Raw genomic sequence first — 69371 nt, 5'->3', positions numbered from 1 at the left:
TTCCGTATCATTTCCTCCCCTGAACAGGTACATCTAACTGTTGTTAGAATATGGACAATGACCGGTCTTTTGCTGGAGCATGGATGGAGCTAGAGGCCATCATCTTCAGCAAACTAACACAGGAGCAGGAAACCACATACAGTATGTTCTCACGTAAGTGGGAGCTAAAAGATGAGAACTCATGATCACAGAGAAGGAACAACAGACACTGAGGCCTACCTGAGAGTAGAGGGTGGGAGGAGGGAGAGGAGCAGAAAAAACTACTGGGTACTAGACTTAGTACCTGGTAGTGATGAAATAATCTGTACAACAAACACCCGTGACACAAGTGTACCTATATAACATACATGCACATGTATCCCATAAGTTAAAAAAAAAAAGTTAGGCCGGGCGCTGTGGCTCACACCTGTAATCCCAGCACTTTGGGAGGCCAAGGCGGGTGGATCACAAGGTCAGGAGATTGAGACCATCCTGACTAACACGGTGAAACTTCATCTGTACTAAAAAAATACAAAAAAAAAAAAAAAAAAAAATTAGCCGGATGTGGTGGCAGGCATATGTAATCCCAGTTACTCAGGAGGCTGAGGCAGGAGAATGGCGTGAACCTGGGAGGCAGAACTTGCAGTGAGCTGAGATCGCGCCACTGCACTCCAGCCTGGACACAGCAAGACTCTGTCTCAAAAAAAAAAAAGTTAATGTACGAAATGTATCCTTAAATTAAAACAATCTGGAAAAAAAGAAAATGATAAATAAAAAGACAATCTCTAACACCCATGATTCAGGAATTTCAAAGAGGTTTTAGGAGCTTTGTGTTAAGAACTAGAGCTGAATAATATATATTTCTTCTTATGTTACACTACCCCAGATAGGAAAACAGAAATTACCTAGCTATTTCAAACAAAGGGGTTGTATATAGGCAATTAGTGCTTATCACTGGAGGGCTAGAGGTGGTGAGAAGGTTGGGGAGGAGGAGGTTTGCACCCTGGCTTTCAGGCTGCTTTACACCACAGCTGATTTCCAGAGGGTGGAAGAAGTCAGAGCTTCGGGGGAAACTGCTGCTGAGGTCCCTTGCAGCGCGGTCCCCAGGCTGGTGACTGGTGGTGGGGGAGTGGAGTCCAGCTGACCAGAGCACTGCATGCACTGCGGAGGAAAGGATGACTCTACCTCCTTTCCACATTCCAAATCCCGTGACTCCATTTTATTGGCAGCACCCCACTTGAGGAGCTGATGTGTGTGCTTCCTGGGCTTCCGGCAGCTGCACAGAAAGGGGTGAAATTGGTAGGTGTTTGGGTGTCAAAGGGTTTGCAAAAGAAGAAGGCAGGGAGTCTATGGTGGAGTCACATGGTGGAGACCTAACTAAGTCAGAGGCCTGGAGAGGTGTCACTCTAGCTGGGTGGCAGGTGACACACAATCATCCCGAGTTGATTGGAGAAACACCTGGGATTGACTGGGAGTTTTTTCTGGAATGTTTTCACTGGAATGAAAGCTGAGCTGTCTGTAGGCCATATAGTATTGGAGAAAACATAGCCCTCATTGACAAAGGTTGCCAGAGAAAAGGTGTCCACAGGAAAATTCAGGGGTTTCTTTGTTTGTTTTGGGGTTTTTTATTGGAGACAGTCTCACTCTGTCGCCTCAGGCAGTAGTGTGATCTCAACCTTCACCTTCCAGGTTCAAGTGATTCTCCTGCCTCAGCCTCCCAAGTAGCTTGGATTACAGGCACCCACCACCATACCCCGCTGATTTTTATTTTATTTTTTTGTAGAAACAGGATTTCACCATGTTGGCCAGGCTGGTCTTGAACTCCTGACCTCAAGTGATCCTCCCGCCTTGGCCTCCCAAAGTGTTGGGATTACAGGCTTGAGCCACCACACCTGGCCAGGAAATTCAGTTTCTGAAAATACACCTGTGGATCTCTAGCCTTGAATATCCTTGTATGCTGCTTTAAATGGCTGATCCTCAATGCCTCCCTTCCAACTCACACGCTTGCTTCCCTACATCAATCTCCCAGAAAAAGGGACCTATTTTATTTATTTTCTTTTGTAGAGATGGGTCTCACCTTGTTGCCCAGGCTGGTTTTGAACTCCTGGCCTCAAGTGATCCTCTGGCCTTGGCCTCCCAAGTTACTGAGATTACAGGCGCGAGCCACCACGACAGGTGAAGCCTATATTAAGCCCTTTTATGCTCACTCTGCGGTACTGCAGAGAGGGCAGGGAGGAAGCAGAGGTGCCCCGGCGTCTTCAGCTGGAGGTGAACAGGGTGCTGAGGGTGGGAGAGGCCGGGAGCCTGGGGATGGGAGGCAGGACCGCACCTTCACAGGGACACTGCCACCCCTATCCCGGAGGTCAGGACCTCTCGCCCATCTCTGGCTCTGAGATCCTGGAGGAAGGGAGATGCTGTTGCGACCCAGAAGATCAGGGGAGGGCCACTCCCATTCCAGAAGAGTGAAAATCCTGAGCCTGAAGCAGAAGTGGAACCGGTTGGAGCCGAGGTTTTAAAGAATGGCGTTGGGAAGAGGGTCTGGCGCCGCCCTGTGGACTGTTCCGGCTCGCAGGGCTGAAGGCTCCGAAGACCGCGACCTGCGAACCGTGGGGAGGTTCCACGCGGATGGGGCCACAGCCCCCGCCGGAGCCCCAACACTAGCCCTGGACTTCTCCACCGACTTACGACATGAGAGCTCAATATCTCCTTATTTAACGCACTGTTGTATCAGGTCCCTGTCGCAGCCACTGGCCCTATAGCCTAATAAAGGAGCGGGTGCACGCATTGGGTTGGTGAGCTACCGCCACAGCAACGCGCGTCCTAATCAACCATCCCAAACGGCGGCTGTAATAAGGTTTTCGCAGGCTTGGGCTTCAACGCTGGGCCGGCCGCTGAGCTCTGCGGCTCCCTGAAGGCCTGCGGATCGGCCAGGGGACTGCGTTCTTTCTGGGCCGAGGCTGAAGAAGCAGCGACTGCACCAGAAAGGCCTTCTGGGTGAAGGTGGAAGCGCACGGGGCCCGCGGAACGGCCTAAGGCATCTTCAGACGTGGGCTTGGAATTGGCAGGCTTTCGTTTCTGCTTCATTCCATGGCTAGTGCAAGCCACGTGGGCAAGCCCGAAGCCAGGGGGCGGGAAAGTACCCTCCACCCACAAGGAAACCATGGCAAGCGGTGGGTGCACGTAGGGATGAGGAATGGGGCCAATAGTCTATCTATCCCATGAGGAGCCCTGCTTTGGGGGTTGCACACTCGGTCTGCCCTTGCAGTGGTGTCTGTCACTATGAAGACCCCGCCACAGGTTGCCATCAGGTCAGGGACCCTGACAAGGTAAGAAGCACGTCTTCCTCTGCACACAGCCCCACTCCCTTCCCCCCATGCCTAACACAACACTCCCTTCCCCCCATGCCTAACACCACACTCCCTTCCCCACCCATGCCTAACAGAGAGAAAGGAGAGAGACAGTTCTTGAGCCCGGTTCTTCCTGCTTGAGCTTGGTGTGTCAACCAAAAGAGTCAAACTCTGTAAAATATTTGAAGGGATTTATTTTGAGCCAACTATGCATGACCAATGGCCCATGACAGCCTTCAGGCGATCCTGAGAACATGTGCCCAAGGTGATCAGGCCACAACTTAGTTTTACATGTTTCAGGGAAACATAGGACATCAATAATATATGTGACATGTAGAGTGGTTTGGTCTGGAAAGGCTGGACAACTGTAATGGGGTTGGGGAAGCGGAGGACTTCCAGGTCATAAGTAGATCCAAAGATTTTCTGATTGGCAATTGTGGAAAGAGTTAAATTATTGTCTAAAGATTTAAAATCAACAGAAAGGAATGTTTGGGTTAAGATAAGGGATTGTTGAGACCAAGGTTTTATCATGCAGGTGAAGCCTCCAGGTGACAGGCTTCAGAGAGAATAGACTGTAAATGTTTCTTATCAGACTTAAAGAGTCTGTTCTACAGTAAGTCCAAAAGGAGGGATGGTATAATTAGGCATGGCTGGGCCCCCCTTCCCATCATGGCCTGAACTAGTTTTCAGGTTAACTTTGGAATGCCCTTTGCTGAGAGGAGAGGAGGAGTCCATTCAGATGGTTGGGTGACCTTAGAATTTTATGTTTGGGTTTCAGCTGGCATCCAGTACCCCTTCCCCCAAGTTTGGGGACCCTCCCAAAGGAGATAGGCCTGGGTCTCTCCTCACATCCTTGGGGGTCTCAGAACTGCAGACTCAAACCTTTTGCCTCAAGGAATCCCTTTGATGATTTGCGTAAACGCTTGGAAGGATTCAAACCTTTGGGAAGCTTGGGGGGCTGCTCTGGAGCTGAGACACAGCGAGTCTATCTCCCTCCATCCCCCTTTTGTCTTGTTCTCACCCTGAGGCTGCAGGCCTCAAGCTTTTTGGCTGGATTCTTCCCAAAGCTGGTTGGGGGTGCCGGTACTGTAATCACCTGATGGGTTCTTCCTGCCTGCTGCACAGACAAAACCAATCCACTGACACCATGGCATTGCAGTAAAGAAAGAGTAATTGACACAAGGCCGGCCACACAGGAAACAGTTATTACTCAAATTAGTCTCCTCCAAAACTTGAAGATTAGTTTTTCAAAGATAGTTTGGTGAGCAGGGTCTAGGGTCTAGGTGTACAGGTGCTCCTGATTGGTTGGGCATGCAGACATAGGGGTATGCAAAATGGTCCTTGACTGCTCAGTCTGCTTCTGGGTGGGGGCCACGGGACTGGTTAAGTCACAAGTCTGGGTGGAGCCAGAAATGCATAAAGAAACATCTTTCCTTATGCAGATGTTGAACAGCTGTGCTTACACATTCCTTTGCAAGGACAGGGCAGTCTCCCCTAAGTTAGGGGACAAAAGTGACTCCTAGTGATGGCATTAGCTCTGCCCCTACTCTCAGATACAATGCCAGGAACTGTGAGGACCAGAGGCTCTGGAGCTGCTGGCTGGGTGTGGTCGGGGGCCAGTTATCAGCCTCTCTGAACTCCATGTCTTTAGTACTAAACAGAAGCCCCTTTTGCAAGGTGGGCCCTGGGAAGCACTGTTGGGGCCATCCCTCGTTGATGGCCTCTTCCATCTCTGGGTTTTCATGGCTTTTTCAGGAGCAGGCCTTGCCACCCTGAGTGCCCTCCATGACCACAGCTACCTTCTGAGGAAAGAGGCCTCAGGGGTCCTCTCTGCATGTAGCTGCCTGGCAGGCCTCACCTGGCTGTACATGTGAATCACCTGGGGAACATTACAAACCACTGTTGTGTTGCCCTGCCCCCCAGAGATTCTGCACCTTGTTTTAACTGAGCACCTAGAGTCAGGTGTGGTGACGCACACCTGTAGTCCCAGCTACTCAGGAAGCTGAGGTGGGAGGATCCCTTGAGACCAGGAGTTCAAGATTAAGCCTGGGGAACCTATTGAGACCTCAGCTCAAAATTAATTAATTAAAAAATACTGAGCACCTACTTGATGGCCAGCATTGAATAAGGTACTGGAGTTACAGTGATCATTAAGATATAATTTTTGTCCTCGAAGAACTTCAGTCAGGTGGGAATAGGTATTTATTGAATGGAATAATATTTCAAGAAATATCTACCAAGAGGCCACTTCTTGGAAATCCCTGTTGGGAAGAAAATTTTTATCTTTTTGATGAGCAGAGTGCAAAGTTGTCTCTTTAGATGGATGGATTTGGAAGGGAATTTAGTAATCTAGTTCCTATCCCCCAACCTCCCATTTTACAGATGCAAAAACCAAGGCCAAACAGCTAAGTTTTTTGCCCTGGAGGAGGAAAGTGGCCTCTGAAAGCCAGAAGACTCTCACATTACAGCATTCCTGCCGGTTGCTGTCAAGCTGTCCTCAAGTCCTGTGTCTGATGTCAAGCTAATAAAAGATTTAGGGTGCATTAGTAAAGGTATCTTAAGTCTAGATGCCTTCGAGATTAGATTCAGTCATGATGAGCAGCTAAGGATTAACAAGAAAGATTACAAATTGTTTCCAGGAATTTATTTCTTTAAACACTGATTATATATATATATAGTCTTAAGTCAAATTAACATGTTGTTTATGTTCAGCTGTTTTTGTGAGTTATCACAGTTTTGTCAATTGAAAAATAATTGATGGAAAACTAAGTCAATCTCTTTACTAAGCTTTTTACTAAGTTTACCTGCTAAGTGTGGCTCCACTACTCGCTTGCTGTGTGATCCTGGGCAAGTCATTGAACTCTTCTGACCTTCAGCTTCTTCATCTATGAAATGAAGGTAATGGTAGTACCTGCAAAGCGAGGTGCAGTATCTGCAGCGGAGCCTGAGGCCAACTGCCTGGGGTCAAGCCCCAGCTCTACACTGACCAGTGTGATGCCTTTGGACAAATTACTTGACCTCTTTGCTTGTTTCTTTATCTGAGGTCTGCTGCCAAGAACTGCAGATTCCCAGTCTGCCTTGGGTGATGGTGGGTGCCCCTACAGTCTGTACTGGTGAGGGTGGGGACAGCCCCCCACAATGGCTCTGGCCCGGAAAAAGGCAATTTTTGGGGAGGAGTGGATGGTGGCTTCTCCCCTTCCCAGGGTTCCACATCTCCCCACACCAGTACCTCAGGGAAGGGAGCTGGAAGTGGAGGTGCCAGAGGGCTTGAAACCCCTATGGGGTGGCAGGGAATGGGCAGGAGGTCCCCCGCTCTGTCCCCAGGCACCTCAGAGAGGAGAGGTGCACAGGGTGAGCCCAGGGTGGCTGAACCCCAATGAGGACAACAAGAAGATCCCTGTGGGACATTGGGGAGGCTGGACCTGGGCAGTTGGTGCCAAGCAGGGCTGGGGACAGAGTCGCTGGGTGGTCAAGGCAGGGGAGGAGCAGAGAATAGCTCTGGGATGGGCTGTCCTGCATTTCTTTCCTGGCCAGGGCACGGCCTGGGTGCCCAGGGCTCCCCCATCATGGCTCACAAAGCATTTTTATCAGCCCAGGCAGTGGTCCAGTGGTCGTAGAGCCTGCAAGATGGATATTATCCTGCCCATTTAACAGCAGGGAAAGCCCAGGACAAGTGGCTTGCCTGAGGCCACCCAGTGTTCTCCACAGCCCCGGCCCCCTCTTCTGTCTGGGCTCCAATCTACTCTGTAAGCACTGCGTTGGTCCAGGACAAGTGGGGAGGGAAGCAGCATAGGATGTGAGCATACATGTACATGTATGTGTACGTGAGAGTGTGTACGAGTGTGTGCGTATTTGAGTGTCTGTGTTTGTGAGTGTATGTGTGTGTCCAAGAGTGTCTGTGTGTCCAAGAGTGTCTGTGAGTGTATGCGTGTGTATGTGTATGCGTGTATGTATGTGTGTACATATAAGTGTGTGTGCGTATGTGAGTGTGTGTAGTCTGTGTGAGTGTGTGTGTACATGAATGGGTAAATGTGAGTGTATGAGTGTTATATATGTGTGCACTTGAGTGTGTGTGTCTGAGTGTGTATGTGAGTGTGTACAGCTCTCCTCCAGGTCACTAGTTCAAGCGGGGACACTCCTCTAATCTGTCTCCAAAGAGCAATCAAGTGCCTCATGTGGTCCCCAGGGCGTCTAACTGGGTCTGCTTTGTGCTTTGATCCCTGCTTCAACTCCTGCTGTCCAGAAGCTTCCTGCACTCCCTCACCCACTCCTTCATCAATCTCTGCCCTGTCCAGGGTCTATAGGGACACTTCAAATTGTGGTTGGTTTGTAGGGGGGCTTCAGCAATAGATATTGGGTCATTGGGGTGGTTAGCAGGACTCCCTCTACTCCCAGAGTTTGCACTGACTTTTAAAAATTATTATTATTACTACTATTACTATTACTCTTACTGAGATATTGGGGTATCCCTATGTTGCCCAGGCTGGTCTTGAGCTCCTGAGCTTAAGGGGTCCTCCTGCCTCAGTCTCCTGAGTAGCTGGGACTACAGGCATGCACCCCACACCCCGATGCACCGACTTTTGCAAGCTCTTCTCCACTTTGGCAATGGGCCACCTGTTACTGGTCCCTCACGTGGTGCCCATATCAAAGCCCTTGGCACTTCAGTGGAGGCACTGGAGGGAGAGGAGGAAAAGACAAGTGGGTGGCACAGATGGATGTGGGCAAGGTGCCAGTAAAGAGTGTGTGGGCAGCGAGAAGAGGACATGCTGTCTGTAACAGATACCTGCAGCTCCAGAAGCCCTGGGGTGGATCCTGCCTTCTGCAGGAGAACCTGAGGTCAGCCAAGACACATCAGACAGCCAGAGATAAGGACTAACCACCCACAGCCCGCTGGCACCTAGCTAGAGCCTGCCTAGACCTACTCCCAGAATGGAACTGCATTTATGGAACACCTTCTGTGTGCCTGGCACGTGGCAGCCCCTCTACCTCCATCCTCTCCCAAAGTTGTTATCCCCATTATACAAATGAGGAAATTGAGGCTTGGAAAGGTTATTTAACTGGCCTAAGATACACATACGATGGGGTTGAGCCAGGATTTCAACACAAAATTGCCTGGTTCCAGAACTTCCCACCCCAATAGGGAAGTGGCCAGACTAAAATCAAGAGGCAAGGCAAAGTGCAATTGTTGGGCCAGGTGGAGGAACAGATGCTGCTTCCAAGAGAGGTTCTGGGGCTCTGCTCTCTAGAAAGGCAATCTGACATGAATGCGGGCCAGGCTGGTGGTAGTGGTAGTGGTAGTGGTGGAGGGGGCTTCAATTTCTGTCTTGAGGTTGCGTGATGAGCAAGAGGCCAGGAAATTTGGTCCTTCCCGGAGGCCTCGGTTTAGTCCTGGTGGGAAGGCAAAGCTGTCTGGATCCATTCCTGTTTGGATGCCCTGTTGAGGCAGGGACTAGGGAGGGCGGCACAGCTTTTCCTTTAGAACAGTGGTTTCCAAAGTGGGTGTGCACCTAGGGGTGTGCAAGATGGGAAGACAAAATTGGAATTTCTATTTATAGTTAAAAAATTAATCCTGGCTTGGTGCAGTGACTCACACCTGTAATCCCAACACTTTGGGAGGCTGAAGCAAGTGGATCACTTGAGCCCAGGAGTTTAAGGCCAGCCTGGGCAACATGGCAAGACTCTATCTCTATAAAAAAATTTTAAAAAATTATCCAGGTGTGGTGGCACGCAGCTATGGTCCCAGCTACTCTGGAGGCTGAGGCAGGAGGATCGTTTGAGCCTGGGAGGTCCAGGCTGCAGTGAGCTATGATCACGCTACTGCACTCCAGCCTGGGCAACAAAGTAAGACCCTGTCTCAAAATATATTTATTTATAAATAAATAAAAATAAAAATCCCTACGTGTGTGATTTCTAATATGCATACTAATTAATTGACTAACAAATATAGTTTATAGGCAAATATTTATATAATTTTATGTAGTCCATTAAGGGCTCTACATTTACTTTTTTTTGTGTGTGTGTGTGACAGAGTCTCGCTCTGTCGCCCAGGCTGGAGTGCAGTGGCGCAATCATGGCTTACTGCAACCTGGGCCTCCCAGGTTCAGGCGATTCTCCTGCCTCAGCCTCCAGAGTAGCTGGAATTACAGGTGCCCGCCACACCTGGCTAATTTTTGCATTTTTAGTAGAGACGGTTTCATCATATTGGCCAGGCTGGTCTTGAACTTCTGAACTCACATGATCTGCCTGCCTCGGCCTCCCAAAGTGTTGGGATTACAGGCATGAGCCACGGCACCCCACCCAAATTTTTCTTTTTTCCTTACTGAGAAGTATAGTCCATAAATAAGGTTTCCAGAACTAAGCAGCCGCGAGTCGCAGGTGTGGAGGCGAACCACGGCAGAGGGTGGGTGTAGATAGACTAGGGATAGCTGTTGGTGGCCCCTGCTGGTCATTATAGGAAGTGCAACATCACTCAGTGCAAAGCCTTATCTGCTGAAAATTTGTAACACTCTTGAGTTTTACTTTTCTCTGCGCCTTGACTCCCAAAACTCTGGGCTGAACACCACCATAGAAAAATCTTGATTTTGGGGGAAGGAGAGATACTACCTGCACCCTTATGACCTCTGAGGCTGAGGCAAGGAGGAAAGCAGAGCTAATTACAGACCCCAGAGAAGGAGGACTCATTCCCCTCTTGAGGTAGTGGGCAGCCCTTAACTGCTAGGGGATGCATTGCCCAACCGCAAACCTGCTTCCCTTCCCAGCTACTCCATTGCCAACCATTAGCACCTCTATTCCTTTGGGGAACAGCTTAGGACACACTGCACCTTTATTATGGCATTCAGCTGTGCTACCAAGAAGCGCTTTTTGTATCTATGTAACACAGCCCTTCCTGACTTCAACCCCAGACTGTGAACTCTAGGAGGTCATGGCCCGTATCTATCTCAGTATCACAGAAAATGGTACCTTGCCTGGCACAGAAGAGGAGCATCTTATTCTGCATCAAGAAATGTTTCTTCTCTTTCTGTAACTGCACAAGGCTGTTGTGAGAATGAAACAATTTGTCAATTGTAAGGTCCTGAACAGATGTGAGAGGCTGGCATTCTGCAAGGCCTTTATTAGAGAGATACTTGTTGACTGACAAATGCAGCAGGGCAGCCGCTAAGAATAATGAGTTGGGCTCCACCTCCCCAGGTGGGCCAGAATCTGAGATCCCAGCCTGTCCTCAGTATCCTAAATAGAATGGAAGGTTTGCTGTGGGTTACTGATTGAGAACTAATTAATATCTTGTAGAGATTCAAATCCTTTCTCTTCCCAAATACAAATAGCTGCATGATTTCCAGCCCAGAGGTGGACAGGTGAGAGTGGAGGGTAGCCTTTATAATGGAAAGGGGAATTCTTCCTGAATTCAATTAGAAGGATTTTCTAGGCTGGGTGCAGTGGCTCATGCCTACAATCCCAGCACTTTGGGAGGCTGAGGCAGGCAGATCACCTGAGGTCAGGAGTTCGAGACCAGCCTGACCAACATGGAGAAACCCTGTCTCAACTAAAAATACAAAATTAGCCAGGCGTGGTGGCGCATGCCTGTAATCCCAGCTACTTGGGAAGTTGAGGCAGGAGAATCACTTGAACCCGGGAGGCAGAGGTTGCGGTGAGCTGAGATCGTGCCATTGCACCCCAGCCTGGGCAACAAGAGTGGAACTCTGTCTCAAAAAAAAAAAAAAAAAAAAAAAAAAAAAAAAAAAAAAGAAGGATTTTCTAGCTTGCAGGTAGAGGAGAGAGCTGCAAGCAATGTGCTCCAGGAACCCTCTTTGTTTAGAGACCAAGGCCTGTAATTCCTGTCAAAGCTATCTGGGGTCGATAACTTTCTTCTCTCAGTAAAAGCCTGGGGCACCTAAACAATGTGGTTTTCAGAAGTTTGGCCGCCTCTGTGGCTTTTCCCTATATCCAAACTTACACCCTTGGAATTCAGGGGAGAGCTGAGTCTTGGGACCTAGGGACTAGTTCCCTGGTTTCGGGATAGATTCCCATATTTGAGATTTCCAAGCAAGCTTCCAGGATGTAATCCATTTCTTTTCTTTTTGTTTCTTTTGAGACAGGATCTCACTCTGTTGCCCAGGCTGGAGTGCGGTGTTGCAATCTCGGCTCACTGCAGCCTCAGCTTCCCAAGTAGCTGGGACTACAGGCGCGCGCTGCCACGCCCAGCTAATTTTGTTTATTTTATCTTTTGTAGCGATGGGGTTTCACTAGGTTGCTTAGGCTAGCCTCGAACTCCTAGGCTCAACCGATGCTCCCGCCTCGGACTCCCAAAGTGTTGGGATTACAGGAGTGAGCCACCGCGCCCGGCCAAAGATGCAGTTCATTTATGATCTTAGGAATCCAGTTAGCAAGGAAGAGGGATGACTCCCACATCTTGCTGAGGGTAACTGGACGGGGTGGCGGAACGCCGAGGTCGGATATGTAGCGTAGCTGACCCCAAATGCCAGGCGCACTGCACAGAGCCTCCCGTATTTGGAGGCCCAGTATCTTTTACGAGCAGATCTGGGGTGGAGCCGGAGGCTGGGCGAAGGCGGGCCAGTGGGTTTAACCCTTTATTTACTTCTTGGGGCTGGGATTCTGAGGAAGGCTAGCCAGTTACTTCTTTATTCCATAGACAGGGAAATAGAACAGGCCTCCCTCACCCAGACCTAAAATAGGCTCTCGAATCCTTTCACGAAGACATTTCCTCTTTTTTGCAAATTTTCTGGAAAGTCTGGAATCCAGATACCCACCCTCCGAGTCCTTAAAAAGCTGTCCCTGATCCCGAGGCCTTCTGGGGCTGGTATCCTGCTTCCTGGGAGATAGTCTTCCTATTCCTTTTCTCAATATGGAAGCAGGATAACCAGGAAAGGTGAGGCACGTCTGGAACTAGAACGCGGGTCTAAGCCAAGAGGGGTGGGCGGAGTAATCAAGCCGGTCTCATTCGGCACTTTAACCATCGCCCTTTTAAGGGGGAGCCGAGGGACACCAGCGGGTACCGGTACCAGTCCTGCCTCCCTAACCCGTCCCAGTGGGACGGCGTCGTGGTCTGTGCGGTGTCTTCCAAACCACTACCTGGCTGCCCGCGTACCAGCTGCTGGGAAAGACTACTTCCTCCGAGTTGTGCCGGCCTCCGCGTTCTTCTCCCGTCCCCTCTCTGCCGGGCCTCCGCCCCCTCGCGGAGAGGCCTTGCCGCTTTAAGAGCCGAGCTAGCGATTGACAAGCAATAAACGGTGAGCGCCCGGCTGCGCTGGAGCTGCGCGGAGCTAGGGGCTCCCCGGGGCGCAGGTAGGCGTCCCCCGGCCCCCTGGCCACCACCCACCCCAAGACCTCCGCCTCCTTTTCGTCCTGGCACGGCACTTAGGACCCTATTCACTGGGTTTAAACTCCACAGGCCCCTTTCACCCAGGCCCGTTCCCTCCCTCTCCACCCGCCCCCGCCCCTGGGCCCTCTTTCTGGGGTGCTAGTTGGGAGAACCAAGGCCCGCTGCCCATTGACATTGGTCCGCGCCCCTGCGGTAGGGGCTCCAAAGTGGCTTCAGGCACCAAGGTGGTGAGCTGTGAGGGGCCCGGGTATCCGCGCGGCCTCCCCGGGGTCTGTGCGGGCTGGGGGGACTTGGAAGCCCGGCATTACGTAAGAACCGTGCTGTTAGCGCTTCCGGGGGTTGGGGAGAGAAACAGAGGTTGCGCTTTGTCCCAGTGGCCCCCGGTCCCCCTAGGCGGCTAACACCACAATCTTCACTGGGAGGGGGGTCCCCAGAAGGGGCGCGCTGCTTCTCCCGCTTCCCAGGCTGTATGTAGCAGGGCGGGTCGGGAGCCAGGGTTAGGGTCTGGAGACTTGGGAGGGGACCAGTGCCAGAAGCGAAGAGCCAGGGTTAGAAAGTTAGGTCAATTAAGCGGGGGGGTTTGGGGGGGGATAAGGACGGGTTGGGGGTTGGTGGCTGGGGCAGTCATTTAGTGACCTCATCCCTGGTCTCCGGCGGGCGCGCATGCAGAGAGAGCCTTCTTTGATGGCTCGCAACACGCCCCCCTCCCCCAGGTCCTAGCGCCCAGTGTGTTAGGGCTGGGTCCGCTGGGGCAGGAGTGATCCGATTGTCCAAGCATGCACGTCCGCCTGGCCTTTCGACCCCATCCTCTGACCCTCAGTTCTGTCCAACCCTCCCCGCGACCTCTTGCTCTTCAAAGCGCCTTTGTCAGACCTTTCTTCTTCGCACCTCTTTGTATGTGTACGGATGGAGGGATGGGTGGGAGGTTGGAAGAAACCTCTCCCTTTTACTGCTGGTCCCCTCGCCTACGGACACTTTGGGTGATGGGGATATCTCGGAGGCAGAGCTGAGAGGGCATCTGGGCCCAGGCTTTTGGAAGCCGAGGTGCAGGTTCCCAGATGCCTGGGTGCAGGACCTTGGCACGGAGCCAGGCTAGCTTGCCTGGCACTGCCGTTCTCTTGTGGGCACAGCCAGGCCCCGCCCTCTCAGAGGCTTGGACAGGCTTGGGGGAGCAAAGCCAGCCGATGCTGTGGGAACCGACTCCCCGGGAGAAAGCCCAGGCAGGCTGGGCAAGACTTCTGAGCGCAGGGATTTCATACATGATTCTCCCTGCCTTTTCCCACCCTCCTCGCTCTAGGGAAGGAGGACTTCTGGAGTCAAGAGTCTCTGACCTTATGAGGGAGAGCAGCAGCAGCCAGAAGGCTCCAGGTCATCAAGGCCTGGGGCAGTGAGGGAAGGGATCCCTCCTCCCTGCTCTCTAGAAGTAGAGATTGGCACCAGAGGCACGGGCCAGCACAGTGGGTCCTGGGCATTTCTTCCAGCCTGGGTGTGGCCTGAATAGGGGTGCCCTTCCCCTCGCTGAAAGCACCTTTCTTCCATGTCCTCAGGGGCAGAGCCGGGAGGAAAGGGAACCATCCCCCTCACTTTTGTAATTTCTGTCACCTGAGCTCAGGTGACCAGCTCACGCCTGAGAGGGGAATGGGAGCAGAGAGGGTTTTATTGAAATCAGGTACGAGTCCTCTGGGAAGAATCCTCTTTGGGGGCAGGTGGAGTTGCTGTGGTTCCCTCATCCCCAGGACTCAGCAGGCATTCAGTCCTAAAGTGGGCACTGCCAGATGCTTCCCCCCACTCCCCACCCCTGCTGTGAGCCACTGCCTCCTGTTGTCATGGCAACTAGGAATTAGGGTTTTATCCAGCAGCACATGCCCAGGAAGGCAAAGGGAAGAAGGGTGGGGAGTAACCCCTTGCCCTCTCCTGGGAGAACGAGGGAGCCCATCCTAGCCTGCGGAGGCCCTGGAATGGAAACTGGGGCTGTAGACTCCATGCCTGGTTCTGCCCAGAGCACTTGGTCTCCTTGTTCCAGCTCTGAGCTAAGAAAGGGAGAGAGGAGAGAGAGCCAGCCAGAGGGGCCATGGAGAGGTACATGTAACTTCTGTCAGCCCCCTAGATAAATGTCTGTGAAACATCGACGCTTTGGTAGGCCTAGGTTCCAGAAGCAAATAAAATCAATGTGGTTCTGGCTCTCAGGGAACCTACAGTCTGGGAGTACTCATGTTTTCTACTTTGACTCAAATTCTGGACTCTTCCATTATTTTTTAAAATGACTTTTTAAAAAAGACAAGTTCTTGCTCTGTTGCCCAGGCTGGAGTACAGTGGCGCAATCATGGTTCACCACAGCCTCGACCTCCTGGGCTCAAGAGATCCCCCTGCCTCAGTCCCACAAGTAGCTGGGATCATAGGCACGCACTGCCACACCTGGATAATTTTTAAATTTTTTGTAGAGATGGTGGTCTTGCCATGTTGCCCAGGTGGGTCTCAAACTCCTGGGCTCAGGTGATTCTCGTGCCTCAGCCTCCTAAAGTGCTGGGATTATAGGCGTGAGCCACCTTGCTCAGCCAAATTATGTTCTTACCCTCTAAAAATTCTACTTGTTCCTTCTTCAAACAAACAAACAAAAAAGACAGCAGGAAGAAACACTTTATTTATATACTTATTTTTGAGTCATAAAACCTGGATTTTCATTCTAGCTCTCCTTATTAGCTTTGTGATCTTGGGAAAATCAGTTAACCTCCTTTATCCTCCATGGTCTCCTCCTCCTCAGAGAAATAGGCGTGTAATACCTGCTCTTCCTGCTTCCCAGGACTGTTGGAATCATTGTTGTTCTCCAACCCCCACTTTCTGGGCAGCACCTTCTCCCCTACCTTGCTGACTGGTCCTGAAGGGGAGGCTCTTCCTATTCCCTTCCCCATTGCTTTGCCCTTGTATCCACTCATCCTCCTCTCTCCCCTCTCCAGGAAAGACGTTTCAGAGTCCTTGCCTCCTTCACCATGCCGGTTGCCGCCACCAACTCTGAGTCTGGTAAGAAGTGGGTGAGGATGTTAGCTTATTTCAGTGGTTCAGAGGGTGCCAGGCGAGGACTTAGGGGTGGGCACTTGCACAGGTCCAGATAAGGACCAACTGGCTCCACTGCTCTTCCATCCTACCACTCAGCCATTCCTTCTGGCAGCTGCTGTGGCCATGTCCTCTGTGTGGGTTCCTGTGCTGGAACGGAGAAGAGAAGGAATAAGACCCGTACCTGCTCCCCTGCTCCAGTGTAGGGCTGGAGCACAACTCACTTCTGTGGAGGGCAGGGGATGCATGCTCCAGAGGTGACCCGTACTATTGCTGGAGGGCAGTAGCATGGGACCAGGGCTTCAGGAGGTGGCCTGGGAGCTGGGCCTTGGAGAATGGCTTGGGGATGGAGGGATTACAGCAATACAGCCTGGGGCTGAGAAGTCCATAATCACTGCCCACTAGGCCAGCATGTGCCACAGGTGGACAGGTGGTACTGGGGGCCAGGAAGCTCTGAGTGAAGGAACGAGAATACCAGGTCAGGATACCTGGGCGTGGCTCTGTAGGAGGCATTAGGACAAGGGAATGGGCCATTCAGATAAACTAGCAAAGCCTCAGTAGCAAACTGCTTAACCTCTTGGAGCTCACATTTCCTCTTCTGTGAAGAGGCTGCTGTGAGACGCAAAGGCTGTGATGGGAGAGCACATTACTTTTAGGAATAGTCATACTTATTATACTGCTGTTGCTGCCACTGCCACCAAGTTGTTATTGTTGTTTTTAAGACAAGGTCTGGCTCTTTAGCTTAGGCTGGAGTGCAGTGGTGCAAGCTTGGCTCACTGCAACCTCTACCTACCAGCCTCAAGCCATTCTTCTACCTCAGCCTCCCGAGTAGCTGGGACTATAGGTATGCACCACCATGCTGAGCTAATTTTTGTATTTTTTGTAAAGACAAAAATGTTGCCCAGGCTGGTCTCAAACTCCTGAGCTCAAGTGCTCCACCTGCCTCAACCTCCCAAAGTACTGGGAATTCAGGTGTGAGCCACTGTGCCTGGCCTGAGTTGTTATTTTGGCATTAACCCTGTGTCCTTGAAACAGTCACCTCCCTTTGAAGACCTGAGAATTCCCTAAGATGAGATGATGGGACAAGATCAGTGTTCTTAACTTTTTTTTTTTTTTTTTTTTTTTTTTTTTGAGACGGAGTCTTGCTCTGTTGCTCAGGCTGGAGGGCAGTGGTGGGATCTTGGCTCACTGCAACCTTCGCATCCCAGGTTCAAGTGATTCTCCTCCCTCAGCCTCCCGAGTAGCTGGGATTACAGGCACCCATCATAATGCCCAGCTAATTTTTGTATTTTTGTAGAGATGGGGTTTTACCATGTTGGCTAGGCTGTCTCAATCCCCTGACCTCAGGTGATCCACCCACCTTGGCCTCCCAAAGTGCTGGGATTACAGGTGTGAGCCACCGCACCTGGCCTGTTCTTAACTTTTATTGGTCCTGAGTCACTTAGAATCTGGTGACAGCAGTGAGCCCTCATCGTAGACATATGCATCCATGCACAAAAGGTACATGCCACTCTAGGAGCTCATGGATTCCTGTAGTGCACGCAGGACCCCAGAAGGTTGAGTTCCCTGTGATAGAGGCTCTCTGAGTCCTGGGCAGCTGGGAATTGCTATGGTTCTGCTCTTGAGTTGTCTGAACTTCCCCCTGCCTGGATGCCTCCCTCCCATGCAGCTCCTTCCCTTGCTCGAGGCCCCGCTACTGCCTCTGCTAGAGGTTCCAGGGCTGCCACTTTGGGTAGAATGATTCCTCTGTCCCTCCTCTCCAAGAACGTGAAGGGAGTGAGCCAGGGTCTAAACTGTGGCACACTTGTCCAGGAAAGGCCTCTTCTCCTTGCAGTGGAGGGATGGCACCAATGTCTCCAGCTTCTGCAGCATTGGAGGGCTCAGTTCCCCATCTCCTGTCCAGCCTGCTGGGCTCCCTGGGGTCTCCCCGCCTCTTTCAGCCTGCCTAGGCCCCACTGTAAGCTGCTTAGGGGTTAATTAAACCCACCCCTGAGCCCGTGCTTAATGGCCTGTCCATCGGGGCTGCCTAGTAAACCCATCAATGGTGCCTGACTGGGGTGTAGGAGGAGGAGCAAGCCCAGCAATTTGGCTTCCTTGTTGCAGACCACTTGATGGGGGCGTGGTGGGGAGGATGGGGGACAGGGAGTGGAGCCTTGGGGTGTGGCAGTGGGTTTTGCTTCCTCAAAGGACTCCTGGGGCTCCTGCTCCCCTTCATGTTGTTCGAGGGGCTGCTTCTGGCTTCTCATATTCAAAGGAAGAAGTACAAAGTATTTCTCTTCCTTCAGGGGCAGCCTCTGTCCTATCCCGAGCTACATTAGCTCCCAGCTTCAAAAATCTAATGCTGGGTTCTTCCCCTTATTATCTGGTGGTCATTATACTTCCCACAGGACAGAGAGACAGCTGTGTCCCTGCCTCTGAGTTCAGGCTCCCCTTCCCTCCTTCCCTGGGAGATCCCTGTCTTGGACTCTGTGAAGGGCAAAGCTAACAAGGTCCTTTTTCCGCCCTTCCCCATGGGTCAGTGTGGTTGTTGGAAGGGAGGGAAAAGGTATAAGTGTATTCTTCTTGCAGAGAGACCCCATATCTACTTTGGGTAAAGTCAGGGGCCCTTTTCCTGAGAGTTGGGAGATAAATGGGCAATGGCACTGGGCTGAGAGCTTAGAGATCCTGAACCTGGCATCTCCTGATCTGCAGCCTTGCTCCCTCTTCCGCTGTCACCAGATTCCCTTCCTTCTTTGGATCAAGACTGGGATCTGTGGCTGCTTTCAGGTGGACCTGTCCCTTTAAATCTCTCCTCCATCCCTGGGTTACTGTCCTGGTGTGTAATTCTGCTGCCATGGAAACCCCAGGGGTGCAATGCGACCTGGTGCCACTCCTTGGGGAATGGCTGAGTGGAGGCTGCCGTACCCTGGTGGTGGCCTCTTGGGCACAAGATCTCAGAGGAATGGGGTCACCGGGGTGGAGCTGAATCCCTCCCTTCTGCCCACACTTTTCCCTGTGTGCAAATGTGTCCTCACTTTTCCTTTCTGGGGAACTGAGTTCCAAGATGCCTGACTTGCTTCCTGGGCATCACCCCCTACATCAAGGGGAAGAACTCATGGGAGATGGGGGAGGGGAAGAAGCTGCTGTGAGGCGAGGGGTAAGCAGGGCTGGGGCACCGTCCCTACCCACAGCGATGTCACCCCCCGCCCCCTGTATCCTGCCTCCCAGTGGCTGGCCGCGGGCTGGTAGGGGGAGGCGTTTGGGGCTTGAGGTATTTGCCCCATGCCCCAGTGAGGCTGCCTCCCGGTGGAGGGCTGAGTCGTTCTTGGGGACTTCCTTCGATTGAGGGACCATTGTAAAGGAAGCAGGGCCTGGAGAGGGGACTGAGAGCAGAGGTCAGAGAGCATAGGCAGGAGGTGGTATGGGGTGTATCAGAGGAGGGACTTCTAGAAAAGAGGGTGCAGGGACAAGATGGGTCAAGACTTTTCTCCCTCGGGTCTCCTGAAGCTGGCTGTGAGGGGAGGGTCTCGGGGTACCGCGCCAGTCTTGAAGGGGCAGCATGCCTACCCCCTCCCCAAAACCTCCTGTTAGACGCCTCCTCCCCATCCCCACCAACACTGACATGCTGGGGATCAGGCCATCTGTGGGACTAGGGCTCCCTCCCAGCACCTTTCTCCCACCCGGGTTACCGCCTGCTCTGCACCGCGCAGCGCCAGTCGGGGGCTTTAGCCAATCAGCAAGGCGATCACGGCAGCTGAGCCTTGCTATTGGCTGGTTCCTCAGAGGGTACTCCCCGACTCCCGCCTTCTGTAGCCCCGCCAGGCTCTGGCTCGGGAGGCGGCAGACGGCGGTGTGGAGGACGCTCCGGGAGTCCCCGGGGCTGGGGGCTGCCATGGCAGGCAGCCCAGGCAGCGGGGTCTCCTTGGAGGGTATATCCCTGGGCTCTTCTGAGGAAGCGGAGCTCCAGAGGGAAGGTAGGGAAGGGTGGGCCAGATGGGGGCGGGGCAGCTGGCCCCTTAGCATACCTTCCTCCAGCAGAGTCGGGGCATCTGGGGAGGGTGGCCTGGGAGAGGTCATCTGAGGGCACCTTCAGGAGAGCTGTCCTGGGCAGAGGGCACCAACTCCCTTGGCTCAGTCCTTCCCTGGATAACTGACGGAGGGAATCTGGCATACCCTGGCAGGGAGGGAAGGGTCCCTGCCCTGGCCTCTTTCAGAGCCCACTGGGGGCTTCGCAGGTCTCTGACCAATGCCAAGCCCTGGCCTGGGCAAGAGGGGTCTGAAGGGCAAGCTTGGACTTTTTTTCTGGAGAAGGCAGGGAGCAGGAGGAGGAAGGAGATGGGAGTCCAGGAGTCCCTGAACCATCTCTGACAGCTCCAGTTCTAGTGCCCCCTCCTCTCCACTCCTGTTCCTTCCTGGAGGAGGGGAGCACTGACAGGAGCATTGAGAGGCGCCAGGGGTGCATCCTCCCCCGTCCTCCATGGCTTGGGTTCTGTTATGCAGATGTAGGCATAGGTGGCATGGTGGCAGAGTAATGATACCCCCTGCCCATCTCTGCCCCCAGCTGGGCACATTCTGCTTCTCACTTCCTTTCCCGGGAACTTGCCACAGCCTGGAACTCCCACCTCTGCCAGTGAGTGAAGGCAGCCCCCATCTCCGATCTCCGGGGCGTTGTTGCGGCCCAGCTGCAGGTGTTATCATGTCCTCTGTTATGCCCCATTCCGGGCTGAGAGTTTGCTTATCCCTGTGATGACTTGGTGTGACCTTGGCCTTTGGGTGCCCACAGTCATTCCAGGCCTCCAGTGCCTGTTTCCCTAGCTCCTGCCAGCGTTCCAGGCTTCAGCTTTGACTTCCTATCATCCATGTTAATTTCTCAGTTATAGATCATTGCCACTCAGAGCTGAAGGGCCTGTAGTCATCATCTCGCCCAACCCATCCATTTTACAAGCAGGAAAGACTGAGGCCAGTGAGGGACAGTGACTTGTACAATGTCACACTGAATTAGTGATGCTTAGACTAGAGGCTCTGCAGGCCCTGGCTCCTGTGTGGCTGCCCGCTTGACTTTGGGCCTGTACTCAGGGACTTGCTCCAAGTACTGTCTGTCTCATCCTTAAGCCTGCCAGGTGCAGGTGGCTGAGTCCTGGGCTTCAGCCCATCTAGAGATTGAGTGAGGAACTTCTGGTTTTCTTTCCTTTTTCTTTTTTTTTTGTTTTTTAAGACAGTCTTATTTTTTAATTTTTATTTTATTTATTTGTTTGTTTGTTTTTCGAGACAGAGTCGCACTCTGTCGCCCAGGCTGGAGTGCAATGGTGCAATCTTGGCTCACTGCAAGCTCCGCCTCCCAGGTTCACGCCATTCTCCTGCCCCAGCTTCCTGAGTAGCTGGGACTACAGGCGCCCGCCACCATGCCCGGCTAATTTTTTTGTATTTTTAGTAGAGATGGGGTTTCACTGTGTTGGTCCAGATGGTCTCGATCTCCTGACCTCGTGATCCACCTACCTCGGTGTCCCAAAGTGCTGGGATTACAGGCGTGAGCCACTGCTCCCAGCCAGAGACAGTCTTGCTCTGCCACCCAGGTTGGAGTGCAGTGGCGTGATCTCAGCTCACTGCAATCTCTGCCTCAGCCTCCTGAGTAGCTAGAATTACAGACCTACACCACTATGCCTGGCTAATTTTGGTATTTTTAATAGAGATGGGGTTTTGCCTTGTTGCCCAGGCTGGTCTCGAACTCCTGGCCTCAGGTGATCCACCCAACAGCTTGTGGTTTTCTGGTGCAGGGCAGGACCTGGAACCTGACACCTGCTTCCCTTTCTCCCTTCCCCCCACCTCAGAGTCCCTTCCAGCTGCCTGGAGCCTCCCACCTACTCAGGCTGGTGTTACCTAGGGTGGAGAGAACAGGCCAAGGAAACTGTCCCCTTCCTCAAGGACCCCTGTCCCAGGCATTCAAGGGCCTGGGGTGCCTGTGCTGGGCAGGGAGGGGAATGTTGTCGGGGAGGGTCTGTCTTCTGTGGGACATGGGGGTGGGGGAGTGGCAGGTATTGTGGTGTGTTTTAGTCTTCTGTACCCAGCTGATACCTGTGTATCTCACTGCCCATACCTTCCCCCAGCCATGCAGCAAGTCCTGGACAACTTGGGATCCCTCCCGAATGCCACGGGGGCTGCAGAGCTGGACCTGATCTTCCTTCGAGGCATTATGGAAAGTCCCATAGTAAGATCCCTGGCCAAGGTACAGTGCTCCAGGGAGGTGGGCACAAGGGCACTGTGCCTGGGGAGGCACAGTAGGGGATGGGGTATTAGCTACAGAGGGCCCTGGGAATGGGGCATGTGGCACAAGAGGCCCCCCTGAAGGGGACTGTAGAAGAAAATCATGCCCAGGTGGTGACCTGAGTGGCTGCAGGTAGACGGGGCTGCCCCGGCACCTGTCTGGTGAGTGCGTGGGTGGATGTTTGGTGACCGCCAGCTTGTGGAGTGTATGATTGGTGTGGGCCAGCATGCACATGTTGGAGAACCTCTAGAATTCATCTTGCTTGTCCTTCTGCCTTTGGGCATTTTGTGTGCATGTCTTTCTAAGGTCACCTGCTATGTGTCAGGTTGGGGAGAGATTCACTGAAAGAGAAAATTATAGGACAATTTGGTAATGACAGTGATAGAGGTGGATACACTAGGCATTTTGGGAGCATAAAGTACAGATGCCTAACCCAGCCTGGGGTGGGCAAGGAGGCCTTCCTGGAGGAAGGAACACTTGAGCTGAGTGGAAGAATGAGGAAGAGGGGGAGGGCATTCTGGGCCACAGAAGAGCTTGAGCAGAAGCACAGAGGTAAGAAAAAGTCAGGAGTGTGCAGGGGATTGGAAGTGCTGGTGTGTGGCTGAGCCTCAAGCGTGAGACAATGCGAGCTGTGCAAAGGTTGGGGGCTGTGTGTGGGAGCTTGGGCATCCTTCTGTGAGTGTCGTGAGTATCAGGGAGGCTTTACGTGTGTTTTTTTTTTTGTTTTTTTTTTTTTGAGACAGAATTTTGCTCTTGTTGCACAGGCTGGAGTACAATGGCATGGTCTTGACTCACTGCAACCTCCATCTCCTGAGTTCAAGTGATTCTTCTGCCTCAGCCTCCCGAGTAGCTGGGATTACAGGCATGTGCCACCATGCCCAGCTAATTTTGTAGTTTTAGTAGAGACGGGGTTTCTCCATGTTAGTCAGGCTGGTCTTGAATTCCTGACCTCAGGTGATCTGCCTGCCTCGGCCTCCCAAAGTGCTGGGATTACAGGCGTGAGCCACCGCGCTTGGCAGGCTTTACGGTATTTAAGCAGGGATGTGATGGCCAAATGTGGGTGTTTTAGGCACCCACATGGAGAACTGTTGGGGAGTCATATCTGGAGTTGGAGAAGCCAGTTAGTGGCTCTTTAGTAGGTTAAGTATAAGATGCTGAGAGCCTGAACTGGAGCTGTGGTCCCAGACCTTAGGGTAAACTGGTGGAACTTGGTGTTTGGCAGTGAGGGCTAGGGGACAGCAAGGCACCTGGGATCCTGCCCCAGGGAGTGTGGGAGGATGCCCCCTCTCCTGAGGAGGGGAGGTGGGGATGGTGCCCATGGCTGCATTGGAGGCAAGGCTGGGAGCTGTGGGAAATTAGACCTAATTTCTCGGATTTCTTGGTAAAGGTGGAGCAGTCCTCTCCTGCGAATTAAGGATCAGAGATGGAGCAGGAAGATTCAGAAGGGAAGGTCTGACTGGTCACTGAAGGGGAGAAGGAATTAAATGGATGGGGACCTCGACTGTCCATGTCAGGTGCCCGATTTCCCAGGGTGGGGGTAACTCCATCCAGGGAGGAAGAGAAAGGACAGGGGGCTTTCGTCCAGGGCATGTGCTGGCCTGGGGCTGTGGAAGTCAGATGCAGGGAATTGTGAAGGGAGCTGGTGAGAGAGGCTCAGAGAAAAGAGGCCCAGGCTGGAAAGAGGTAGAACAGAGAGAAAATGGAGGCGAAGGCTCGGTGGCTCTCTGAGGTCACAGAGTATTTAAGGGGTAATGGTGGGGATATAGATGGAAGAGAAAAAGACCAAGGTCAGAGGAAGAGAGGTAGTAGGTGAAAGTTTTCCAAGGAGGACAGCTCTAGGGATGCCATGATAATGTAGGGCGGGGCTGCAGTGGACAGGTAGGTAATCAGTGTTGAAGACGTCCATAAATGGAAGGCTCAGGAGTGGGATGGGCTTGTCCACACAGCCATTGGCATGTAGGGCTATGGCAGGCATCAGGGTAGGGAGAAGACTGAGGCAGTCCGCAGGGTTTTCAGTACATGGTGGTGGAGGTGACCAGGAAGTCAGCAATAACAGCAAGGGTGGGGAGAAAGAAGGTACAGCCAGGTGGTGGGTTTTCTATAGAGTGGGGACTCTGTCACAGGCTGGCTGTGGCTGGCCCTGGCATGGGATGTGGAGGACACATCCCACTGGAGTGGGGATTGCTGCAGGGGACACCGTGTCCCTAGGACGTAGCCTATTCACGTTATCTGTGGAGTGGTTGAAGATTTGGGAAGATTGTTAACAGCGAAAGATGATAAGTTGCAGATGTTTAGTAGTAGGAAGTTCTGGGGAAGAGAAAACGGAGCAGATTGGAGGAGATTGGAGAAAGGCAGGGTGCTTTTCATTCAGCAAATGAAGATCCTACTCATTTACTAAAAATAAAGACAAGAAGCTGGGAGTAGGGGCAGGCACCTATAGTCCCAGCTACTCTGGAGGCTAAGGTGAGAACATTGCGTGAGGCCAAGAAGCTCAAGTGCAGTTTGTGTAACATAGTGAGAGCTCGTCTTCAATAAATAAGTAAATAAATAAAAACAGGCCGGGCGCGGTGGCTCAAGCCTGTAATCCCATCACTTTGGGAGGCTGAGATGGGCGGATCACGAGGTCAGGAGATTGAGACCATCCTGGCTAACACGGTGAAACCCCGTCTCTACTTAAAAAAAAAATACAGCTAGCTGGGCGAGGGTGGCGGGATGCCTAGTCCCAGCTACTCTGGAAGGCTGAGGCAGGAGAATGGCTGCAACCTGGGAGGCGAGGCGCCAGCAGCTGGAACCAGCCACTGCACTCCAGGCCCGGGCGACAGACAGACCTGTCCTGAAAAAAAAAAAAAAAAAAAAAAAAAAAAAAAATTAAATAAATAAATAACAAAAACAAGGGAATTAGGTCGGGCTAAAATTTGCCTGTAATCCCAGCACTTTGGGAGTTTTAGGACGGGCGGATCACTGGTGTCGAAGAGATCGAGGCCATCCCTATTAACAGTGAACCCCGCTCTCTACTAAAAAAATACAAAAACTAGCTTAAGGTGGAGCGGGCGCCTGTCCTTAGCCACTCGGGAGAGGCTGAGGTGGTGAGAATGGCGAACCTGGAGGCGGAGCTTGCAGTGAGCTGAGATCTGGCCACTGCACTCCAGCCTGGCGTGAGAGGAGCGACTCCTCGCCTCCAAAAAAAAACAAAAAACAAGGAATTATACACATTTCAAAACATAGAGACGTTCCACGAAGGTGCAGGAATGTTTGTCTCTTTGATTCACTGTTGTATCCCCAGAGCCTGGCTAAAATGCCTGACACATAGTAGGTGCTCACTGAGTATTTGTTGAATGAATAAATACAAAAGAGTATAAAAAATAATATAATAAACTCCTGAGTACCCATCTCCAAAAAATGTTAATAATGTTTGTTTTGACTCTTGCCATTTCATGACGTAGCACGGTGTGGCTTTTTTGTTCCGAAAAGACTTTGGTATTAATCGGTGGTTGCGGGATCACTTGAGCTTCGAAATTCGGGTTATTCGGCTCGCTGATCAACATGTGAAACCTTGTCTCTGTAAAAACAAACAGGCTAGGAAGACTAATTGGGGAAGTTCCAACTACTCAAGAGGCTGAGCAGAATTGCTTGAGCTGGAACATGTGTGCTCACTGCACTCCAGCCCAGTGACACTGTCTCAAAAAAAAAAAAGAAAGAAAAGCTCGGACACAGTTAATGCCTCTCCCCTTCTTCATTTTCACTGCATTCCCTTCCCACAGGTAACCACTGGCTTGAGATTGATGTCATTTCACTGAATGTTGGCTTATCTTGCCTGCATATGTGTTTAGCTGTAAACAATATACCTTGGTGTGATTTTTTTTTTTTTTTTTTTTTTTAAAGACAAGGTCTTATCTCCGCCTCCCAGGTTGGAGTACAGTGGACCCCTGTTCTACAGTGAAACAATTATAGCTTACTGCAGCCTGGAACTCCTGGGCTCAAATGATGCTCCTGCCTTAGCCTCCTGAGTAACTGGGACTACAAATATGTACCACCATGCCTGGCTAATTTTTAAATTTTTTTGTAGAAGCAGAGTCTTGCTGTGTTGTCCAGGCTAGTCTCAAACTCCTGGCCTCAAGTGATCCTCCCAGCCTCTCAAAGCACTGGGATTATAGGCATGAGCCACCATGCCTGGTTCTACCTTTGTTAGGTGTGCTTTTTTTTTTTTTTTGTTCCTGGAGTCTCACTCTGTCGCCCAGGCTAGAGTGCAGTGGTGCAATCTCGGCTCACTACAACTTCCGCCTCCCAGGTTCAAGTGATTCTTCTGCCTCAGCCTCCCAAGTAGCTGGGACTACAGGCACGCGCCACCATGCCTGGCTAATTTTTTTTTTTTTTTGAGACAGAGTCTCACTCTGTCACCAGGCTGGAGTACAGTGGCACGATCGCGGCTCACTGCAACTTCTACCTCCTGGGTTCAAGTGATTCTCCTGCCTCAGCCTCCCGAGTAGCTAGGACTACAGGCACGTGCTACCACGCCCAGTTAATTTTTGTATTTTTAGTAGAGATGGGGTTTTACCATGTTGGCCAGGATGGTCTTGATCTTTTGACCTCGCGATCCGCCTGCCTCGGCCTCCCAAAGTGCTGGGATTTTAGGCGTGAGCCACCGTACCCGGCCATTTTTTATTTTTTTTTAGTAGAGACAGGGTTTCACCATATTGGCCAGGCTAGTCTAGAACTCCTGACCTCATAATTCTCCTGCCTCAGTCTCCCAAAGTCCTGGGATTACAGGTGTGATCCACCATGCCCGGCCATTACGTGTGCTTTAAAAGTTTATATAAATGAAATGATAGTGTAAGGTGCTTCTGTTTTTGAAATTTCTATTTCATATAAGTAGTACAGCTGTCGACCTAAGTATAGATAGAGATAGTGAGATTCATTTGAATTGTTGTATGGTGTTCTGATACAGCAGTCCCCAACCTTTTTGGCACCAGGCACCAGTTTTGTGGAAGACAATTTTTCCACAGATCAGGGTGAGGGGGGTGGTTTCGGGATGCAGCTGTTCCACTCAGATCATCAGGCATTCGTTAGACTCTCATAAGGAGCACACAACCTAGATCCCTGGCACGTGCAGTTCACAGTAGGGTTGGCGCCCCATGAGACTCTAATGCCACCACTGATCTGACAGGAGGCGGAGCTCAGGCAGTAATGCTTGCTCACCTCCTGCTGTTCACCTAGTTCCTAACAGGCCAGGGACCAGTACTGGTCCATGGCCTGGGGATTGGGGACCCCTGTTCTAATATATGAATAGAGCTGTTTGTTTATTGGTTCCCCCCCGAGAGATGTGTATGTCACTGGTGATTTTCCTCTCTGAAAAACAGTGCTGCAGCATCCTTATATCCATCTGCTTCTGCACGCATGTGAGGGTTTCTCTAGAATGGACACTTGGCAATGAAATTGATGAATATGTGCAGTTTTGAACCTCAACATCTGTAACTTTCCAAAGTGGATTTCAGAGTTGGGTTTATGAGACCACATCACCTCTGGGTACTTTAGCTATTGTCTCCACAGTGAGACAGTGAGACTTTGCTTTGGGATGGCAGTCTCAGAGTGAGACAGCCCTCTCGACAATACCCTTCAAAGTAGGATCCCCCTTGATAGCATTACTCTCTGGTCCAGTCCACTTGACAGTCCTCTCGACAGCTCTCTAATGATGGGTTTGCTGGCTGGCTATGTCATTCACTCATCCATCCATCCATCCATCCATCCATCCATCCATCCATCCATCCAACGAATACCTATTTTGCACTTGCCACATACCAGGCACAGTGCTGGGGTTATGACAGTGAACTGCCAGATAGTTTGTTTTCCTGATGAAGCCCAAGTCTGTCTTCCTTTCACTGGACCCCACAATGCCCCAGTCCTGCGACCTCACAGTAAAGCCTAATTGAGAATGAACCATTGTGCTATGTCACATTGTAAGTAAACTCCCTTCTCTAGAAACATTTCTGGGGAGAAGTTGGTCAGGATTTTTTCCAAGAAATTTCTGGTACGGTTCCGGAGTCATAGAGCACAATAGAAGAGATTATGGACATTTCTTCCCCTCTGAGACCCCCAAAACGAGACTAATGGGCTAAGGCAATCCAGTGACTTCTCTCTCCCTGTGGTTGTGAAACAAACAGGAAGTGAATCTCCGTAAAGGAGCCTACCTGAGCTCGTTGAAGATACATTTCTTCTGTCCTTGTATAGGTGATCCTTTGCAATGTAAATTTGCCACTCCTCTCATCAAAGACAGTGTCTCTCAGAGCTCCCTGCATTGGACAATGGGACCTACTTCCTTCTCACCAATTTTAATGATTTTGTGTACATAGACAAATTTCTAACCTAATAGACAAAGCACTGTGATCAAAGATCCTACTGCAAAAACTTGGTGAAGTGGCCCAGAAACCCAGAGGAATGAAATCAGATTGGAGCCACATGTGGTAGCTGTTGGCCTCCCTCCCTTACCCTGTGGAGCTGGGCTTGACTCTCTCTGGGGATGTGGCAGGCAGTGTGGGAGGGTCCAGGCTGGGTAGATCTGGGACCAGGGAGGGGCAGGGCCTGAGGGTAAAAATCTGGAGGGTTAAAGGCCCTAAGGGAAGTCAAGTCTGGCAGAGAGATCAGAAGTCCAGGCGGTTGACTGCACACAGCAGGTGGCGGCCCTGGCAGGTGGCTGGCATCTGAGAGGGCTGACATGGATCCGGTAGCAGGTGTTCCAGCTGCAGACAAGGCCAAGGTGAAGAATCCAAGGCAGGGAACATTCAGAAATTCAGAAAAATTGTTACTAATGGGGACATCTGCCAGGTGAGAGGCATGTGAAGGCTGGTGTAAACTAATTCACATGAGATGAAGAAGAAAGAACACAGGGCTTGGAGTCAGAAGATTCCACTGACCGGCTTTGTGAGTTTTGTATATCTGTCAACCTCTCTGAACTTGTTATTTCTTATGGAGGAATTTTTAAAAAATTAATTATTTATGTATTTATTTATTTTAAAAGAAAGATGAGGTCTCACTCTGTTGCCCAGGCTGGTCTTGAACTTCTGAGCTCAAGTGATCCTCCCACCTTGGCTTCCCAAAGTGCTAGGATTACAGGCATGAGCCACCATGCCCAGCTTAGTTATTTCTTTTGAGAAGTGGGGAGAATGATACCTATCCCTCAGAGTTGTGGTGGGGCTAGGTGGAGGTTATGGAAGTGGAAGTACTTTTTTTTTTTTGAGACGGAGTCTTGCTCTCCTGCCCAGGCTGGAGTGTAATGGCATAATCTTGGCTCACTGCAACCTCTGCCTCCCAGGTTCAAGTGATTCTCCTGCCTCAGCCTCCCGAGTAACTGGGATTACAGGCCCACCATCCCCGGCTAATTTGTGTATTTTTAGTAGAGACGGGATTTCACCATGTTGGCCAGGCTGGCCTCGAACTCCTGACCTCAGGTGATCTGCCTGCCTTGGCCTCCCAAAGTGCAGGGATTACAGGCATGAGCCACCGTGCCCGGCTAGAAGTACTTTTTGAGTCAGAAAGAGTTGTTATAATCTTAGCTTTAGACTGGAGTTCACAGGGAGGCCTCTTTTTCTGTGGGGAGGCTAGGGTGGAAGAGCTGGGAAAGCAAGACATGGCCCTAGAAGAATAGAGGTCTAGGGAGGTCACTAAGACAGGGGCTCTGACAAGGGGACATGACAAGCAGAGGGTGTAGTGGTGAGGCCAGTGTATCAGTTTGCTTTTGCTGTGTAACAAACCATCCTGCTGTGTAGTGGCTTAAAACAACTGTGATTTAATTCCCCTGATTTTGTGGGTTGGTTGGGTGGTTCTCCTGGTCTGGGCTTGCTTAGCTGGGGCTGGGTGGTCCAGGATGGCCTCACTCACATATCTGGTGTCTTAGCTGGGAAAACTGCAATGTCTGGGATGGCCAGGCCCCTTTCCATCTGGTCTCTCATCCTCTAGGAGGGTCTCTCATCCTCAGCCACCTTCACATGGTGGTCTCACAAGCAAGGAAGGACAAGCCCTTAGTCACAAGTACTTTCTAAGCCTCTGCTCACATTTGATAATGGTCCATTGGCTAAAGCAAGTCACATCTGTCACACTCACATTAAAGAGTTCCTTTACTTTCTGACACACTACTCTCTGTGACATCTTTCAGCTTTTTATTTCACTATTTAATTATGAACCAGGGCTTCAAATAGGAATTCCCTGTCTTTTACCATGATCAGGGGGGTTGGAGTAGAGGGCAGAGGGAAAACTTTTGAAATGACTGTGTAGTGTTTGCATCTGCAGCCTGCTACAGCTCTGGATTGGGAGCAAACAGAGCAGAATGCAGGCTGGCTCCACACAAGCTAGCTGTGTCTCCCACCCAAGCTTCTGGTCTACCATGAGCTTGAGCCCCTGCTTTGCTGAGGATGATTTTCAGAGCAGAATGAAATGAATGGCTACCACAGAAATTCAAATCACTCTTCTAGTTCTGGGCCATGTGTCACCTAACATGGAAAAGAAGAATAAGTCTTAGCAAAATAATAGTGAGTAAAAAAGTAGTAAGGGAAATAATTGTTCACTTAATAATATTAAGTGAAAAAAAATCAGGCCCCAGGGATGGATAAAATCATGATTCCACCCTTTTTTTATGTCATAGAAAATGCATTTGGACAGACAGTATTCCCTTTTTATTAACTATATTCATTTCAGAAGTATGTAGAATACATACAGACACATTAAAACTCTTTAATTGGGAAGCCAAGGAATGACAAACACACTAAATCAAGATGGTGCTTTCAGCTGGGCGCGGTGGCTCACACCTGTAATCCCAGCACTTTGGGAGGCTGAGCTGGGTGAATCACCTGAGGTCAGGAGTTCAAGGCCAGCCTGACCAACAAGGAGAAACCCCATCTCTACTAAAAATACAAAATTAGATGGGTGTGTTGGCGCATGCTGTAATCCCAGCTACTAGAGAGGCTGAGGCAGGAGAATCGCTTGAACCCGGGAGGCGGAGGTTGCAGTGAGCCAAGATTGCATCATTGCACTCCAGCCTGGGCAACAAGCAAAACTCCGTCTCAAAAAAAAAAAGGATGGTGCTTTCTGCAAGTGGGAGGGGTGAGTGGGGCATGTGGTTAGATGTACGATATTGTCAAGAGCTTTGTTTTTTAGTTGGGGTGGTGGGTTTTCTTAGATCCTTGTTATATCATTTAAAAAATCTAATTTAGGCCAGGTGTGGTGGCTCATGCCTGTAATCCCAGCACTTTGGGAGGCCGACGCAGGCAGATTGCCTGAGCTCAGGAGTTTGTGACCATCCTGGGCAACATGGTGAAACCCCATCTCTACTAAAATATAAAAAATTAGCTGGGGGTAGTGGTGTGTGCCTGTAGTCCCAGCTACTCAGGAGACTGAAGCACAAGAATTGCTTGAGCCTGGTAAGCAGAGGTTGCAGTGAGCCAAGATTGTGGCACTGCACTCCAATTTGGGCTACAGAGTGAGACTCCGTCTAAAAAAAAAAAAATTGTTTAGTTCAGCCCACTGAGGTGTTGGTTTTGTATTTGAATGATTAAATGTTTAAAGTTTCCTCAGGGCTGTGAGGTCGAGCTTGGAGAGCTGTGCTTTCATATCTGTGGGTATAAAATGTCCAGGAGTGGCCACAGGAGGAGGAATGGATTAGCCCATGGTGGGAATGTCATTAAGTCAAAGATAAGAGGTAAGCAGCTTAGGAGGCACCCTGGCTTCCCCCTTGATCAAACACATCTCCTCGGAAAACTTGTCCTCCATCCATGGACCAGACGGTGCTAAAGTCAAAATGAGCGACCTCTCTAATGCTCACATCAGGACACCTGTGCCAGAGCTGGCTCCTGTTAACCCAAAAAAGCCATGCAAGGGTTGCCATGGTGAGATTGTTGCTGCCTGAGTACCTTTGTTTATTCTTGACACTCAGTTGTTGGGGCTTTGATTCCCAACATTGTCCTAGGCACGGGCTGATAGAGCCAGAGCTGGGATGCCTCCCTCACTCTGGGGCTCCATGGGCTGGGCCCAGCTAAATGACCCAGCTAAATAGGGTTCTGTGGAAGACCAACCCTCTGGGGCTTTTTCCTGTCCCCAAATGCTACTCCTTTGCCCCATTAGTTGTCTGTTTCCCCAGTAGGTTGTGGGTGTCAGTCTAAAATGCTGCCCACCTGCCAGAGGATAGTTTAGGAGGCTATGGGGCCATGTGGGGTGCTGTTCCCTGGCCTGTTTGGGGAAGGAGAAAGCAGAAAGGATCTAACCTTTATTGAGCACCTGCTGTGTGGTGTGCCAGGCACTGTGTCCATCTCACCAAATTCTCACAGCAGTCCTGTGAGGTGCTATTCAAATCTTACCATCTCATGGCTAAACAAATGTTCTATTATGAAAAAATTTAAAAATATATCCTGAACCTCTATCACCTAGCACCCCACTTCAACATTTAATAAGTCATGCATAATCTTATTTCATCCATACCTTCATCCACTTCCCTCTCTCCTCCGTTGTTTTGGAGTACATCTCAGCCATAATAGATTGCATCTGTAAGTGTTTCATTGTGTACATAAACTACTGGGCTCAACTGAAAAGGATTCTTTTAAAAAGTTATACTACTATTCTTACACCTAAAAAAAATCAAACAATAGTTTTCTTGTGAATTTTTTAAATTAAACAAATTTTAAAAAATAGAGATGGGGTCTTACTGTCTTGAACTCCTGGGCTCCAGTGATCCTCCTGCCTTGGCCTCCCAAAGTGCTGGGATTACAGGTATGAGCCATTGTGCCCGGCCATGAATTTTTAATAAATGGTATTAGAACATCTGGATAGTAATTTTGAAAGATATCAAAGTATATTTATTCCTCACATCATATATCAGAATAAACTCCAAGCAGATCAGAGATCTCTATGTGAAAATATAAATCATACACATCCTAGAAGAAAACAAGGCTCTGTATATGGGAAAAGCCCTCCCTTAAAACAAAACAAGAAAACAAAAAACTATGCCTAAAAATTCAGATGCATGAAAGATTATTACATTCACCCACATTAAAAACAATTTTATTTTTGAGCCAAGGTCTTGCTCTGTCACTCAGGCTGGAGTGCAGTGGTGCAGACAGTGCTCACTGCAGCCTCAATCTCCTGGGTTCAAGTGATCCTTCCACCTCAGCCTCCCAAGTAAGAGTAGCAGGGACCTCAGGTACATGCCACCATGCATTAAAATGAGCATTAAAAATGCTCAGGTGCATTTTAAAAATATTTTGTAGCAACAGGGGCTCGCTATCTTACCCAGGCTGGTCTTGAACTCCTGGGTTCAAGCAGTCCTCCCTCCTCGACCTCCCAAAGTGCTGGGATTGCAGGTGTGAACCACCGCACCTGACCTAAAGTTTTTTTTTTTTGCCTGTGAAAACACCACAAGCAGAGTCAAAAGACAAGTGGCAAACTGGGGGAAGTGATTTGCAAGAGATATCACAAAGGACTAGGACTAATTTTCCCAATAGAGAGAAAACATTTTTTAAAATAGGGAAAAGAATAAAAACCAAGACCTGACAGAAAAATTGGGAAACACATGAGTAGACAGTTCACAGAAAAGTATATACAGATGGCTCTTAAACATATGGAGAGATGTTTGACTTCACTCATAATAAGCAAAATGCAAAGTAAGCCCCACTGAGAGATCATTTCTCCTCCATGTGATTGGCAGACATGCAAATGTTTGATCAACACTCTGGTGGTGAGCTTCAAGAATATCCCTCATACAGTGCTAGCAGGAGGACAAACTGGCCCAAGTCCCATGGAGGGGAATTTGTCAATATCTAAGAAAATTACGTATGTATTTATTACTTGACCCAGCAAGACTTCTAGGAATTTACATGGACGATCTCCACAGATATAGAATACTATGCCAGAGTCATTTACTGCAACATTATTTGCAATAGCAAAGTATTAGAAACAACCTAAATACCCATGGAGACTGGTTGAATAAATTACAGGAATCCAGTCATGCAATGGAGTCAAATGCAGTAATTAAAATAATAAGATGGGCACGGTGGTTCACGCCTGTAATCCCAACCCGGGAGGCAGAGGATGCAGTGAGCTGAGACCACGACACTGCACTCCATCCTGGGTGACAAAGTAAGACTCTGTCTCAAACAAACTAAAAATAATAATAAAGGAAGATCTCTATGCAGTTTCATGGAGTGATTTCTATGGCATATTTTTAAATAAAAAGCCAGAAAACCAAATCAGTTAAATAAACAAAAGCCCCAGGGTGTCAAAGGGTATATACAGTGTTCTATGTTTTATGTAAGAAAGGGCAATTTATTTATTTATTTAGAAACAGAGTCTTGCTCTGTTGCCCAGGCTGGAGTGCAGTGGCGCAATCTCAGCTCCCTGCAACCTTTGCCTCCCAGGTCCAAGTGATTCTTGTGCCTCAGCCACCTGAGTAGCTGGGATTACAGGCGTGTGCCACCATGCCTGGCTAATTTTGTATTTTTGGTAGAGATGGGGTTTTACCATGTTGGTCAGGCTGGTCTCGAACTTCTGACCTCAGGTGATCCTCCTACCTCGGCCTCGCAAAGTACTGGGATTACAGGCGTGAGCCACCTTGCTTGGCCTTTAGTGGTGATTTCTGAGATTTTGATGCACCCATCACCCAAGTAGTGTACACCGTACTCAGTGTGTTGTCTTTTATCCCTTATGCCCCTACTACCCATCTCCGCTGATTTTTACTTAATAGATTTGTGATAGGTAGTAGCAGTTGTATAGCAATTCTGAAACTGCTTTGAATATTGAAGGACAGAACAAATAAGTAAATATATTGATGTTATTGGGAAATAAGTTCTCACTGAAGGAGAAGGGAGACACAAATATGGAATGGGGGAAGATGAGAAAAATCCTTTAGAGTTTGATTTTATTTGGAGCCATCAGTATCTACTAATGACTGCCAAAGAAATGATGCCCAGAAACAATGGGTACTGAGTGCCCACATCTTGGTTTCTAAATACTATCCCCTGCTAAAAGGAATCAGGGTTCCTTGGAGAAATTGCTGATTCCAGACCTGGGGTAGGGAAGATATCAAATGAGCCTGTGCCAGAAGGGAAGGAGATGCTCAAGGACTGATGGGAACATGTCAGCAGGACAGAGGTGTGAATGGGGCTCCCACTGGACCAATTTGGGATAAACTGCATCAATGAAGATAGTGATCGTAATGGATTAGAACACATGAAATAAAAAAAAATTCATAGTGATATCATGAGAGAGAGAAGGAGAGAAAGAGGAGTAGGGTGGTAGAGAGAAAAGAAGAGATTTTTTTTTTTTGAGACAGAGTTTTGCTCTTGTTGCCCAGGCTGGAGTGCAATGGCACGATCTCGGCTCATTGCAACCTCTGCCTCCCAGGTTCAAGCGATTCTCCTGCCTCAGCCTCCTGAGCAGCTGGCATTACAGGTGCCCAGCACTACCCCCGGCTAATTTTTTGTATTTGTAGTAGAAATGGGGTTTCACCATGTTGGCCAGGCTGTTTTGCAAACTCCTGACTTCAGGTGATCCACCTGCCTTGGCCTCCCAAAGTGCAGGGATTACAGGCGTGACCCACTGTGCCTGGCTGAAAAGCTCATTCTTATAGTAGAATGCCAATAAATGTAGAAGGAATGATAGGAATTAGGTAATCACTATTTTGCAACCTCCAGTATAATAATTCATTTAGGCAAGGGTCATAAATTGATGCTGAATCCATTGGTGAAGGATTTTGGGGGAACAGAATAGTCACATAGTCTCAAAGTATGGGAAAGACACAAAGACACAAGATCACCTACGTAGAACTCTTGTCAAAAGGATTAACGTAAGTCTAATCATGAGGAAACAATCAACTAAATCTAGTGCTAAAGCATCCTAAAAACTACTGGCCTGGAGTCTAAAAATGTCTAGGCTGGGTGCAGTGGCTCACGCCTGTAATCCCAGGCTTTGGGAGCCTGAGGCGGGAGGATCGCTTGAAGCCCAGAGTCTGAGACCAGCCTAGGCAACGTAGTGAGACCCTGTCCCTACAAAACAAAAACAGAAACAAAAAAACAAAACAACAAATGTCCTGAAAGTCTAAAAGTTTTTGGGATCTGTTCTAGATTAGAGGAGAATAAAAAGATGTGTCAACCAAATACAACATATGATCATCAATTGGATCCTGAATCAGAAAAAAATAGAACTATAAAGGATACTTTTGGGACAAGAGTAGACATTTGAATATGGACTGTCTTACATAATATATTAATGAATCAATGTGCAATTTCTTGCAGGTGATAATGGTATTGTGGTTTATGCAGCAGAATGTCTTTGTTCCTATGAAATACATGCTGAAATACTTTGGGATAAAGTGGCTTGTGTTGTCTGCAATGATCTTTCAAAGATTCAGAGGGGAAAAAAAGGTCTTCATATATACTCTTGAAATGGAATTCCTTTCTTCCTGACCCACCTAACCTAACACTCCCCCCTGGGCTGGTCACTGGCAAAGGATTCCTTTTCCGTTTTCAGCGCACCTTGGTATGGAACCCGGAGCCAGCAGAGCGACAAATAGGTGTGGGGCCTGCTTCTGGCACCATGTACTGATTTCATGTCCCCTCATTCACTGGGAACACTGAGTTGAGAGCCTGGAGATGCAAGTTCAAGTCCTAGTGACCCTGGGAAAGTTATTCCACCTCCCTAACTTCCTCATCCGGGGCTTCAGGGTCTTCAAGATCCCACCCAACCATGATGTCCGGTGGAAGAAGCTATTTTTGAATGCCAATGCATATAGGGTCCTGGGAGCTGGAGACAATTTGGTAACTTCTAATGACCCTCTGTGGCAAGGGGATGGAAAGGAAAGTTTGTCCTTTGGTTTCTTCCTTCCCTAAAGTAGGTCTGAGTCATTTTGGGGAAGAAAGGAGATAGCAAGGAAAGAATGTGCACATGTGGGTATTATTGTGTGTCAGTGAGTGAGGAGCTGAAGCTGGGGGCTGGGGGTGGGGTGGGGAAAATGCCTGGGGACTGAGGAGGACCCTGCTTGGTGTCTCAGGGCTCCTGGGGAAGCTCCTAGCCACACCTGTTCTGCGTCCATCCCCAGGCCCATGAGAGGCTGGAGGAGACGAAGCTGGAGGCCGTGAGAGACAACAACCTGGAGCTGGTGCAGGAGATCCTGCGGGACCTGGCACAGCTGGCTGAGCAGAGCAGCACTGCTGCCGAGCTGGCCCACATCCTCCAGGAGCCCCACTTCCAGGTTCCTGGCCGCTGGGGCTGGGGTGAGGGAGCAGGAGGCGGGTGGACCGGGGCATGCTGCTGTTGGAGGGGCCGGCAGGAAGTTGGAGCTGGGATGAGAAGAGACCTGGGGCACTGCCCCATTGTCCCTTCTTTTCCTACCACCCCCTAGTCCCTCCTGGAGACGCATGACTCTGTGGCCTCAAAGACCTATGAGACACCACCCCCCAGCCCTGGCCTGGACCCTACATTCAGCAACCAGCCCGTACCTCCCGACGCCGTGCGCATGGTGGGCATCCGAAAGACAGCCGGAGAACATCTGGTGAGGACTGGGCAGGGCCAGAGGCGGGGCTGGTGAGGGTGGGGGATTGAGAATAACCAATGAGGGGACAAAAAAAGGCCAAGCGTGGTCTGAAGATGAAGATGGGGCCAGCTTTTGTGCAGGGAAGGGCCCATGCAGACCCAGGAGACCATAGACACTGCACACTCACCTGTGTCCGCATCTCTCCAGTCTGCCCGCTTCCGCCCGCCATTAGTACCTGCTCTAAGTGAAGAATTTAGGCAGAAGGATGGAGGACGACTTTGTGAGTGCGGGGGTGGGTGGGTGGGGACAGGAATGGAGGTGCTATTAGAAGAGTATTTGAAGATTCTGACTTGGAGCCATCGGGTCCTCATCTTACACTCTCCCTCTGACCTCCAGGGTGTAACGTTCCGCGTGGAGGGCGGCGAGCTGGTGATCGCACGCATTCTGCATGGGGGCATGGTGGCTCAGCAAGGCCTGCTGCATGTGGGTGACATCATCAAGGAGGTGAACGGGCAGCCAGTGGGCAGTGACCCCCGTGCACTGCAGGAGCTCCTGCGCAATGCCAGTGGCAGCGTCATCCTCAAGATCCTGCCCAGCTACCAGGAGCCCCATCTGCCCCGCCAGGTGGGCCCCTCCACCAGCCCCTCTCTCAGCAGAAGGCCCAAGGGATGGCCAAGCCTCCTGGCTGTCAGGGTTGCAAGTCTCACTGAGGCCCTCCTCTCCTACTGGTTTCCTCCAGGGGAGATGAGGGTGGGACCTGCAGCCCAGGGGCAGCTGACTGCAGCCGCTGACAGGCCTCTGCCTCTGCTGCACCTGCACGTGCTCCCGCATTGGCCGGCATTATGCATGCAGCCACAGCCTGGGGTACCAGAGTGTATGAGAGAGCGCCTGCATCGTGGTCTGCGTTCTTCACATGTTTGTGCGCATGCGCAGGGTGGGTGGCGTTGTCGTATGTCCTGGACAACTGTCTCCTAGTTGGTGGATTCTGGGGGTCTGGCTGCTCTATCTACCTCTCCTATTGGCTCTCTCGCCCTCTGCCAGAGCCCTTCTCCAAGGGTAGAGGGTGAGTGGAGGGAGGGATCCAGGATTAGATGCCAGGGTCCTGTCCCCTACTTGGTGGTCCCACATCCTTGGTCCTAAGATCTGAATCCTGTAGTACTAGATGTGAAGGGAGGTTGGCACCAGGGAGGCACATGGGCAGGCCTGGAGGCATCACTCCTGCAGGGGGACAGTTCCATTTCCCCTTGTGTCTTTGTGAAAAGAGGGGGCACGGGGTAGACCTCCACCTGCAGCCTTCTACTGCCCCTTCCCCCGACCCTTTGCTGATTCCTGGGCCCAGGTATTTGTGAAATGTCACTTTGACTATGACCCGGCCCGAGACAGCCTCATCCCCTGCAAGGAAGCAGGCCTGCGCTTCAACGCTGGGGACTTGCTCCAGATCGTAAACCAGGACGATGCCAATTGGTGGCAGGTGAGCCCCGGGCACCCCTGCATCTCTCCAGGTGTGGTACATGGGAGGGCAAGGGCACAGGGAGGGGTCCTCTTGCTCAGGCAGATCTTGGTCTCATGTCCGTTTCAGGCATGCCATGTTGAAGGGGGCAGTGCTGGGCTCATCCCCAGCCAGCTGCTGGAGGAGAAGCGGAAAGCGTTTGTCAAGAGGGACCTGGAGCTGACACCAAACTCAGGTAGGAGGTTCCCCCCTACCCCACATCTCCAATCTGGGATCCGACAGGGCCCTGTCTGCCTCACTCACCCATCTCCCTATGGCCAGGGACCCTATGCGGCAGCCTTTCAGGAAAGAAAAAGAAGCGAATGATGTATTTGACCACCAAGAATGCAGGTGGGTATCAGAGTGTCCCCCCCTTTGTCCTCCTCTAACATGGCTTGCCTTTCCCTGTCCCCACGCATCACCCGTGAAGATGTGTGCCTGGCTCAGATGCTGCCAGCCGTGTCCCTAGGCCCTGCTCGACTCCCCCTTGCTCCCCTGTTCTAAGCCCTCTTGCCCTCAGCCTCCCTGAGAGCTCCGCCCCTCCCTCACCGTGCAGCCTGGTGAGCAGCGCCATCTCCCTGTGTCCAGAGTTTGACCGTCATGAGCTGCTCATTTATGAGGAGGTGGCCCGCATGCCCCCGTTCCGCCGGAAAACCCTGGTGCTGATTGGGGCTCAGGGCGTGGGACGGCGCAGCCTGAAGAACAAGCTCATCATGTGGGATCCAGATCGCTATGGCACCACGGTGCCCTGTGAGTGGGAGCTGGGCCCTGCTGAGTCGGGGACAGGGAGCAGGGGCTCCCCTGGGGGCCAGGGCTGAGCCTACCGAATGGGCATCTTCATGGGCGCCAGGCCAGGTGGTACCTTTGGGTGTACGGGTTGGGGTGCACGCCCTCTGTGGGTAGGTAGGGGAACTTCAGGCTCAGGAAGGATGAGGGAGGTGTCCTGCCAACAGGTGGCCTAGTGGGCTGGGCTGGCGTCCCCTTTCCTTCTCTTGTTTCACTTGCTAAAAGCCGTGAAGAAAGTGAGTGCCCAGCTGTGCACCCGGGTGAAACCGGCTATGAGCTGTGTATGTGTAGCCTTGTGGAAGACAGGGCTTCTTAGTGGCAGAACCAGCGGGGGTGGGGGAAGCTCCTGGCTGCCAGAGGCAGGACTAAGAGCGCTGCCCTGGTCTGCTTGGCTCTTGCTGTGTGGCTTTGGGCTGTACATTGCCCTTTCTGTACCTCAGCCTCTCATCTGTGGGCTCTGGGTTAGACCAAGGTTACCACCTCATGTCTCTGTGTGTGCCAGTGGGGAGGGTGGGGGGCAGGTGTGTGCAAAGGCAGCAGTGCTGGCAAGATGAGGGGCAGACTGCACCCCCAAGACTGGGAAACGGGGGCTTGGGTAAGTGTGCGTATATGTGTCTGAGGCACTGTGACCTGCCCGTGCCCATTCGGCCCAACCTGCCCCCATCCCCCTAGACACCTCCCGGCGGCCCAAAGACTCAGAGAGGGAAGGTCAGGGTTACAGCTTTGTGTCCCGTGGGGAGATGGAGGCTGACATCCGTGCTGGGCGCTACCTGGAACATGGCGAATACGAGGGCAACCTGTATGGCACACGTATTGACTCCATCCGGGGCGTGGTCGCTGCCGGGAAGGTGTGCGTGCTGGATGTCAACCCCCAGGTACTGCCACTCTGCTCCTTCCCAGCCTGCCCAATGTCCTCTCTGCTGCCTCAGTGCTCCCCCATAGTTCCAGGTACCTGTCACCTGAGCACACCCGTGTACCCCCTCTGCCCTCAACTACTGCTTGAAACCCAGCCTACCTGGAACCTTTCTCAGCCTTCCAGAGCCCCCACTCCTCCTCTAGTCTCCTCCAGTCACCCCAGCCACCTGCCAGCTATTTGTCGTTTGTCCCAGGACTCATGTCCCAGACCCCTAGGCACCCTTTTCCACCCACTCCCAAGTGCCCACCCCAACCCCAGTCACCCTCACAGCCTTTCTCTGGTTCCCAGGACAGACATGGGGATATGCTCCCTACCCTACCTTCTCCTTCTGCAGGCGGTGAAGGTGCTACGAACGGCTGAGTTTGTCCCTTACGTGGTGTTCATCGAGGCCCCAGACTTTGAGACCCTGCGGGCCATGAACAGGGCCGCACTGGAGAGTGGAGTGTCCACCAAGCAGCTCACGGTGAGGGCTCTGAGGTGTGGGGGAGGCGTCCAATGGCTGCCTAGGGTGGTGGGGGACAGGCCTGAGCTGACAGAGAGGGAGAAGGAGGTGGTGTTGGGGAGGGACAGGGGCCTGCTCCAGTTATCGGTGAGGCAGGACGTGGTCCCCCACTGCGTAGATGTGGAACGGGAGGTCTGAGAGAGGAAGTCCAAAGTCTCAGAGTGAGCCAGGCACACAGCTAGCCTGGGACACATGTGCTTCTGACTCCAGGCCCCCAGCTCAGCCCACTCTGCAGGGGCAGAAAGCTGGCCAGAGAGAGTTTCAGAGGGCCAGTGGAAGAGGTGGGCAGGAGGTGGGCCAGGTGAGCTTGGGTTGCTTATAGCTGGGGGGAAGCTGAAAGGTAGGAGAAAGCCAGAGGCGGGAAGGCTGGCTGGAGGGGTGAGTCAGTGTAAGAGAGCAGGCAGTGCCTGGAGGAGAGGCTTCAAGCCTGCATTGCAGGACTCCAGCCCCTTCTTCCTTCCTCCCTGTGTCTTGCTGCGCCTTCCCAGGAGGTGGAGGGTTTGCAGAGCTCTGAGCGCAGGGGTCCCTCTGCTGGCCATGCCTGGTGCTGCTGCACTCAGGCCCCGGGTACAAAAGGTACAAAAAGGTCACACAGACAGTCAGTGGCTAAACAGGGTCTGCCTGACTCTCAAGTCAGTGCTCCCTCAAGTCTGACTAGGCTGCCTTACCTATGCAGCATGACAGGCTGGTACCAGGGCAATCCACAAGTACCCAGGACAACCCCACCCTCTAGCATGGCTGGGGCCCAGAAGAGGCTGTCTAGGCTGGCACCCTTCTGCCAGTGACCCCCTTAGGAGCTCTGGACCCTTGCCTGATTCCCATTTTGGGCACCTCCTCCTTGGCAAAAGGTGTGGCCAACCGGAGCTGCTGGGATATAGCTAGCTTCAGCTTATTTAAGTCAGTTGTCAAGTACCCTTCCCCACCCCTGCCCAGCCAGCTTCCACTGGGTCGAGGGTGGGGTTGTCCTGGGTACTTGTGCCCTGGTACCAGCCTGTCATGCTGCATAGGTAAGGCAGCCTAGTCAGACTTGAGGGAGCACTGGCTTGAGAGTCAGGCAGACCCTGTTTAGCCACTGTCTGTGTGACCTTTTTGTACCTTAATTTTCTGTTATAAATGGGGAAGAATTAATCCTACTTTGCAAAGCTGTAGTGAAGATTATGTGGCATGCAAAGCATTTAGGGGTGTGATTGGCAGTTACTAAAGCTTATTTCCTCCCTGTCACTCATCATCTGTTTGTGGTCGATGGTGAGCCACTTTGAGGCAAACAGAGAGGGGCCCCTCCCTCCCTCCCTAGCCAGGGAGTCCACACCAGGGTTGGGCTTTGGGGAGGGGGAGTGGGGGAGCTGTAGCTCCTTCTGACAGTGGGGGTGAGTTGTAGGTACTGACTGTAGGGAGGTCCCATTGTGCCTGGGCAGGAGGCGGACCTGAGACGGACAGTGGAGGAGAGCAGCCGCATCCAGAGGGGCTACGGGCACTACTTTGACCTCTGCCTGGTCAATAGCAACCTGGAGAGGACCTTCCGCGAGCTCCAGGCGGCCATGGAGAAGCTACGGACAGAGCCCCAGTGGGTGCCTGTCAGCTGGGTGTACTGAGCCTGTTCACCTGGTCCTCAGCTCACTCTGTGTTGAAACCCAGAACCTGAATCCATCCCATTCCTGACCTGTGACCCCCTGCCACAATCCTTAGCCCCTATATCTGGCTCTCCTTGGGTAATAGCTCCCAGCAGGCCCTAAGTCTGGCTTCAGCACAGAGGCGTGCACTGCCAGGGAGGTGGGCATTCATGGGGTACCCTGTGCCCAGGTGCTGCCCACTCCCAATGCCCATTGGCCACCAGATATCTCTGAGGGCCAAGCCATGCCCAGGAATGTGTCAGAGTCACCTCCATAATGGTCAGTACAGAGAAGATAAAAGCTGCTTTGGGACCACATGGTCAGTAGGTACACTGTCCCTTGCCACCCCTCCCCAGTCACACTCCTCTGGACTGGCCACACCCACCCCATTCCTGGACTCCTTCCACCTCTCACCTCTGTGTCGCAGGAGCAGGCCTTGGGCTGTTTCCATGTGGCCAGGGGAATGCATGTCCCACTGGCAGCCAGACAGGCCTGGGTGGTGGTGCCAGCCTGGTGCCATCTTGAAGGCTGGAGGAGTCAGAGTGAGAGCCAGTGGCCACAGCTGCAGAGCACTGTAGCTCCCAGCTCCCTCAGAAAGGGGCAGGGTCACAGGGCAGATGCTGCTCGGTCCCTCCCTCATCCACAGCTTCTCACTGCCGAAGTTTTTCCAGATTTTTCCAATGTGTCCTGACATGTCAGCCCTGCTCCCCACAGGGCCAAGCTGGCAGGGGTCAGTGGGCTCAGCCCAGGTAGGCGCAGGATGGAGGGCTGAGCCCTGTGACAACCTGCTGCTACCAACTGAAGAGCCCCAAGCTCTCCATGGCCCACAGCAGGCACAGGTCTGGGTTCTGTGTCCTTGACCTTGGTCCATTTTGGTTTTTTCTCTAGCCAGGTCCAGGTAACCCACTTGCGTCAGGGCTGCCGGGTTGGAGGGGCTGAGGAGGAGTTCAGAGGGGACCTTGGGAGCCTGGGCTTGAAGGACAGTTGCCCACCAGGAGGTTCCTCACACACAACTCCAGGGGGCACCATTTACACTGTAGTCTGCACAGCCTGTGGTTCCATGTGCATGCTTGGCGCCTGTCTGTGCCTCTGGCACTGGGGTGTATGTATATGTATGTGCGTGTTGCGTGTGTGTGTGTGTGTGTGTGTCAGGTTTAGTTTGGCGAGGAAGCAAAGGATTGTTTTGTTTTGGAGGTCTCTCTTTGGGGCCCCTTTCTGGGGGTTCCCCGTCAGCCCTCATTTCTTATAATACCCTGATCCCAGACTCCGAAGCCCTGGTCCTTTCCTGATGTTTTCTCCCTTGTCCTATTGTCCCTCTACCCTAAATGCCCCCCTACAAAACTTGGGGAGGGCAGTTTTGTAAAATAGGAGATTCCCTTTAAGAAAGAATGCTGTCCTAGATGTATTTGGGCATCTCATCCTTCATTGTTCTCTGCATTCCTTCCGGGGTGAGCCTGTCCTCAGAGGAGACAACCTGGGACACCTCAAGTCCAAACCCCTGTGCCTCCCAGTTCTTCCAAGTGTCTAACTAGTCTTCTCTGCAGCGTCAGCCAAAGCTGGCCCCTGAACCACTGTGTGCCCATTTCCTTGGGAAGGGGAAGGAGAATAAACAGAATATTTATTACAAATGTTAGAATATATTTCTTATACTAGGAATCTCATTTGCATTTGCATAGAGTATACACATGGGGTGGAAAGGCCAGGCCTGCCCCCATCTCGTTGGTGTGCCTCTGCATATACTACACACTCATCTTCCTGCTCCTCTTTTCCCTTGATCAGTGTCCTTTCATCCTAGTTCAGCTGTCCCTTGCATCACCCTCAGCCTAAGGGAGTGGGAAGGAAATGGGGTGTTTTCCTGCTGACTTGAGGCTATGGGGTCACTTGCCACTTCCTACCTTCCCTGGGGGACTTGAGGGTAGAGGTGACTTGAGGGTAGAGGCAGGGGAAGATTTGTTGTTGCAGCTGCCTCTGCCCCCTTGGTCCAAATGACCATCATCTCTGATGGAGATGGGTTGGGTACCTGGCCCTCATGGCACCCTCACTGCTAGTGATGCCAAGGGGCAGGCCTGGAGCCCTTCCCTCCTGTCTCTTCTCAGTCCTTCCTCTCTGAACAGCCTCCTACCTCCCCTGCCTGAGCCACACTCCACAGCCCTCCCAGGTACCTATCAAGTGGGAGCAGAGGCTGTCAGTCCTTGGCTCACCTGGGACAGGGCTGGGGCTGGGTTGGAACAGGTGTGTGTGCCCACCACATTAGCTCTGTGACTCTTCTCCCTCCCTGCCATTGTGGACTCTTGTATTTGAGGGACCTCAGGAGAGTGAGGACCCTACCATCCACTGTCCACGTTCAGTCCCAGCCCCAGTGCCCTTCCTCTGTCCCCTCCCTCAGCCATCCAATTCTTGAGTTTTCTCACTGACTGGTTTTTTCTTTTCCTTGGATTAAATGTGAAAGCAAAGGCTTCTGGCTCTGCTTGTCTTTGGTTGGGGTTGGTGGATGGCTTTGGGAGCAAGTGAGAGCTGGGGAGCACAGCACAGATGACTCTAGAATGGAAGTCAGAGTGACATGTCTTGTTTTCTGCAATGTCTTCCTTTCCTGTCTTGCCCCTGCACACTTCCCTTCCCCAGAAGATGCTCCTTCTAAGTGCTCGTACCCAAGGACATGAACAGACATTTCTCAAAACAAGACATACAAGTGACAATGTATGAAAAAGTGCTTAATGTCACTAATCATGAGAGAAATTCAAACCAAAACCATGATGAGTTACCATCTCACACCAGTCAGAATGGCTATTATTAAAAGGTCAAAAAATAAGATGCTGGTGAAGTTGCAGACAAGAGGGAGTGCTTTATACCCTATCGGTGAGAATGTAAATTAGTTCAGCCCCTGTGGAAAGCAGTTTGGAGATTTTTCATAGCACTACCATTCATTCCAGCAATCCCATCACTGGGCATCTACCCAAAGGAGAAGAAATTTCACCAAAAAGATACCTGCACTGGTGTGATTGTCACTATGGGACTGAACCGTAGGACGAACGCCACTTGTGACAGTTACTATGGGACTGAACAAAAGAGGATGAACACAGAAATGAAAACTTAACACAAAATAATCTGCTTTAAAGGAGTCATTGCTTTTGCTTCTAGTGAGCAAGGGCCCTGAGCTTCCACAGCCCATATTTATTGGGCAGCAGGAGGAGCAGGTAAACTGGGCTATCAGCTTGATTGGTCACAGGTTCACATAATTGCTAACAGGCTTCAGGTATGCCTGCAGATAATCACAAACACTGCACCTGGGGCGTGACTGCCCTTAGCATTCCTTCTGGACAGCAGACACAGTTTGCCAGTATTCTGCATTTATGAGAACAGTTTGCTGTTTGCTCATATAGCCTTCAGTGGTGGCACCGAAGGAGTCTACCTAATTCTCTTTGGCCTCCAACATCTCCCCCTTTTTGTTTTTACATTAATTGAACAAAATCTGTCCTCATGTTATGGAGGTTGATGTCAGTGTGACTCTGGTCAGTCCTCATTCCGTCTTCACATTCAGATTCAACTGACTCATGGCTCGTACCAGGGGAACCAGGCCCATGGTTGGGATCCATGGTTCCCTCCAGTCTCCTGTTCCATGGCTGCACACACCTTGAGGGCACCCACATGGTTTGTCCATCTCCTGTAAAAACACAAGCATACCCTTGTCCCCACGTTGATAAATCTATAGGCAGTGGGAAACATATTTTGAGGTTCCTTAATTCTTTTCCTACAAAATGCTGACATAACGTTAGGACTGCTGAGCACGCCTTGGGGTAAAACTTTCCATTGATAATGAAAAACAGGCTTTCTCCAACAGAAGGCACAGAAAACAACTTGAGGCTTATCCTTCTCATGTAAGGTATAGAAAAAAAAATCTCCAAGATCCATTACTGCAAGAGACCAGTCTCTTGTTCCTGTATCCATAAGCCCACACAACTTCTTTTCTTTAATTTGCACTGCACAAGTGGGTCTACTAGATGCTATTGGTTGTGATGAATAAATTTCCCTCCTAGTTGTACTTCCAAATCCTTGATTCCCTTGTTTCTTCTTTCGTCAAGAAGGGTGTAATTCGCAGGGGATAAGCAACAGATGAGCAATATGTTCTCCCAGTTCAAAAACCCAAAGATCTTGTAACATTACCACTACTTGAATTTCTTCTTCATAATCTGAATCAACAACTCCTGGGACTACAGTAATGCCCTGTAAGTTAAGACAGCTTTTGCCTAAAATTAATCCCATGTATTCTGTTGGCAAAGGTCCACAAATACCAGTGGGAATCTTGGTGGGTTTGTCTCCTCCAACTAACGTAACACATTCTCTGACTGGGAGATCCAATCCTGTGCTTCCAGGTGTTCCTGGGGAGGGGGAATCAATGTGCCTTCCGAAACCCACCCCTGAAACGGAGTTGTGTCCTGGACTGGGGATGCCCTCATTGTTTGAGGTGCCCGGGTTCAGGCCCCCTTGTCATTTCCCCACAGGGGGGTGCTGTTTTGATGAAAATTTGAATGGCATTGATTAGCCCAATGATTTCCTTTATTGCAACAAGGGCAAAGTCCTGGTGTTTTTGCTATTGTGGGGGAGGGAACTGTGTTATGAGATCCCTTCTTTCTGGAGATCTGACGGCATTCTTTTTTGAAATGTCCAATTTTTCCACAATTATAACATTTTTCCACTTTAGGGTTTGACCCTTGGCTCCTTTTAGGTTTATCAGCTACTAAATTAGCCACTGCTTGAGCCAACATTGTAGAGCGATGAAGCTCAATTTCCCACATCTTGACAAGCTCTGAGAAAATTTCCTAAGCTTCTTGTACATCTCACAGGTGCCAGTGCATGTTTACAATCCACGTTTGCCTTCTCAAAGCCAAAGTTAAAGTTAGTATTTCTGCAGCCACAAAAGAAGATGGTACAGGCCAATCTTCAGCCTCCCTCTCCTGTTCACCACCCTCGATAGGTGCTGTGGGTGGGGCACAAAATTCTTTCAAATTTTGAAATAATGACAAAAGGACAGTACAGACCAAACTCCAAACAGAAAAAACAGAAATAATGAACAAATTCTGCCCATGTTACCCTGATTCAGAAACTTCCCACTCCCAGTACCTCTTTAGGTCACTGACCTTATATCCACTGCCGGCAGACTCGTCCTGGGGTTTCTCGTTCATCTGGTCAGTTTCACTTTCTCTGCTCCAGCAGACGTTCCTCGTTCATGTCCCTGTCTGTCCCTGTCTGTCTCTGCTAATCTCTACTAGTCCCTGCAAGTCCCTGCTAGTCTCTATCTGTCCCTGTCTGTCCCTGTCCATCCCTGTTTGGGTGCCACTTGTGACAGTTACTACGGGACTGAACAAAAGAGGACGAACGCAGAAATTAAAACTTAAGACAAAAGAATCTGTTTTAAAGAAGGGGTCAGGGGGCTCCTTGCCTCTAGTGAGCAAGGGCCCTGAGCTTCCACAGCCCTCCATATTTATTGGGCAGAAAGAGCAGGGAGGAGCACGTAACCATTGGTCAGCTGCTTGATTTATCACAGGTTCACATGATTGCTAACAGGCTTCAGGTATGCCTGTAGATAATCACAAACACTGTGCCTGGGGCGTGACTGCCCTCAGCATTCCTTCTGGGCGGCAGACGCAGTTTGTCAGTTTTTTGCCAACATTCTGCATTTATGAGAACAGTTTGCTGTTTGCTCATATAGCCTTCAGTGGTATACTGAGTTGATCACGACCCTCATTCTTTTGGCCTCCAACACACTTGTATGCTTATCGTAGCACTATTCACCATAGCAAAGACAATGAATCAATTTAGGTGCCCATCAGTGGTGGATTGGATAAAGAAAATGTGGTACATATACACCATGGGATACAGTGTAGCCATAAAAATAATGAAATTGGCTGGGTGTGGTGGCTCACTCCTGTACTCCCAGCACTTTGGGAGGCAAAGGCAGGTGGATCACCTGAGGTCAGGAGTTCAAGACCAGGCTGGCCAACATAGTGAAACCCTGTGGCTGCCAAAAATACAAAAATTAGCTGGGTGTGGTGGTGCACACCTGTAGTCCCAGCCACCCAGGAGGCTGAGGCAGGAGGATTGCTTGTATTGCAATCTGGGAGGCAGAGGTCACAATGAGCCAAGATCGTGCCACTGCACTCCAGCCTGGGCGACAGAGTGAGACTCCGTCTCAAAAAAAAAAAAAAAGAAATCATGTCCTTTGCAGTAACATGAATACAGCTGGAGGCCATTATCTGAAGCAAATTAACATAGAAACAGAAAATCAAATACCATATGCCCTCACTTCTGAGTGGGAGCTAAACATTATAGGTACACATGGACATAAAGATGGCAACAATAGACACTGGGGATGATGAGAGGAGGGAGGGAGGGAGGGAGACAAGGGTTGAAAAATGACATATTGGCCGGGCACAGTGGCTCATGCCTGTAATCCCAGCATTTTGGGAGGCCGAGGCGGGCGGATCTCCTGAGGTCGGGAGTTCAAGACCAGCCTGGCCAACATGAAAACCCACCTCTACTAAATATACAAAAATTAGCCAGGTGTGGTGACACACACTTGTAATCCCAGCTGCTTGGGAGACTGAGACAGGACAATCTCTTGAACCTGGGAGGCAGAGATTGCAGTGAGCCAAGATCGTGCCATTGCACTCCCACCTAGGGGACAGAGCAAAACTCTGTCTCAAGAAAAAAAAAAAAAAAAGAAAAAAAGAAAAAAGAGAGAAAAAAAGAAAAACGACATATTGACGACATATTGGGTTCTCTGTACACTATTTGGGTGACAGGTTCAATAGAAACCCAAACCTCAGCATCACACAACATGCCTATGTAACAAACCTGCACGTGTACCCCCTAAATCTAAAATTTTTAAAAAAATGCCTGCACCCGGGTGTCTGCAAGCATTCATGGGGCTAGAGGACCCAGACACACTGTGGCTAATCCACTCAGCTCCACCTGGAACTTGTGCGGCCTCCAGCGGGTCCCTTTACCTCTCTGGGCTTCAGGTTCATCTTCTGTAACAGTGTCATGGACTCTTCCAGTGGTAACACTAGGATTGCTTCCAGGTGCTCAAAAACAGGGGACATAGGTGACATCAAAAGACCACCCAGGGACGATGTTTGGCAAATCCTTCAGGGTTAAGAGGTCAGCTTTCGGGCGAGGTGGCGGGCGCCTGTAGTCCCAGCTACTCGGGAGGCTGAGGCAGGAGAATGGCGTAAACCCGGGAGGCGGAGCTTGCAGTGAGCTGAGATCCGGCCACTGCACTCCCGCCTGGGCGACAGAGCGAGACTCCGTCTCAAAAAAAAAAAAAAAAAAAAAAAAGAGGTCAGCTTTCTTTCTACCTGAGTTATTCAGCGGAACTGCGTGCCACTCCTTTGGGATCATTGAGGATTCTCAGGAGCTTTGGCGGTTCCCTTCTCCTTGCAATGGCCAGATGAGCAACCACCCTTTGGGGAAGTGCAATGATTTCCCCAAAGCATCCATGGGGGTTCATATCACCTCATAGTTCTGATGGGAATTTGGCATTGATTGTTAAACACCTCTATTCCAAAGAGCCCCTGACCGTTCCTAGCACTAAGACTGTCTTTCTGATCAACTTCTCTTTTGGTCGCTTGCCTCCACCATGTTGCTAGGTCCTCTCTGTCCTCTCTTTTTTTCCTCTCGTTTCTGGACAACTTTCTTCCCATTTCCTGGGGGCATTCCTGGAAACTCAGTATTTCTCTACTAAGCAACTCTGCACTTGTATTTCTGTCCCAATCCAGTGGTTCTCAATTCTCGCTGCCTGTTAGGATCACCTGGGGGGCTAAAAAAAACAATTGCCCAGGCCCTTCTCCACATCAATTAGATCAGAAGTTCAGGAGGGGCCAACCCTTGTAACAACCACCACATCTCAGCAACTTAATACCTTTGTTACTCATTTCTTGCTCACATGACATCTCAGGTATATTGAGTGGTGCTACTAGCATTGATTCAGGGATCTAGCCTCTTTCTATCTTGTGACTTCATCTTTTTTTTTTTTTGAGTTGGAGTCTGTTGCCCAGGATGGAGTGCAGTGGTGCAATCTTAGCTCACTGCAACCTCCCCCTGCCGGGTTCAAGCAATTCTGCTGCCTCAGCCTCCCGAGTAGCTGGGACTATAGGCGTGCACCACCATGCCTGACTAATTTTTTGTATTTTTAGTAGAGACGGAGTTTCACCATGCTGGCCAGGCTGGTCTCAAACTCCTGACCTCGTGCTCTGCCCACCTCAGCCTCCCAAAGTGCTGGGATTACAAGCGTGAGCCACTGCACCCAGCCAACACTATCTTTAATGAGTGGACTCCATAGACGTCATTGAAGAGGAAAATAGGCCTTTTTTTTTTTTTTTTTCCCTGAGATAGAGTCTTTGCTCTGTCACCTAGGCTGGAATTCAGTGGTATAATCATGGCTCACTGCAGCCTCAACCTTCCTGACTCAAGCGAACCTCCTGCCTCAGCTACTTGAGTAGTTGGGACTATGGGTAAGTGCCACTGCGTCTGGCTAATTTTTTTATTTTTTGTTGAGATGGGGTCTTTCTTTGCTTCCCAGGCTGGTTTTGAACTCCTGAGCTCAAACAGTTCTCCCGCCTTGGCCTCCCAAAGTTCTGGGATTACAGGCATCAGCCATCATGGCTGGCCCATGGTTTCTTTTAATTTGGTCTTGAGGTCTCTCTTGACAGTGGCCATAAGCTGAAACAGCAATTTTCTTTCTTTCTTTTCTTTTCTTTTTTTTTTTTTTTGAGACCAAGTCTCTCGCTGTCACCCAGGCTAGAGTGCAGTGGCGTGATCTTGACTCACTGCAGCAGCCACCTCCTGGGTTCAAGTGATTCTCCTGCCTCAGCCTCCCGAATAGCTGGGATTACAGGCACGCACCACCATGCCCGGCTAATTTTATATGTTTAGTAGAGATTGGGTTTCACCATATTGGTCAGGCTAGTCTCAAACTCCTGGCCTCAAGTGATCCATTGGACTCAGCCTCCCAAAGTGCTGGCATCACAGGTGTGAGCTACTGCGCACAGTCTGAGATAGCAATTTTCTAGGAGAGCCCCAATCAGGGGAAAGTTAAGTTACAGTGCGTAGGTCAGATGAGACACAATGAGAAAGTTAAACCCAAATGCATGAAACAGAAGAAATTTATTACTTACAGTTTCCCAGAGACATTAGGGGCGTCTACTGGTTCCCAGTGGGAAGTCTGGAGGTGGCAAGGAGCTCAACCAGTGGGTGGGAGCAGGAGAGAGAGGGTGACGGACCTTGGGCCAAAGCCTTTATTGGAGTCCAGGAGTTTACTCAAGCAAGTTTCCCGTAGGGAGTTCTAATTGACGGGTTTAGAACAAGCAGGCACGAGTTCCGTGGAGTCATGCTGTGACTGTGAGGTAGTCACTGTGGCATATTTGCACAGTCCATGTGGGGTAAGAGGGTCAGTAGTACAAGTCAGATAGGTCGTATCTAGCTGTCTCATAGAGAGGTGGTCACCAGGAAGTGGTTGTATAAAGCAGGAACTGGGATCGACCATGTTGAGGAACTGCGAGAGGGCACATACCTGAAAACTGTGGCAAGGATGACTAAGCCCTGCTTCTGATATGAGAAAGTCCAGTTTATATGTAAAATGGATGCCAAGGCAACATAAAATCATAAGAATTCAATGCACCAAAAGAGGGCTTTCACCAAAGCCTGGTCATGCTGGCGCCCTGATCTTGGACCTACAGCCTACAGAAATGTGAGAAATAGATTTCTGTTGTTGAGAAGCCACCAAAACTATAGCACTTTGTTATAGCAGCCCAAATTAAGATAAAGACCTAAATATCTAGAGTTATACTATATTCATGGGTTGGAATCAATGTTGTTCAGATGTCAATTCTCCCCAAACTGATCTATGTAATCAATGTAATCCCAATCAAAATCCTAGCAAGCTTTTTTTGGTACCAATTGATAAGCTGATGCTAAAATCCACATGGAAATCTAAAAGAGCAAAAACAATTTTGACAAAGAACGAAGCTGGAAGATTTATACTACTTGATTTTGAGACATATTATAAAGCTACAGCAATCAAGACAATGTGTTATTGGCATAAAGATAGATAAATAGGTCAATAGAACAGAAAAGGCCAGAAACAGACCCACACAAATATGTTTAACTGATTTCAAAGTAGTGCAATATCAATTCAGTAAAGGAAGGACAAGGTAGTCTTTTTTTTTTTTTTTGAGATGGAGTCTCTCTCGCTCTGTGGCCCAGGCTGGAGTGCAGTGGCCGGATCTCAGCTCACTGCAAGCTCCGCCTCCCGGGTTTACGCCATTCTCCTGCCTCAGCCTCCCGAGTAGTTGGGACTACAGGCGCCCACCACCTCGCCCAGCTAGTTTTTTGTATTTTTTAGTAGAGACGGGGTTTCACCATGTTAGCCAGGATGGTCTCGATCTCCTGACCTTGTGATCTGCCCGTCTCGGCCTCCCAAAGTGCTGGGATTACAGGCTTGAGCCACCGTGCCCGGCCTAAGGTAATCTTTTTAACAAATGGTGCTGGAATAGTTGGATATAGCCATACACAAAAAAAGGAAGAAGATGAAGGAAGAAAGGAGGAGGAGGAGAAGGAGGAGGAGGAGGAGGAAAGAAGAAGAAAAAGAAGAAGAAGGAGGAGGAGGAGGAGGAGGGGGAGGAAGAGGGGGAGGGGGAGAGGGAAGAGAGGGAGGGGGAAGGGGGAGGGGAGGGGGAGGGGGAAGGGGAGGGGGAGGAGGAGGAGAAGGAGAAGGAGAAGAAGAAAAAGAAGAAGAAGTTGTTCAACTCATACTCACACATATGTGAAAATTAACTCAAGTTCAATCACAAGTCTAAATGTAAAATCTAAAGCTATAACACTTCTAGAAGAAAACATAGGAGAAAATCTTTGTGACCTTGGGTTAGGCAAAGATTTTTTAGATACAACACCAAAAAGCATGATCCATAAAAGAAAAAATTGACACACTGAACTTCATCAAAATGTCAAACTTCTGCTCTGTGAAAGACATTGTTTTTTCCCCTTTTTCAGTGCAGTAAGCTAAGAAGACCTTTTTAAGAGAATGAAAAGACAAGTCACACACTGGGAGAAGATATCTGTAAATCACATAGTTGACGAAGGATTTATTTCTAGAATATATGAAGAGCTCTCAAAACTCAATAAAAATAGACGAAATATTTGAACAGAAATTTCACCAAAGAAGATAAATGGATGGCAAATTAGCACACAAAAAGATGCTCAAAGTCATTAGTTATCAGGGAGATACAAATTAAAGCTATAATTTTGGTGCAGTTTATACAATTATTAGAATGGTTAAAATGAAAAAGGCTGATAGTAGCGAGTGTCAGTGGAGGAACTGGAATTCTCCTACATGGCTGGTGGCAATGCAAAATGTTATGACCACTTTGGAAAGCATGAGCAGATACCTACCACATGGCCCAGATGTTCCACTCCGAGGTATTTACCCAAGAGAAGTGATAGCACGCAAAGACTTGTACATGAGTATTCATAGCAGCTCAATTTGTAATAGCCCCAGACTGGAGAGAACCCAAATGCCCATCGACTGGTGAATGAGGATGGGAGTGAGGCAGGATTACAAAGGGGCAGAAGAAAACTTTTAGGGGTGATGGATATATTCATTATCTTGATTGTGGTGACTGTTTCACAGGTATATACATAATACAAAACTTATCCAATAGTATAATCTAAACACGTGCAATTTATTGAATGCCAATTATGCTTTTTTTTTTTTTTGAGACAGTTTTACTCTTGTTTTCCAGGCTGGAGTGCAGTGGTGCGGTCTTGGCTCACTGCAACCTCCACCTCCCGGTTTCAAGCGATTCTCCTGCCTCAGCCTCCTGAATAACTGGGATTACCGGCATGAACCACCATGCCCTGCTAATTTTTTATTTTTAGTGGAGACGGGATTTCACCATGTTGGCCAGGCTACTCTCAAACTCCTGACCTCAGGTGATCCGCCCGCCTCAGTGTCCCAAAGTGCTGGGATTACAGGCATGACCTAATGTGCCCATCCCCAGTTATACCTTAATAAAGCTGTTAAAAATAGTAATTAACAATGATGTTCAGTTTGTTGGGGAAAAAAAGAAAGAGAAAGGACAGAATTAAAAACTGGAAGACAATGGTCTGCAAGATAGGAGGGAGTGATGGGAGTTAAAGGGTTCGGGAATCCTATATTATTCAAGGAAAAATTAAGGATTGTGAGGATATTAACTGTAGTCTTTGTTGAAAATCTATGTATAATACCAAGTTCAAGATTCAAAATAGAGGCTATAACCTCCAAACTGTAGAAGGAGAAAGAATGGCATAAGAAAACAAAAATAGAACTTAGTCAATCCAGAAAAAGGCAAAAAAGACAATAAGGAAAGGGCCACTGGTTTTGTCTCTTCTGTCCCAGCCCGTGTGTCATTGCAGATGGGCAGATCTGCTGCTCTGCATCAGACTCAGGGCCTCGGCACTCACATCCAGCCCCATGATGCCATCCCAGCTGTCAGCCCGAGGTGCTTGCTTGCCACACCTTGAAGTGATACTGGCAGAGAGCTCTTCCCTGCTCCTGGGAAGATTCCCCCAAAGCACATCACAGCCCCTTGCATGTCTTAGGCGCTTTCCACCTTCTCTGTTTCTGTTTTCTTTCCCCCTAGATGCACCTCCCTCGCCTACTTCCTGGATGAATTTACAAATTTCTCCTTAATAGACCTCAAGGGATTAGAATCATAATATCCAATTATTTGTTAAGAGTAGGGAGGGGAAAAGAGGCCTTAAATAATCCATTTTGGTGTTAAAATGTTTCTTTTTGTCCGGGTGCGGTGGCTCACACCTGTAATCGCAGAACTCTGGGAGGCCGAGGTGGGTGGATCACCTGATGTCAAGAGTTTGAGACCAGCGTGGTCAACATGGTGAAACCTTGTCTCTACTAAAAATACAAAAATTACCCGGGCATGGTGGTGCACACCTGTAGTCCCAGCTACTTCGGAGGCAGGAGAATAGCTTGAACCCAGGAGGTGGAAGTTGCAGTGAGCGAGATTGTGCCATTGTACCCCAGCCTGGGCGACACAGCAAAAACTCCATCTCAAAAAAAAAAAAAAAAGTTTCTTTTAAGGAAATAGCTGGACTGGTAAATGATAGTTTATTATTTTTGTTATATTTACTGTCCTAATTTGGCAAAACTAAATGTTTGCAATTCTTCAATGTTCCTCCATTTTTTTCTGAAGTTTCACCTCCCAGGAAAAGTCTCCAAACTGGAAACTCTCATTCTCAGGATAGGTGAGCGGTGACTTTTTGCTTCTTTTTGTTTAAGGGGGAATGAATAGAATCTCACGTAAATACCAAAGACTGCAGCTCCGAGTATTCGAGTACAAACATAAAACCAAGGTGTATCAAAATGGGGGATTGCAAAGTGGCAACTGGTAAGGGAGTGGTCTTTCTCCCCTACCTGTCAGGAGGGAGCTGGGACCTCTTGGTGGTACTTTGAGAAGAAGACAGTGTCTCTGAGTAATATTTGCATGTCTCATAAATCCACTGAAACTTGGAATTCCACGGATGGCAATCTTAGGTTGTCCGGGAGAGAACTCTGCCTCTCAGACGATGTCAATTTATTTAGCCTAGTCTGCGAATGGGCAAGGGATGGGAGTGGGATGGCCCAGCTGACCGCCTCCTGGTTCCCAGGAAGCCCTGGCTCCAGTGGAGAGATTCAGAGGACAGGAGGATTCTTTCCTTCCAGGGAAACCCCTGGAATTTTTTCATGGGGGAAGCTTGCTTTTGATGCCCTTCTAGGGTGCATTCTGACAGTGTGTGTGCCCAGGTCCCAGCAAAAGATTTGGGACCATCTGAAACTTGCTGCCCCCTATGTCCCAAACACCTTGGTACACACAGTGCCTGGAGCCTGGGTGCAGCACACAGAGCTCGGGCCTGGGAGCTCACTCTCCACCAGGAGAAGGTATTTGGTGCAACCCCAGTGCAGGGGCCTCGGGCACAGGCTGGCACCTTCTGGTGAGCTGTTCTTGCTTCATCAGACCAGTTCCACCTCCACCCAGTACCCCAGGCCCTTGAGGTTCTGACCACAGGGCCATTATTGAACTGTTTCTCCTGCCTTTCCAGCAGGGACAGGTGCAGAGGACTTCAAGAAACACTGATTGCAGGGGTCTGGCGGGAGTGACATTGGTGCTGTCACTCCAGAAAGCTGTTTAGCAAGAGGTGTCAGTCACTTCAAAAATGTTCACTCCCTATGACCTGGCACTACCACGCATGCAAATCCTTTTAAGAAATCTCCCAGCCGGGTGCAATGGCTCATGCCTGTAATTCCAGCACTTTGGGAGGCCGAGGCAGGCGGATCACTTGAGGTCAGGAGTTCAAGACCTGGCCAACATGGTGAAATCCCGTCTCTACTAAAAATTCAAAAACTAGCGGGGCGTGGCGGTAGATGCCTGTAGTCCCAGGTACTTGGGAGGTTGAGGCAGGAGAATGGCTTGAGCCAGGGAGATGAAGGTTGCAGTGAGCTGAGATCGCGTCACTCAACTCCAGCCTGGGCGACAGAGCAACACTCTGTCTCAAAAAAAAAAAAAAAAAAAAAAAAGGGAAAGAAAAAGAGAAAGAAATCTCCCAATGCAGATAAAGCCCCAGGCAAATATTCACCCACACTTATCTACAATAGCGAAAATGGAAGCAAATTAAAATATCGAGTGATAAAGAATTGGTTAAATAAACTGAGACACACTGATAGGATGGAATACGCAGCTGATGAACATTTTATTTATAAAAAGTTCTGTAAAACACAGAGAAGTGCTGGAATAAAGTGATGGAACAATAAAGTGGAAAAGGCAGGATACAAAGTTGTATATACAAGATAATTGCTCTGTAAAAAGAACACCAGCAAATTATGTGGAGAAGAAAAGAGTGGAAGGAAATACAACAAAATGAAATAATGATAGTCTCTGGTGAGACAATGGGTGACATGTTTTCTTCCTTTTCTTTTTCCTCTCCATCTTTGCAAGTTTTGCATACCGAACAACTCTTAATTTCACTTTTTAAAGAAATAAGGCCAGGCGCGGTGGCTCACGCCTGTAATCCCAGTAATTTGAGAGACTGAAGCAGGAGGATCATATGAGGTCAGGAGTTCGAGACCAGCCTGGCCAACATGGTGAAACCCTGTCTCTACTAAAAATACAAAAATTAGCCAGGTGTGGTGGTGCGTGCCTGTAATCCCAGCTACTCGGGAGGCTGAGGCAGGAGAATCGCTTGGACGTGGGAGGCGGAGGTTGCAGATCGTGCCACTGCACTCCAGCCTGGGTGGCAGAGCGAGATTCTGTCTTAAAAAACAATAATAATAGAAAAAGAAAAAAAAAACAGTAGTTGTGCTACTTTACCCCTACTCCCTGACCCCTCCTCCAGGGGGCTGGACTCGGAGTCACCTTCAGGTATCCGCCCTGTTCCTACTCTCCTCCGTATTAGACACCCACATGCACTCTGGTTTCCTACTCTTCTCTCTAGCCACCAGAGCCCATAGGCAAGTAGCCCTTTCTAGACAAGGAAGGAGCCAAGGTTTTCTTCATCATTTTTCCAAAGGCAAGAAGGCATGGCCAGGGAGGGTGAATGGAAAGCAACCACTCTCTACTGGTCCTGGGCTTATCCCTGCAATGTGCACCTGACCTGATCCAGGCTTGGACTTAGGCAGGCCTCAGGGGAGTGCCCAGCTGGGTCATGGTGTCACGGACAGAGCAGATCTTATGGGGGCAGGTGGGAGACGTCACAGCCCAAATGCAGACTCTAAGCTGGAGGGGTCTGAGCGTTCATCAGGCCCGCTGGTCCTCAAACTCAAGTGCGACAGTCACTGGGCATTGTTAGAAATTCAGAGTCCTGCACCAAGTCCCACAGATGGTTTTGGTGGGTCTTGGTTGGCCCAGGAATCACATTTTTCACAGGCTTCCTGAAGGGCTGGGATGCAGGGGGTTCAAAGAGGAGCCAGAATCCCAGTCTCACCCCAGCATGCTCCTCGTCATCACCAGCTGATGCAGGAGACCGTGGGACTGAGTCTGAGGACGCCAGGGAGGGAGGACAAGGTGGGGTCTGGAGCGGGAGGAAGGCAGGTCCGACACTGGGCATGAGGCCCAGGAGAGTTTGTGGCAGATAGAAACTCAGGACAGATCCACTGAGCCTTGCCTGGCCCTGCTGAGGGTCAGCAGCCTGGTGCCCTGCCTAGGGATGTGAACCTATCAGGGATGTCCCAGTCTCCAGCTGGAAGGGCAAGGCCACCGCTCTGGGCTTCGGGGCTGACAAACACTTCTAGGTCAGGCTGGAGCATGCAGGAGGAGAGCCTGGGGAGGGTTGGGAGAGCCTGGAGTCCAGGCAGCTGGACTCTGAGGCTGAGGTGGAAAGCTTTCGCGAATCAGTGCTGATCCAGCCAGCCACACTGCTTCACGGCTGGCCTGGCCAGGAGGGCCTCCTGCCCTACACTGAGACAAACTTCGAGAAACCCAGCTCCTCCTCAGATATGTGGAGGGGAGGCATCGAGATCACGTCCCCCTCGGGGGCCTGGGAAGGGGCTTCCTCTTCCTCTGTAGTCTGTAAAGACAACAGTGGGGTTTGGAGAGCAGAACCCAAATGAAGGGGTAGGGGGTGTGAGGAGTGGTCCCCAGGTAGCTGCTGTGTCCACCCAGCCTTTTCCACAAATTCCAGCCCTCCATCCACCTGCAGGGGCACACGACCTAACAACTTCTCCTCCCCAGAACTCCCAGGCTTTGATTCATGGCCTCTCATGACCCCAATCCATCCCTCCCCCGGGGTGCCCTCAAGGCTCCAGGCTGGGTTCTGGCACAGTTGTGGCCTCCTGCCAGCCCACAGGACTGTCAGCTGTGACTCCCAACAAGCTATTCAGGAATTTTCTGGACCGGAAAAAAGAGGATGTGAGGTCAAAAGCCCTGGCTTCCCTGGTGAAATGGGCTAGGGCTGTGGCTGTGATGGGGAAGGTGGGCGAATGCGGGGGTGTGGGGTTTGGGGAGCAGATGCTGAGGAAAAGGCCTTCTTCCACTTCCTCCAGTTGTCAGAGTGGAGGCAGGCAAGGTGGCTCTGCAGCCCCTCCCTTCCCAGGGCCCTTCTGTCCATACCTGGCTTAGATACTGGATCTGTGTGTGGAGGCCGGGAGAGGGCTCAGGGATGGTGAGAGGCCCCATGGACCCTGCAATGTTGATCACGGCGTCCTCTGTGTCCCGGCCATTCCCCAGTGGCTGTAACAGAGACTTGGTCAGAACAGCCTGTTCTTGGCAGCAGGGATGGTCTACGAGCCCAGCCAAGCCCAAGCAAGGGGAGGGAAACGTGGGAGGGGTGGGCAAGGCAGGGAGGTGCTGGGAGGGGAGAATATTAAGCTCCTTCGTGCCTCTGCCACTTCCTTCCTTCCTGCCTTGTCCAAAGAAGGACGAGCTGTCTCACCTCTCTGAAGCTCAGTTTCCTCAGCTGTAAAACTAGGTAAGAATTTGTCCTTTGGGATTATAATATTCATAATAGCATCCTACCACTCAACCAGTGAGAACTTCTGGAATGACTGATTTGTTTTCATTATTTTCTATCCTTTAAAGCAGAAAGATCATGCAAGCTGCAGGTTCTTTGTAACAGGCCAGGAGAAAGCAAAGTTGAACATGCCAAAGATGCATTGAATAACAAGGGGCACATGAGATAATGGGTCTGAGCAATCCATTATCTATCAGATGAGGAGACCACGGCCCAGGGAAGAGAGAGGTAGTCCAAGATCAGTGGGGAGGCCCATATTCTGACCCGGGCCTGGCTGTTCCCATGGGTCCTCAGATCAGGAACGCCAGGCCCATCCATCTCGGGCCTTGCCCTAGCAGGTGGGCAGAGCAGAGGCTGGAGCCAGCCAAGGTCCCCAGCCAAGACTCCCAAGGCCACAGGCTGCCCTGAGGTTTCCTGGACAGTGAATCCCATGGTCAAATGGGCACTGATGCTAGAGAAAGAAGCTCCCATTTTTGGGGCATCTATGGGGTATGTCATCTCACTCTTTTCTATTTACAACCATGTGAGCTATGGCAATAGCGGCTCAGAAAGGTAATGCAACCTGCTTGACATCACACAGCTGGCAAATGGCTGAGCTGGGACTCATACCGGAGACTGTCTGACTGCAGACCCAAGCTCTTTCCCTATACCCTGCTGCCATCCTGGCAGGGTGTGTGACACATTTCTCTTGGGCTTGGTGTTGGTGGTATACTAACCAGGCCCCAGCTTCACTCAATACCTAGCTTCTGGGGATGGGGGCAGAGGTAGATGTTTGAGCCATCTCTTGTTAGAAATGTCTAGATGAAGGCTGGGTGTGGTGGCTCTCGCCTGTAATCCCAACACTTTAGGAGGCTGAGGCTGGAGGACTGCTTGAGCCCAGCAATTTGAGACCAACCTGGGCAACATAGTGAGACCCTGTTTCTCTAAAACTTTAAAATAAAAAGATAAAAATATACTAAAGACACTCTGGGAGGCCAAGGCGGGCAGATCATGAGGTCAGGAGATTGAGACCAACCTGGCTAACACAGTGAAACCCCGTCTCTACTAAAAAATACAAAAAATTAGCTGGGCTTACTGGCGGGCGCCTGTAGTCCCAGCTACTCAGGAGGCTGAGGCAGGAGAATGGCGTGAACATGGGAGGCAGAGCTTGCAGTGAGCCGAGATCACGCCACTGCACTCCAGCCTGGGCGACAGAGCAAGACTCTGTCTCAAAAACAGAAAACAAAAAACAAACAAACAAAAACTAAAGAAAAGAAAGAAACACAGGATGACATCTTCAGCCTTCTGGAGACAAGGATTAGAGCTGAGTTCCTTGGGGGAAATGTGGGTGGTGATGGGGGCACTGGGAGGGGTAAGGCAACTCCCAAATGCTGCCACTCAGGGCTCTTGTCCCTCCTAGCCCTGCCCATGGTGAAGACAGAGGGGGCCTTGGTGCAGGGCAGACCTGGGGCTACTCCAGAGGACTCCTGACATCACACCCATGAGTCCATATTTACAGCTTTGCAGTCTGGTTATAACCCAGCCACTGCTGACCCTGGACCACCAGCAGCTACAGAAGTGTCACCTGTTCCTGGGTGACCGAGTTTGAGGAAAGAGCCTCTCAGTGCAGAGGCCAAACCACACACAGTAGTAGGCAGCAGCCAGGCCCACTACTGTAAGTCTGGTGTGATTCCATCTCTCCCCTGTCCCTCTGCCTCCACTGTGGACGATCGACCCTGTTCCAGCAAGCACAGAGGCATTTTCTGGGTTGCTAAATATGCAAGATATATATCAGAGCCCCTGTTTCTAGGTACTAGTAATAAACGTAGTAAAGAAAGAGGGAAGTCTTGGGAAGCCGGGTTGAGTTCTGATGGGAGCTTAGCAGGCTATTCATTTCCAGGAGCGAGGGTCTGCAGCTGTCCCAGGGTCTTTCTCCTGAGTCTGGGGGAGGAATCTTGGGTTGTGAGCTTGGCTCCATTCCTCAAACCCCTTGTACTTCAGTGCAGCAGGGTGGAGGACACAGAGGGCTCTGCAGCTGGCCCCATAGACCTGTCAGTTTCCCCAGTTCTGCCTCTTTCAGGCTGGGTCACTGTGGGCAAGTTCCCTTTTCTCTCTGAGCCTGTATTTCTTTTCTTTCTTTTTTTTGTGACTTAGTTTTTATTTCATAATCATAAACTTAACTCTGCAATCCAGCTAGGCATGGGAGAGAACAAGGAAAACATGGAACCCAAAGGGAACTGCAGCGAGAGCACAAAGATTCTAGGATACTGCGAGCAAATGGGGTGGAGGGGTGCTCTCCTGAGCTACAGAAGGAATGGTCTGGTGGTTAAGATAAAACACAAGTCAAACTTATTCGAGTTGTCCACAGTCAGCAATGGTGATCTTCTTGCTGGTCTTGCCATTCCTGGACCCAAAGCGCTCCATGGCCTCCACAATATTCATGCCTTCTTTCACTCTGCCAAAGACCACATGCTTGCCATCCAACCACTCAGTCTTGGCAGTGCAGATGAAAAACTGGGAACCATTTGTGTTGGGTCCAGCATTTGCCATGGACAAGATGCCAGGACCTGTATGCTTTAGGATGAAGTTCTCATCTTCAAATTTCTCCCCATAGATGGACTTGCCACCAGTGCCATTATGGCGTGTGAAGTCACCACCCTGACACATAAACCCTGGAATAATTCTGTGAAAGCAGGAACCCTTATAACCAAATCCTTTCTCTCCAGTGCTCAGAGCACGAAAATTTTCTGCTGTCTTTGGAACCTTGTCTGCAAACAGCTCGAAGGAGACGCGGCCCAAGGGCTCGCCGTCGACAGCAATGTCGAAGAACACGGTAGGGTTGACCATGGCTAGTAGTACAGGACTTTCCTCGGCGGCAGCGTCTGCAAAGCCGAGCCTGTATTTCTTCATCTGCAAAATGAGGGGGATAATAATCTACCTCGTGTGGGAATGATGAGGATTCAATGGCATAAAGCCCCTGACATGAATGGATGGATGGCAATCCTTCTAGCAAGATCTCTTTGGGAAAGAAAATGCTGGTCTGACCCCTAACACTTCCCTCAGGGTTTTCACACCCCTGTGAGGTTCTCTCAGAGTATGAGTAATGCATCCCCCTCCCTCTTTGACCTGAATGTGGGCAAAGAAAACCCCAAAGCCCTTCAATTCCATCTCCAGACTCTGCTAAAACTTATGGAGAAGCCACAAGGGAAATAATCAAGAAAAAGCAGAAGCTCCCACCTGATCGTATTTACAAGGTTCTTGCCTCTGACCCTCTTGGGAGGCCCTGTTCCATCTTTCCCTCAACAAGGGGCTGCCCCTAGAGACCCTCTACCTGCTGGCCCTGTGCCCCTTCCTGTCCCCTCCCTCTTCAGCAGAGCCAGGGTCAGGTGCCTCAGGCAGGAAAAAGCCCAAAGCAGCCCTTCCCAGGGTTGCCAGAAGGCAGTAGCATGGGGGCTGTGGCTGGTACAGGTGCTCTCAGCATCCTTGGACCCCAACCCCTCTTCTGGAGTTAGGTGGGGTGAGACCCAGGCCCCAGGCCACAGAGCCAGGAGGCCGGACGTGGAGGCGGCCAGTGGCACCCACCATCCGTCCATCCGTGTGTCTCCATGACTTTTCCCTTACTCCCCTCCGCTACCTTTGGCCCTGTTGAGCTTCCTGACACAGCAACAGCTGCTTCCTAAGCCACAGCCCAAAGTCCCATTTCCACCCCAGACCATCCTTGGGGGATCAGGCCTGAGTCTTTTGTCCTCACTGGCGCCAGGAAAGAAGGCAGTGGTAGCCCTGCTTTCCTGCCCTTGTGTTTAAAGGAATGGAGTGGAGGCATCTCAGTAAACAGCGGAGGGAGGAGGGGCCAGAGGCTTCTGTTTCCTGAAGTGCAATGCTGCAGCCCCCTCCATTGGAGGGCTGGCCTCGGAGGGCACAGTCTCTTGCAGCAGTAGCCTTGGGGCAGGTTCCCTGCTCCAGATAATGGGCACAGGGACCCTTATTCTCTTGCCCCTGGTCCCCAGAGCACCACCCTCAGCCATGGGTCCTAGGACAGCCATGTCACCTTGGTCTCAGAGCCAAGGAAGGCTCAGAGAAAACATCAGGGAGTTCTGGAAAGAGAAGAGCAGGGAGTCAAGAAATCTGGGTCCTGTTTTCTATTTGGGCCACCACCTGCTGTGTGACCATGGGCAAGACCTTTACCCTCTCTGGGCCTCAGTTTCATCTTTTGTAAAAGCACACTAGAGTCTATAGCACTGCCAGAGTCCCTGGACCACACCCCTGGAGGGTTCAGCGGGGGCTGGGGCCCTGGAGAGTGCATCTCTAACAGCTCCCTGACCCCTGGACATTCTGAAAGGGGATTTGCTTTAATCTGAGAGAAAGGTTGGGCTAGAGATCTCAAAGGCTTCCTCTGGATCTAGCTCCGATGTTCTGTAATTATAAAAGGAGGCACGGAAAGAAGGCGCCTGGAGAAGATGCTCACATGGCTCCTGGTGCCCACCCTGCCTGGCACCTGGCGGGAAATCAGGTTCCCACCTGTGAGTCCCCCACGGGCACTCTGTCTGGCTCACACCCTGAAGGACTGGTCTTGGGGCTCACAGAGGTTCCTCCAAGGTGGGGAGCAAGTGCTGCCTCCAGGTCAGGCATGCAGGCCCAGGTAGGAAGTTACAGAAGCAGAGCCCAGAAATCTTGACTTGCAGCCCCAAGGGGATCTGAGCTTGGGCTTCCCTACGCCTCTGTCCTTACCAAGTGTGAGAGGTAGACCTTCTCGTTCCTCTGTGTCTCCATGTCCTGTCGAGCTGAAAGAGATGTAGAAGCAGGAGCTCCTTGAAGCCAGGTGTAGCCGGGAATGGCCTGGAGCTCGGCCCAGAAAGGCGTACTGGCCCCCTTGCATAAGGGAGCAGGGGCCTCCCAGAGGCAGGAGGCAGCCAGATGGGCCGAAGAGCCCCTTCCAGCTCAGCCCCTTGGGAATGACCCAGTCTTCTGAGATCAGTGCATGGAGATGATCTCATGAGGGTCAGAAACTGGCTGGGAAAATAAATCTGTGTGCTAAGGTCACTGCTACTTAAGCCTTAGTGTGCACATAGGACACCCTGGACATTTTCATACAGTGCAGAGTCTAATTCAGTAGGCTGAGGTGAGAGTCCCAGGGTCTGTATTTCTAACAGGCTACCAAGGGTTGCCACCGCTGCTAGCTGGCAATCAAAGTTTGGGAGGCAAGGTGCTAAGTGGCTCTGAGGTTGTGACCAGGAATGCTCCCACCCTGGATTCCCCAGAGGGGACCTGGACAAAGCCCACATTTCCTCCTAGGAGCCACATGGAAGAGACAGAAAGTGGGCCCAGGATTCCCCCATGGCCACCTCCACGGGGACGACATTGTGATTATCTTCCTGGCTTCACCACTTCCTAGCTATGCAAACAAAGGGCAAGCTGCTTAACCACTCTGTGCCTCAGTTTTTCCCTCTGGAAAATGGGTGTACTCCACAGTGTGGAGGAGATTAAGGGGATAAGCAAGATAAGCTGGGGATAGTGCCTGGCACATGGTAGCTCTTATTACTGAGATTTTGGTGAATCCTTTTAGTCTTTGCCATCCAGCACAGCAGCCAGAAGCCACACATGGCCATCAGGCACTGAAATGTGACTATTTTACATTAGACTGGGTTTTGATGGCTCAATATGAAAAACATGAAAGTAGAATATGTATCATTGATATTTTCATATTGATTCCGTATCAAAATGAGAATGTTTTGGACATATTGGGTTAAATAAAGTACATTATTAAAATCAACTTCACTAGATTGGGCGTAGTGGCTCATGCCTGTAGTTCTAGTTACCCGGGAGGCTGAGGCAGGAGGATCGCTTGAGCCCTGGAGTTCAAGGCTGCAGTGAGCCATGATCACACCACTGCACTCCAGCCTGGGCGACAGAGTGTGACCCTATCTCTAAAAAAATAAGTAATTAAAATAAAATAAAATACACTTAACTGCACTCATTTCTTTTTACTCTTTTTCATGTGGCTATTCAAAAGTTGTAAATGACATTTGTGACTTGTATTCTATTTCTGTTTGATGTATATCTGTGATTTGAGATAAATGAGGCTTAGGGCAGTTAGATGACTTGCCTGAGCTCACACAGCTGAAAAGTGGCAGAGCTGGGATTTGAGCCCCAGCCTATGGAAGGGACTGAGCAGCTCTAGAGACCCAGTGGCAGGAGTGGGGTTACAATGTCTGTCCTGCTCAAGTTCAAGTGCTTGGTCCTGCATTGCCCCTGGCAGTTGGTTCCCACACAAGGAGCTGGCCATGAATTCCCTGGGATCAACAGGTAGAGAAGTGTTTGATCAGTTCGGACAGGCAAGAAGCTGAGAACCCTTCATTCTCCCATTTCCCCTTGTGAATTGCTTTCCTAATGTTGATTATCTCGTGGCTCCTTCAGAAGGGAGGCCACAGCTCCTGATGCTCACATTTCAGACAGACACGCTGAGACCCACAGGGTCTTTCCGGGGCTAGATGGGGACCTGCAGGTCTCAGCGAGGTCCCTGGTCCAGTGAGCCTCCCACCTTCCTGCCACCCACCTTTGCTCACCTTCCTTTCTCCACAGGAGCAGGTGGCTGCTGAAGGCGATCAGGCCTGCGGCTGACAGAAGGCTCAGCAGCACCAGGACTGGGGCCAGTATGCGGACCATTGGGATGGACACCCTGGAGATGAGACACAAGGAGCCTAGTGGCTGTTACCAGATAAGCCAGAGTCTATGTCCTTTGGGGGTCCCAAGTACAGGCTGAGAAAGCCAATCCCTAGTGTGGAATTCAATTCAATGCAGCAAAGACTTGTGGGGGGTGTGGTGCGGGAGGGCGATATTTAGTGCTATTGGCTCTTGACAATCATTATTTAATTAGTGCAGACCCTGAAGCCAGGCTGTCTGGATTCAAACTCTAGCTCCACCACCTTCCTATACCTTGGGTAAGTGACTGAACCGCCCAGGGTGTCAATTTCCTCCTTTGTAAAATGGCTGTGGTGAGGATCAAATGGGTCAGGATGTGAAAAGCACATAGTTCAGTGCCAGACACATGCCAGGTACCATGTCAGTGTTAGTTGTTAAATTCCACAATCCCTGTGTAACTAGGTAGGAGTGGCTCAATTTCACACTGGAGAAACTGACACCTGAAGCAATGAGCGACTTGCCAGGTCACGCAGTGGTGTGCGGGGAAGTTCTCAGTGGCCTTTATCTGGGCTGGTGTCACTGGCACAGGCAAGTGGGGCATCCTGGCATTCTTACTGTGAGTCAAGCCATGTCCTTTATCTCTCCCAAGGAGATCAGAGGGCACTAGGGACCACGATGTCCCATCAGCCCTGTCTGGCGTGGGAGGGATCCCTGCTCGCGTTGCCAACCCCAGGATTCACTTTCAGCAGGATCTGAACCTGCCAGCAGCTGCCTGGATGTCGGTAGCCAAGTGCATTTACAACCCCCAAGAACCAATCCTTCAGGCTGGGACTCCAGTTGTAAGGAAAAAAATTGTTTTGTTTTGGATTCTGAGTTTTCATGCTTGGCACAGGGCTTAGTGCAAAGTATATAGGCAAAAGCCCCCGAACTGGGGGGGCCATCCCTGAGGCTGGGGCAGGGAGAGAGGTGGGGACTGCGACCCTGGTGGACCCTTCGCCTTGGACAGGCAGCAGAGCTGCTGGCTCCTATAGTGCAAGCTGTCTACTGCTCAAGGGTCCCTGTGAGGGACCCTCTGTGCTGCAGGCTGTGGCCATGACACGAGGATGTGTCTGCTTAGAGGAAAGACCACTGGGTTCCTATTTGCTCAAAGTCAGCTTATGGTTTAGTGATGGCCTGAAAGGTGATGTTGGTCACCTGGGGCTCACCTGGGCTTAGAGCTGCTGCTGCTGAGAGCTGGACTGGCATCCTCTGCTGAGGTGGAGTCCAGCTGCTTCGGGGGGCGGGAGCTCCCTGCAGGAGGAGAGGTCGCTGCATGAGGAGAGGTTGCTGCGTACTGAGAAGTTCTTTCGTGCCCGTACCGGGAAGTCCCTGGGAATGGAGTGGCCTCAGCCCCTGTCTTCCCCTGCTTGGCTGTGGTTCCTGCTGGGTAGAGCCCAGGAGAAGCTACAAGTCCAAAGGCAATGCCTCAGCATCCTTCCTGACCCTTGCATCCCAGCATCCCAGACCTCTGACCCTTGACCCCTGAACCCTAGCCTCTCTGGGACCCATTTCTCAGAACATCCCCAGCTAAAGGATACCCCAGTAAGCAAACAGATGTAGATGAAGCCATTCTGAGGAAGCAGACCGTAGATCAGACACACCCCACAGCTGTGTGTGATGTTCGGTCTCTTTCTGTGCCCACAGCCTGTTCCCTCTGTGGGGAGGTATAAGCACTCCCCTTCCTCGCTTCCATGACCCTTTCCAGTGACCATTCAGTGGCCACTTTCCTGCCCTCCCTCTACAGTCACAGTCAATTGTCACCTCCTTCCTCGCCAGAAGGGCAGGTCCTCCCCTCACCACCATGTGCCCCCTCCCCACCACCCGTGCCTCAGTAAGGCCTTGACTTCCTTCTGCAGCCATGAGACCAAGAAGGGCAGGGTGGCAGGGATGAGTCCAGAGGTCAGGGCCCAACGCCCGGCCTTTCTGGCTTGCCCCCAAGACTCTGGATGGCACAGACAGAACACGAGCTTTGGGGTCAGGCTGTGACCACTCCCAGGCTCTGGCGCTTCCTGTGTGACCCTAAGCGAGTGACCTAACCCTGCTGAGCCTGTACTTCCACAGCTGGACAACCCAGTTCCCAGGCTTGTGGGGACACCTAAGTGGTCATAAAGTATTGTGTCTGGTACCAGGCAGGCACTCACTGGCTGCTTCTGTAAGAAGGGTGGCAAGGGATGGGGCGGAATCGCCATTCACTCACTCAATCCTGGGGGCTGGGTTTGCTGAGTTTTTGCCTTGGGCTGCAGGCGTGTTGTAGCCAGAAGCTGGAAGGTGGGAGAAGGGGAGGGAGGACAGCAGGGTCCTAGAGGAAAGGGAGAGGCTGCTCTCAGGGGCGGCACCGCTCTGAACCCCTTTTCCTTCCTTGGGAGGAGCTGGCAGCTTTCCTACCCCCAACCTCAGCACAGAGCACTGCTGTCTTTCG

The 69371-nt window shown here is 50.7% G+C and overlaps 2 protein-coding genes across 14 annotated transcripts in view; one reads left to right on the top strand and one right to left on the bottom strand.

Annotated features, from left to right (window-relative positions):
• The first annotated feature begins 10000 nt into the window (after nt 1-10000).
• On the top strand, nt 10001-45219 carry MPP2 (membrane palmitoylated protein 2). 5 transcript variants are annotated; one of them, XM_021929257.2, is made up of 13 exons: nt 10001-10584; nt 15610-15681; nt 21798-21916; nt 37026-37178; nt 37329-37478; nt 37857-38084; nt 38800-38931; nt 39040-39145; nt 39232-39300; nt 39538-39699; nt 40408-40610; nt 40986-41114; nt 42569-45219. In XM_021929257.2, exons 1-13 carry the CDS (start codon nt 10491-10493, stop codon nt 42743-42745), a joined length of 1794 nt encoding a protein of 597 aa, XP_021784949.2. In that variant the 5' UTR covers nt 10001-10490; the 3' UTR covers nt 42746-45219. The 5 variants fall into 5 exon arrangements, with proteins under 5 accessions (XP_021784949.2, XP_003913195.2, XP_009189027.2 ...); XM_003913146.4 differs by lacking the exon at nt 10001-10584 and adding an exon at nt 11903-12626 and having other exon boundaries at nt 15618-15681; XM_009190763.2 differs by lacking the exon at nt 10001-10584 and adding an exon at nt 12638-12887 and having other exon boundaries at nt 15618-15681.
• A 12293-nt stretch (nt 45220-57512) lies between these two features.
• Nucleotides 57513-69371, bottom strand: part of CD300LG (CD300 molecule like family member g) — a 17762-nt gene continuing 5903 nt past the window's right edge. For 2 of the 9 annotated variants that reach the window (XM_009190758.4, XM_009190761.4), the window contains 5 exons: nt 69150-69251; nt 68119-68203; nt 66838-66950; nt 65003-65055; nt 62420-63184 (listed from right to left, as the gene is read on the bottom strand). In XM_009190758.4, coding sequence (XP_009189022.2) covers nt 62624-63184; nt 65003-65055; nt 66838-66950; nt 68119-68203; nt 69150-69251 — 914 coding nt within the window. In that variant the 3' untranslated portion in view covers nt 62420-62623. The other 7 variants (XM_009190759.4, XM_017950790.3, XM_009190760.4 and 4 more) reach the window with 6 other exon arrangements.

Source organism: Papio anubis, chromosome 17, assembly GCF_008728515.1.
Source record: "Papio anubis isolate 15944 chromosome 17, Panubis1.0, whole genome shotgun sequence".
NCBI classification, from domain to species: domain Eukaryota; kingdom Metazoa; phylum Chordata; class Mammalia; order Primates; family Cercopithecidae; genus Papio; species Papio anubis.
This window is presented reverse-complemented; position numbering and strand designations above follow the sequence as displayed.

Bases quoted from the DNA above. Each gene is read 5' to 3' on its own strand.
- MPP2 (XM_021929257.2), top strand. From the start codon at position 10,491: ATGAGTTGGGCTCCACCTCCCCAGGTGGGCCAGAATCTGAGATCCCAG. The intron at 39,146-39,231 runs GTAGGAGGTTCC...CCCTATGGCCAG, and splicing joins GGAGCTGACACCAAACTCAG to GGACCCTATGCGGCAGCCTT. The intron at 40,611-40,985 runs GTACTGCCACTC...CTCCTTCTGCAG, and splicing joins TGCTGGATGTCAACCCCCAG to GCGGTGAAGGTGCTACGAAC.